At 44.0% G+C, this 72,089-nt stretch overlaps 2 protein-coding genes across 2 annotated transcripts in view; both read left to right on the top strand.

Moving 5' to 3' along the window:
• Positions 1-18,118, top strand: part of LOC137436645 (actinia tenebrosa protease inhibitors) — a 107,735-nt gene extending 89,617 nt beyond the window's left edge. The window contains exons 8-11 of the mRNA XM_078768805.1: positions 11,936-12,004; positions 12,692-12,865; positions 17,658-17,705; positions 17,806-18,118. Coding sequence (XP_078624931.1) covers positions 11,936-12,004; positions 12,692-12,865; positions 17,658-17,705; positions 17,806-17,981 — 467 coding nt within the window. The 3' untranslated portion in view covers positions 17,982-18,118. The remainder of the gene's footprint in view (positions 1-11,935; positions 12,005-12,691; positions 12,866-17,657; positions 17,706-17,805) is intronic.
• Positions 18,119-20,727: 2,609 nt separating this feature from the next.
• Positions 20,728-58,817, top strand: LOC144889001 (carboxypeptidase inhibitor SmCI-like). Its single transcript, XM_078768804.1, has 5 exons — positions 20,728-20,842; positions 54,596-54,664; positions 55,352-55,525; positions 57,839-57,886; positions 57,987-58,817. The coding sequence occupies exons 1-5, from the start codon at positions 20,773-20,775 to the stop codon at positions 58,160-58,162; spliced, it is 537 nt and encodes a 178-aa protein (XP_078624930.1). The 5' UTR covers positions 20,728-20,772; the 3' UTR covers positions 58,163-58,817.
• Positions 58,818-72,089: the final 13,272 nt, after the last annotated feature.

Here is a 72,089-nt window from a genome sequence, read left to right as displayed (position 1 = left end):
TCAGCTCTTTCTCCATGCGCTCCTCACCCCGCTTTACCTCCTCGCGTACCCCCGCGACCTCTTCGCCCACTCCGCGCCTTATATCCTCCCCCATCTCTCCAATCTCTTTGGTAGATGCCGCCCTCATCTGCTCCAAATCATTCCTTTGGGCATCCAATTTACTTTCCAACCCGATTTTCACCTCCTCTATCTGATTCCCCATCTGCTTAATTTCCCAGGCGGATTGCTCCCCTATTTCCCTCAATTTGCCTTCCATCTTGTCTTCTAACCCCGTTAACCCCTTCTTCACCCCTTTTATCCTGTTATCTAACCCCTCAAATTTGGCTTATAGCCCCCCGATTTGATTTCCCATCTCCGTTTTTAATCCACTAATTTGGCTTCCCAATTCATTTCTCATCCTGCCTTCCATTTGCTCAATTTGGCTTCCCAGCCCCCTGTTCTTTTCCATCTCCTCACCCGACTTGACCATGAAGGCCTGCATTTGCAGCATGAGGAGGTCCCAGTTCATCGGCGCCGCGGGCGCGGCTGCATCAGCCACGCGCGAGGCGCCATTTTGTGCGCCTGAAACCTCGTGCGCGAGGCCGCCATCTTGTGCGCCTGCCGCCCCCTCCACCACATCCTCGTTGCTTTCCTCCTCTCTCTCTCCCAATTCCTCCCTGGGGTCCTGGGCTGCCTCTAAACCCTCTTCCTCTACCCCCACCGGCATCCGGTCGCCTTGATCATCCATGGCACGATTTTAATTTGGAATATTATAATAAAATTTCGGCCGCTCCAAATTTTGAGTGCGTTACGCGCACTTCGGGTCAAATCCCACTCCCAGACACCAATTGTTACGGAATCGGGCGACGGCACTCCCCTTAGCAAGGGGGGGTTAACCCCTTGACTTGTTAAGCTGGCCATCTCCGTTCCTGGGGGTATGACATCATGCCCGGTCAGCGCTGAATAGGGTATTAGGCCAATCCTTCCGATGACCTAAGTACCAGCGCTTTCCGGTACGCAAGGAAATACTCCCGCCCGGACCGCAGCGTGATTAATGGATTACGCCGAGCGAAGCGGACTGCGGCGCGGGCCATTAACAATGACTAACCCGATTCATGAGCGTTAGCCAAATCGTGCCACAGGTATTCAATCAGGGAAAAGAAAATGACGATCGGACGAGAATTAAAACCAAAAGAGTAAGGAGGAACAGGTATTTATTACTAATTATTTACACAACCCAAAGAAAGAGAAACGAACGTAATTTACAGAAAAAGACAGTGCAATTCTGAAACAAGCTTACTTATTCCCACAGGACAATACTGTTACGGGACCGCGGCGAGGATGTTGTTTGCCGAGCGGATGGCCGCCGCGCCCGAACAGTTACCCCGACTAACCCGATTCCTGAACGTTGGCCGAATCGCGCCACAGATATTCAATGGGGAAAAGACTAAAGCGAAGGATGTGAAGAAGAAGAACACCAAAGCAAAAAGGTTGGAAATGCTACTAAATTTATTCCTACTATTTACACAATCAAAGAAACCAAGGAGAAGGAAGGATAATAAAATAAAAACAGAAGAAGAAGAAGCGGACACAGTGAACCTTAGCTTATCTATGGCAGTCTTACTTAGAACCCTGGACAGAACAAACGAAAGACGGACTCACACGAATTGGGAATTTGCAGGCAGGAAGGATCGGAAGGAGGAATGGCTTGGCGGGGGAGGAAGGTTCAGCGGGGATCGGTCGGGCCGGAAGCGGATAGCCGCCGTCAATACCCGAGCTGGGATCGCCAAAACAGCCGCGGTTCCAATCTGCACGACGAAGCCCCTCCGGTGCACCGTGCGCTCTTCAAAGCTGCTCCTTAGAACTCTTTTGCACTTGGCACTGCACACTCAGCACTTGCTCTACTTGGCACTTCGCACTTCGCCGCTCTGACTCGCTTGCACTTGATCGTTGCACGTATCTCTGCATGGATCTCTTTGGACGTATATCTTAGGACGTATCTCTCTCAGGACGTTCCTCTCTTGCTTCGCCCTCGTGCGCACTTCTTTCCTCCTCTCTCTTAGTCCAACAACTTCAAGGCTTTCGCGCGCGCTTTTTATAGCGCCTCAGGCGATCAAGCCGCTGGTGTCCAGGACACGCCCATCGGTGAGCTCGCCTCGGCCCTGATTGGTCGGCACGGCCCTCTGGCTCCGCCCTTGATGACGATGGGCGGGCACGTCCAGGATTCGGCAGCTCCTCCCCCTTCTTCTCCGAGCCGACCTCGTGGCGAATGGAGTCGCGGAGGGAACAGTTGGCAATTGTTGGAAGGGGAAGGTGAAGGGAATCTACTCTTCTTTCACTTGGTGCAATGGAGTATTTAAATTAATGGAAGACACAGCCTTACACTAATACACATAATAAGGATATAACTACTGAACAGGGAGATATGGTGTCCTGCGTGTATGCTTTATGGAATTAACTATGGGAACGCCCTTTGACCTTTATACAACAAATGCAGGAAGGAGGGTGACATTTTACAACAATTCATTACACAACAATAAAAAAAACAACATTCTCATATCCACAACAATACAAACAGACTCACACGAATAGGGAATTGTAGGCAGGAACGAATGGCTGGAAGGAGAAGGTTCAGGTGGGACACAGGGCAGGAAGGTCCAGGCAAAAATGCGCAGCAGAGAGGTCCGCTCCAGGTTCACAGTTCGGAAGCGAGCAGCCGGCGGCTCCACGTACTCGGCTTCACACGGCAGGGCTTCCTGCAGCAGCTCGTCTCTCCTTACTCGTCTGCCTCGTACCGACTCTCCCTTCCGTCTGCCTCAAAAGCTGCTTGCCAATCTGTTGCGTGGCGGGACGTATTTCTTCTCTCATCTGCGCGCGCGTCTCTGAAGCTCTCTCCTCTCTCAGGTGGGGGCCTCGCGCCAAGGGTTTTATAACCCCGCACTTGGAACCCTCGCGAACTTGCCAGATCTTTCCTGCCACGCCCTCTCAAGGTATGCCCACCGAGCTCTGGTTGGTTGTAAGGGCTTTGACTCCACCTTTGGTGACGAGGTGAGGCCATGCCTGTGATGTGGTAGCTCCTCCCCCTTCTTCTCCGAGATGACCTCGTGCGCAATGGAATAAGGGGTAAGCAAACAGCCCAATGCAACGGCGGCGAACGCCGCCTTACTGGCACTTTTAGGAGGCCACAGGGATATCGCAAGGGATCCTATCTTATTTGATTTGCTGCAACGGAGAATCAACTGTTGGAAACACAGCCTTACCTGAAACACATACTAATGACATAACTATTGAGAAGAGCCTATGATTCGCTACGTGTTGCGATGTGGACTAACTAAGGTGCAATTATTTCAATTAACAGCCAATTAAGGGGAAATGTACACAGGGGTTATTTATAAGGGAATTTACAACTAAATTTACATGTGAAGGTTCTAAAAACCGCAACAAATATATATATATATATATATATATATATATATATATATATATATATATATATATAGTTGCGGATTTGAGAATCCTGTGGTTTTTTTTTTTGTTGTTGTAAGTGTAATGAATCTTGTTGTAAATATCACCCTCCGTCGTGTAAAGGTCAAAGGTCGTCCTCCTAGTTAATCCATATACATGCATGTAGCAAATCATATATCCTTCTAAATAGTTATTTCCTTATTGTGTGTATTAGTTTAAGGCTGTGTCTTCCATTAATTGACACTGCATTGCACCGAATTCAAATAAGGTAGATTCCCTTTCATTCCCAAAGCCCCCATTCCCAAAGCCTCGATTGCCAACTGCATTCGCCCTCCATTAAACACGCGGTCGGTTCGGAGAAGAAAGGCGTGGCCCCCACCTCATCATGAAGGGTGGAGCCCCGAACAACCAACCAAGGCTCAGGGGTATGGCTTGAGAGGGTGTGGCCTATATAACCCGCGGCGGGACGCCCCCACCTGAGATGAGTCCTTGGAGAGCACGCGACGCACCCCACCTGAGACGAGTGGAGGAAGGAGGTGCTTGAGGGAAAGAGAAGCACGCATGAGCTTTGGAACCATCGCAGCTTTGAGACCACCGCAGCTTTGAGCTTTTGCGAAGCAACGCCGCCGGGCGAACACGATTGAGGAAGGGCGGCGGCTGCTCACTCCCGGCCCGGCCGTCCTCCCGTGTCCAGCTGAACCTTCCTCCCCTTCCAATCATCCGTGCCTGGCCTCATCCATCCATTCGTGTATGTGAGTTTGTTTTGTGTGTCTTGTCCTGGGGTTAAGTAAGACTGCATAGTATAAGCTAGTAATTGCACTGTGTCTTCTGGTCCTTCCATTCTTTCTGTCTTTATTTTCTTATCCTTCCATCTCCTTGGTTCTTTTGATTGTGGAAATAATAGTTAGTAATAAATCAGATTTGTTCTTCCTACCTTGCCTTTCTTTCCTTTACATCCATTTCGTTTTAGTGATTTCCCCATTGGATGCCTGTGGCACGATTTGGCCAACGTTAAGAATCGGGTCAGTCACCTGCTAATGGTTCGTGCCGCGGTTGCTAAACCGCTCGGCAATTAACATCTGTTCACGGTCGCGAACGAGGTTGCGCACCTGCCTCTCCGGAGGGAGCTTGGGCAACTTCAGGACCACGTCGGTCAGTCATAGACGAGGGGATTAATCCCCCCTCGATAAGGGGAAAAAAGGCCGACGGAGAGATCCGTAACAATATATTGCCAACTTGTTCAGCCCGAGAGCAGACCGCAAGATGCTGAAAGAAGTCTCTAAGAACCCCAGAATGACATCACGGGACCTACAGGTAGCTCTTGCCACTGCAGGTATTTTCATAGCGTCATAGCGTTCATAGCGTTCATAGCGTCATAGCGTTCATAGCGTCATCACGTGATCGCTCTGAGCGAATCAGCGCCCACCTGCTCTGGTTCCGTTGATTCCGTGCGCTGAAATGCGCTGAGGTAAATATGAATAAAAAATATGGATTGTCAAATATTTTTAGGTCGGCCATGTTCTTCCCAGGCTCAATGGCCATGTCTATGCCAAATATCAAGCACGTAAGCCTCTCCGTTTAGGAGTCTATCGGTAACATTACACACACACACACAAACTGTGTTTTATATATATAATACTAGCAGAAGTACCCGGTATTGCCGGGCGGGGGAGGGGAGGGGGAGGGGGAAGGGGAAGGGGAGGGGAGGGGAACGGGGGGAGAGCGAGCCCCTTGGTAAAGCGAGCGATTTTTTTTTTCGTAGCGTCAAAGGGTCATAGCGTTCATAGCATCATAGCGTTCATAGCGTCATAGCGATTTTTTTTTTTCATAGCGTCATAGCGTCATAGCGTTCATAGTGTCATAGCGTCATAGCGTTCATAGCATCATAGCGTTCATAGCGTTTCATAGCGTCATAGCGATTTTTTTTTTTCATAGCGTCATAGCGTCATAGCGTTTCATAGCGTCATATCGTTCATAGCGGTTCATAGCGGTTCATAGCGTTTCATAGCGTCAGAGCGATTTTTTTTTTCATAGCGTCATAGCGTCCATAGCGTCATAGCGTTCATAGCGTCATCATGTGATCGCTCCGAGCGAATCAGCACCCACCTGCTCTGATTCCTTTGATTCCGTGCCCTGAAATGCGCTGAGGTAAATATGAATAAAAAATATGGATCGTCAAATATTTTGAGTTCGGCCATGTTCGTCCCAGGCTCAATGGCCATGTCTATGCCAAATATCAAGCACGTAAGCCTCTCCGTTTAGGAGTCTATCGGTAACATTACACACACACACACACACATTTACGGTTCGTAATTCGATTTCTTCCGGAGAATTCTATAATTTCTCGATTTCTTATGCGCATTATTTCTCCCAATTCAGTCAGAGCGAAGGGCGGAAGCGAAGAGCGTTGTTTTTTTTGTTTACGGGCGTACGGGCGGGGTAGAGCGTACGGGTAGCGTTTTTTTTTTTTTTTGGCAAGGAACGGGCACCCACGTACGGGCATGCCCTAGTATATATAATACTAGCAGAAGTACCCGGCATTGCCGGACGGGGGAGGGGAGGGGGAGGGGAAAGGGGAAGGGGAGGGGAGGGGAACAGGGGGAGAGCGAGCCCCTTGGTAAAGCGAGCGATTTTTTTTTTCATAGCGTCATAGCGTGATAGCGTTCATAGCATCATAGCGTTCATAGCGTCATAGCGATTTTTTTTTTCCATAGCGTCATAGCGTTCATAGCGTCATAGCGTTCATAGCGTCATAGCGATTTTTTTTTTCATAGCGTCATATCGTTCATAGCGTCATAGCGTTTCATAGCGTCATATCGTTCATAGCGGTTCATAGCGTTTCATAGCGTCAGAGCGATTTTTTTTTTCATAGCGTCATAGCGTCCATAGCGTCATAGCGTTCATAGCGTCATCACGTGATCGCTCTGAGCGAATCAGCACCCACCTGCTCTGATTCCGAGCGCTGAGGTAAATATGAATAAAAAATATGGATCGTCAAATATTTTGAGTTCGGCCATGTTCGTCCCAGGCTCAATGGCCATGTCTATGCCAAATATCAAGCACGTAAGCCTCTCCGTTTAGGAGTCTATCGGTAACATTACACACACACACACACAAACTGTGTTTTATATATATATATATATATATATATATATATATATATATATATATGTATATATATAATTATATATATATATATAATTATATATATATATATACATATATACAGTCACATGAAAAAGTAAGTACACCCCATGTAAAGTTTTGACTTTTTCAACATATTTCAACATACAGCTATTTGATCTTCATTTCAACAATATTGATAGATAAAGGTGATATAATATACCAAATATCATGAAACATTTACATTTTGTAGTCCATTGTATAATTTAAATAAACATAAATGCAAATTTCGCATGTGGAAAAAGTAAGTACCCTTGGCTCTAATAGGTGGTATTTCCCCCTTTGGCAGAAACAACCTCAAATAGAACTGTCTGCCAGTCTCTGACATCGACTGGGAGAAATTTTTGCCCACTCCTCCATGCATAATTATTTCAGCTGTGCAATGTTTGAGGGATTTCTTGCATGCACAGCTCGTTTCAAATACCCCACAACATCTCGATGGGATTTAGATCCGGGCTTTGACTTGGCCATTCCAGAACCCTCCATTTCTTCATTTTCAGCCATTCCTTGGTGGATTTACTGGTATGTTTAAGGTCATTGTCATGTTGCAAGGTCCACTTTCGGTTGAGCTTCAACTTTCCGACAGATGGCCTCACATTATCCTCAAGCACCCTCTGGTACAATGAAGAATTCATAGTGGATTATATGATGGTGAGTTGCCCAGGCCCTGATGCAGTAAAGCTGCCCCAAACCATAATATTTCCACCACCGTGCTTTACAGTTGGTATCAGGTTCCTGTGGTCAAATGCTGTCTTTGGTTTTCACCAAACATGTCTTCTGGTACTGTGGCCAAATAGCTCTATCTTTGACTCATCTGTCCAGAGCACATTGTTCCAGAAGTGCTGGTCTTTGCCTAAGTGTTCATTGGCCAACTTTAGTCTTGCCCTGATGTTCTTTCTGGACAGCAAAGGTTTCCTCCTGGCACACCTCCCACGTAGATCAAATTTGTGCAGCCTCTTTCTAATGCTAGACTCGTGCACTTTGACATAAACAGTGGCAAGAGCTACCTGTAGGTCCCGTGATGACATTCTGGGGTTCTTAGAGACTTCTTTCAGCATCTTGCGGTCTGCTCTCGAGCTGAACAAGTTGGCAGTTGTTTGGAAGCTTCTCCACTGGTACATGATCTTCCGGACAGTCGAATGATTGATTTCAAATTGTTTGGAGATCTTTTTAAATCCCTTCCCAGACTCGTAGGCATCTATAACCTTCTTTCTGAAGGCCTCAGAGAGCTCTTTTGATCGAGGCATGGTGACGCCACATACTTCAACAACAAGGGGATTTGCTCTTTTTTAAACGACACACACTATTTCAATGAAACTTGACCACAACATTCATCACCTGTGATGCATTAACGTCATAAACATCAACGCACACTCGCACAGTTTTGATTGAACTTCACCACAACCTTCATCACCAGTGATGTACCAATGTTTGTTCAAGGCATTAGAAAAAGAGGTCTGAGGAGGTATTTGGAGGATAATCGGGTTGTCAGTCCATGCAATGGCTGAAGGGATCCAAGTCAATGGTGAAGGTATGTTAAATGAGGAAAATATGAACAGATTACATTTTGGCGTCACCAAGTCAAAGGTCATGTTTGGTGAAAATCCTATTACCACGATAACTTGTGAACCAGTGATAGGATTTTGACCAAAGTTGGTGCAAATATGTATTCTGATAAAGATTAACACCGATTTGATTTTTGGGTCAATAGGTCGAAGTCCATAATAAGATTATAACTTGAAAACGGCTGAAGGGATCCACATCAAACTTGGGACAGGTATGTTTCATGATGTAACGATGAACAGATTAGATTTTGGGCTCAACACGTCAGAGGTAACGTTAAGTAAAAATTGTTACCAGGCCAACTTGTGAAGCAGTGATGGGAATTTGAACAAACTTGGTATAAGTATGTATCAATGTATCATGCAAAGATGAACCGATTGGATTAACCGATTGGTCAAAGGTCATGTCAGGTAAAAATGTGACAACTTTACTTGGTAAATATTTACCTTTACTTGGTAAATCAAACTTGGTAAATGTATCACGATGTAAGCATCAACAGATTTTGGGGTCAGAGGTCATGTTAAGTAAAAAATGACTTAGTTACCACGATAATGGCTGAAGGGATCAAAGTTAAATCAATCTCGTGTACATGCTGGGATTACCTTCTGAACACACTCCAATCTGTCTCTACCTGATCCACATTGAGGAACCTGATGTCATGTGATCTTTCCTTACACAGAGCTGGCTCTATCATCAAGAGAAATGCACAATGAATGGTTCAATGTAACAATTTTATTTCATTATGATGATGCATACCTTTTAATCAAATAATTAGGGATTAATCCAACAAAATTCCATTATTATCAACAAACAATGCACTCCATGGAAAAACAGTTCATCTGTCATCATGTCTTCAGGTCACCAACATAGAGGTGAAATTAGTCTCGAAACATAAATTGAGGTCTTCATCGAAAAAGTTTCAATTATAATCAATCAAATTATTTCATGTCTCAACAGAATGAGCGATCTCTGGAGGACTGGACCCAGTGTGTGCGTTCGTGATGGAACTTGGTGAAGCGATTGAAGTACCAGGAGAGAACAATTTGATAAAACCAGAGTGTCGTTTTCCATACTTCAGAGGATAATCAAAGCTTAGCTCAAACAAATCAAATGTTTAACATCATTGAGGAAGCCACAGATAGTCATACAATTCAAAAATGTATTTTTCAAAATTACTTTCAACAAAATTTAAATTTGGCCGATTACAAACATCACGGCGAATATGAAAGGCCCAAATCACCACTCCTTCACCTGTTTCTCAAAAACAAACTGTCCATGTGGACTGCTTGCACCAGGAGGGATCTGGGCAAGATACAGTGGGGTAACAGCACCTTCTTCAGGTGAGAGTGTAGCTTTAGGACCAGCCATGTCTGTACGCACCCAGCCTGAGGTACCAAAGGGGTCACAGAGATCATTGAAGATCTTTTAGTTCAAATAAGCAATCCGATAGAATTATAAACACAAGTTAATACAGTCGGACCGCCGACATTCGTGGAGGATATGTCCCTGTTAAATGCCGCGAATGACAAATCTGTGAATATGGGGGCATTGTTTCAATGGGGAAAAGAGGGATAGGTTCCTGGCGGTTCCTGATTCATCGCAGAATTTTTTTTTAAGTTTAACATGTTTGACTGCGAAGGCACATTGTTAGTTTCATACAAAATGCTTACAATTTTTTTTTTTAAGAAGCAGGGACACTCCTCGGCTCACCTGATGGAAGCAGGGATTATGATTACAAGTCAAATCACTGGAAGGAGTGGATGACGCACAAAATATGTAACACACCAAACTCATCCACCCAGTTTGGTCATAACCCGTCCACAACTTTGACATCATGATACATATCGTTTTTGGCCCTATCACTCAATGGTAAAGAATCACTTCAATATCTTTAAAATTCTCGTACCCGGATCTTCACCAAAATCAAATCGATTCATCCTCATCACACACCCAACCTGTCCACCAAGTTTTGTCTGAATCTGTCGACAACTTTGAGACATCCTGGATATATCAGTTTAAGCCCGATCACCCAGTGGTGAAGAAGATCATGACATGGGCATTGAGGAAGTTAGGAGTGGAGGAATGGTTGATCAGAGTAGTGGTGGCAATGTACGAGAGAGCGCGCACAGCTGTAAGGACGAAGGACGGGAACAGTGGTGAGTTTGAGGTGAAGGTGGGAGTGCATCAGGGGTCGGTACCAAGTCCACTACTATTTGTAGCTGTGATGGAGGTGATGGCTCGGAACAGAAAGGATGGTTTACCGTGGGAGTTGTTGCATGCAGCTGATCTGGTGTTGATTGGGGAGGGTATGGATGGACTGAAGGAGAAGATGAACAAGTGGAAAGAATGTTTGGAGAGAAAAGGTCTGAAGGTGAATTTCGGAAAAACGAAGGTGATGGCAAGTGGTGAAGCATGTGGTGAGGTGGAAAGAACTGGGAAGTGGCCGTGTGCTGTGTGCAGGAAGGGTGTCGGAGTGAATTCCATTCAATGTACAATGTGCGCTGAGTGGGTTCATAAAAAATGTAGTGGTCTGAGAGGCTCATTAACCAGTGTGGCAGCTACATTCAAATGTAAGATGTGCACAGAGTGAGCTGTTGAGTTGAGTTGGAGGAAAGGTTGAGTTGGATCTTGGAGACGGCGTGAAGCTGGAAGATGTGAAAACATTTTGCGACCGAGGAGACATGCTGAATGGAGAAGGTGGATCAGACTCGGCAACGGTTGCTGGAGTGAGATGTGCATGGAAGAAGTTTCGGGAACTGAGTGGCGTGCTGATGAGGAGGGGAGTGTCGTTGAAGCTGAAGGGAATGGTGTGTGCTGCATGTGTGAGAAGTGTTATGATTTATGGGAGCGAGACATGGGTAATGAACGTAGAGCAGCAACAAAGGCTGGAAAGGGTGGAAATGCGAATGGTTCGGTGGATGTGTGGAGTATCGTTGAGAGAGAGGAAGACAAATGATGAATTGCGAAAGATGATGGGAATAGAGCCTGTGATTGATGCTGTGAAGAGAAACAGGTTGAGATGGTTTTGCCATGTGTTGAGGAAGGATGAAAGTGACAGGTTGAGAAGAGTGATGGAAATGAATGTAGCAGGAAGTAGAGGACGGGGAAGACCGAGAAAGACTTGGCTAAAGATGGTGGAAGAAGAAATGCGGGCGAGGGGGTTAACAAGGAGAGATGCAGAAAATAGGGCAAAATGGAGAAGATTGTCATGGGGACCGCAAGGCTAACCCCCGCTCTAGCAGGGAAAATGGCCTTAAAATGCCTGTTGTTGTGTGTTGTTGTATTTACTTAAATGTGATTCATTCAATGTGGATAAATGAACCTAACTCTCCTTCCCTCTATTTACATTAATTCTTACAAGATAAATAGATTAATTTAACGTCGTTTCACAGAACGTTGTGTTTTCGAGAGACTAAGTGTGTATGGAGCTCCATTGTTGGGTTGACTATTCACCACATACATGAGGTGATTGTGAAGATGTGTGTCGTGAAAGGTATCCCCGAAAGTGAGGAGGGGTTCGTGTGGACGAACTGCAGTTAAGAATGGAAATGACTTTGTGGAATGCAGTTTTCCTGTTTCTTCCTTCCCTTGCTTTTGTCCATATGTGGTCCCATGATCAGTGCGTTGTCTTCTTCCCGATATTGACTCATTATTTTCAAGATTTTAACAATAGTTGCTTGATGTGAGTAAGATTTGATCTTCACACTTTGTCTATGCAGTATCGTTATTTGCATTATCTTTGTAGGTGTTGGTGGAGGTGACAAAGACAATGGTCACAAATTTGAGAAGCAGGTTTCACTTGAAAGCATTCCTGGTAAGCTACTATTGGCAATGTACCATGTGACTGACGAATGGTCTCTTTTGAGTGCCGAGATTCGGGTGATTAAAGGTTCATCGAAGCAAATTTTGCTTCAGTCAGACGTCATAGCAGGTGATGAAAAATGAGATGGGAGAGAAGTTTGAGGGAAGAGGAATAAGATAGAGGTGGAGAAGGATTATTACATTTCTGCAAATTTGTACGTGTAGAAAACTTGTTCCCTCCCCAAACTTCACGACTCTTCCTTCTGGCCTGACTGGTCTCCTTGGAGAATCTGTTTGATTTAAGATTGTGAAAAAGTACAGGTGTATCAAAAGTTCAAGGTTGGAAGTTGGGATTGGCACAATAAACTCCACTCGGTTTGTCCATCGGTGTCCCTCACGCAATTGTTAGTTTTATAACCACCCAAACTGGTTCTTTGTTGCCACGTTCCCTCGAGCCTGCCTGGTCCTCTATTCGTACAAATAGGGATGGAAAACCAATATGGAATATTAAAATACCATGAGTATACTCGGACCATTGTAAAATACTACGAGAAGGCTCTGACATGTCAATGCCGTTCTTTCTGCGTTCCATTTGTAAAATAGATGCCAAGCTCCAAGTTGCAAGCCAGAAGACAAAAGGTTAACTTTTTATTTTATTTAATGATTTGACATTTGCAATGCTTTCGTGCTTGTACTCCAGCTGTATGTGCCCAGCCGGTGGAAGTTGGACCCTGCCGTGCAGCATTGAGACGTTGGTACTTCGATCCAGAGACCGGAAATTGCAGCCTGTTCTTATACGGTGGTTGCCATGGCAACAAGAATAACTTTGGTTCTCATGAGGGTTGTCATACAGTCTGCTCACCTTCTGATCATGGTACGATGGATGAGTAAATGTTTATGATGTAACCATTCCCTCATCGTTTTGACCTCTTACCTTCAGGTACAGGAGGGTATTTGTGACCACACTGCATGCTCAATGGGTCCCTCTAAGACTTCATCTTTAAAGCACATCAATCCAGAGACTGATATTGGATCGTTTTTAATTTTATTTAATGGAAAGGTGGAGGGGGGGGGGCGGGGGGGGTCAGGCATTACAAAAGGGAAAGTTTAATTTTCACTTGGGGAAAATTCCAGGGGCATAGAAAGGTCTCTGTATATGGTACTGCATGTGCCATGTGGTAAAGTATAGAAAAGAAGGGACATTCTTGGGAAAATGCCAGTGGCATAAAAAGGCCACTTTATATGGTATGTGCCATGTGGTAAACTATAGAAAAGGAGGGGCATTCTTGGGAAAATGCCAGTGGCATAGAAAAGGCCACTTTATATGGTATGTGCCATGTGGTAAACTATAGAAAAGAAGGGACATTCTTGGGAAAATGCCAGTGGCATAGAAAAGGCCACTTTATATGGTATGTGCCATGTGGTAAACTATAGAAAAGGAGGGGCATTCTTGGGAAAAGGCCCCTTTATGTGGTATGTGCCATGTGGCAATGTATAGAAAAGGGACATTCAAAAAAAATCTTGTTTGCATGCTGGACTACCCTTGTGTTATGAGGAGGAACCAAGTAATGCTCTAGAAAACTTCATCAAAAGGGATCGATTCGGTCTTGTGACACACGCAACCTGTCCACCAAGTTTTTTTTTTTTTTTTTTTTTGTATACAAGATCGAGGCTCGTGAGAGAGCGAACATTAATCACACAGAAAGACAAACAGACACATAAAACAAATAACATCGGGAGCGGTAGACAAGATGGGGAGAGAGGGGGAAGGACACAAACACAACATTTGAGAGCAGGGACCGAGAGACATGGAGACATCGAGAGATCTGTGGGAGGGAGAGGGCTTTGGGGGGGAGGCATGTGAAGGGGGGGAGGCATGTGAAGGGGGGGAGGCATGTGAAGGGGGGGGGGGTGGGAGAGGTATAAACATATGGACACTGCCAGGAATTCCAGGAAATAAGTTGGAATTTCAAACAAGGTGGATCTGGGGTGAATTAGTGGGGGTAGAAAAGATCAAGGTTATGGATGGGGGAAGATAAGAGATGGTGGTGAACAGCTGTTTTAAAGACCTGGAGGGAGGAGAGGGATTGAAGGGAGTGTGGGAGTTTGTTCCACAGGCGGGAGAAAAGAGGAATGAAAGAGTGAAGGTGAGCAGAGAGCCGAGATTTCGGCAGTTTAACCATCAGAGGGTTGCTGGCAGATCTTGTGCGACCTGTAGGAATATTTGGGGGACAGAGCACAGAGAGAGCTGGGGGAGCAAGGCCGGAGAGGACTCGGTAGAAGACAGAAAGACCACCTACCTGCCTGCGGTGAGTGAGTGAAAGGCCCTCAGAGATAGCTTCATCGCGGGAGATTCCAATGATTTTGAAAGCTTTGGATTCAACAGCGTGAAGCCGAGCCAGGTGTGAGGCAGGAGCACCAGCCCATAGGGGAGAACAGTATTCCATTGAGCTGCGGATGAAAGCCTTGTATGTGGTGAGGAGCTCAGGTGTGCCGAGGAAGGACTTCGCACGACGGAGGATGCCCAGTCGGCGACTGGCTTTGGAGGCCAGCTTGGAAATGTGGTTTTCCCAAGAAAGATCATGGCAGATAGTGAGACCCAAAAGCTTGAGTGACAGAACTTCTTGGAGAGGATTGTTGAGAAAGTAGATGGGAGGGTTGTCCAGTCGATCTTTTCGGAGAGACATAGTAAGAGAGTGAGATTTGGCAGGATTGAAAGACATGTTCCACTTGTTTGACCAGTCTGTGATTTTGTCCAGGTCTTCAGAGAGTGAGGAGGCTGCAGACTGCCGATCTGAGGGAAGAGGAATGGAGCGGCAGAGAGTGGAGTCATCAGCAAAGAGATAGAGAGGATTTTCCAGAGAGTCAGAGAGATCATTGATAAAGACCAGAAAAAGCACAGGGCCCAGCACACTTCCTTGGGGAACTCCAGGCTGAACAGGAAGGGGAGATGAGAGAAATCCATTCAGGGCCACACGTTGACTACGACCAGAGAGGAAGTCCGCAAGCCATGCATGGAGATTTCCATGGATACCATAGGAGGAGAGTTTGGTGAGCAGAGCTGGGTGCCAGACCGTATCAAAGGCCCTTGATATGTCAAGGGAGACAGCTCTGATTTCCTGTTTGGCATTGAGGACCTCCATCCATTGTTGAGACAGCAGAAGCAGCATGTCCAGAGTAGAGTGACCTGGTCTGAAACCAAATTGATGATCAGAGATCAAGCCATTGGAGAAGAGGAAAGATTTCATATCCGAAGCAATGATGGATTCCATGACTTTGCTGATAATTGGGAGCAGGCTGATTGGTCTGTAGTTGCAAGGATCTGTTTTTGCACCTTTTTTGTGTAAAGCGGTAATGTTAGCTGATTTCCAGGATGCTGATTTATACCTCTTTATACCTCTCCCACCCCCCCCCCCCTTCACATGCCTCCCCCCCTTCACATGCCTCCCCCCCTTCACATGCCTCCACCCCAAAGCAGAAGCCTCCCCCCCAAACCAAAGCAAATCGGCTTTGGGGGGGGAGGCATGTGAAGGGGGGGAGGCATGTGAAGGGGGGGAGGCATGTGAAGGGGGGGGGGGGTGGGAGAGGTATAAACAAATGGACACTGCCAGGATTTCCAGGAAATAATGGATCAGAATGGTTTCTCCATCGAGTTCTCTTCTCACTCGAGATAAAAACAAACCCCTCCTTCTTTCCTCTCGTAGTAGTAGTAGTAGTAGTAGTCGTCGTAGTAGTAGTGGAAAAGTTTCATCCAAATCCATCAATAACTTTTTCAGATATCCTGCTGTGTTGGTTTTATCCCTATCACTCAATGGTGAAGAATCACTGAAAATTCCAGTAGCCAGATCAGAATCCGGATCTTCACCAAAATCGAATCATTTCGTCCTCGTCACATACGCTACATCTCTGCCAAATTTCGTCCGAATCCGTCCACAACTTTGAGATATCCTATCTCCCAATGGTGACGAATCACTTAAAATTCTACTACCCGGATGCGGATCTTCACCAAAATCGAATTTTGTTCTTGTCACATACACTACTCACTGTCAACGACTCTCTGTCAATGACATACGACTCTCTGTCTCTGTCAAATTTCGTCTTAATCAGTTCACAACTTTTTGAGATATCTTGTTCACAGACAGGGGTGAAAACATAACCTGCATCCATCCATCTTCGGTGGTGCAGGTAAAAAATGTGTGTGAAAATTTGGCTTGAAATTCATAGTGAATCCCGTTAGTATATGTAGTGCCATTGAGAGCATTCCTGGTAAGCTACCTTTGGCAATGTACCATGTGACCTACAATCCCTCTCCACTCAGGAATCCTAATACAAAGCAAACATAACAGCGAGCAGTATTGAGAAAACTAAACTGATGAAAAGTCCGTTATTTTAAATTTAAAAAAGGCCTCAGACGAGCCTCACGTTAGATATGGAATGTCCGTGAGTGAAAGAAGAACGTTTCTGGCAAGCAAGTTTGGTGAAAAACTTCGGGTCTTAAAAGTAGAATCCATAACTTGGTCGCGTAAGACGTCCTGGTAAAAGCGATACTTTTCTGGATACAACTCCAATTTGGCGAGGAATGAGAATTGAGCTGCCCGCAAGGCTGAGAGTCCTTCCGAGGCCAAAACCAGGCCAAAGAGTGGAAAAAGCACCCAAAAAGAAAAACTATGAATGGTGCGTAAAAACAGTCACATGACTATTGGAATGGTGCAACAGGTGGCAGGAGATACGACACTACAAATAAAACCATCGTGTGTTATAAAAGATCCATGGTTATCATGAAATGGATCAGAATCCCAAAGAGGACATCGGTGAACAATGGACATTGTTATTTACGCAGAGAATAATGGTTTGCGAGGAAGGCTGTTGTGGCGTTAATACTTTGGGAATTCCAATGATTTTATTTTGTTTTTCTCATAATTTGGGTTTGAGCATGAGGCAGTATAGTTTTGAATTGTAAAAATTGGACCACTGCACCTGGAGCTTATCTGGGCCCGAACCCAAATTTGGGAGCACTCTGAGTGGTGCATCTGGAGGAAAAGATTTTTGAAGGAATTTGCTAAGTCCGCCATTTTGACACTTCCGGACAAGTGCCTGAAACGAGCTTTGCAGATGCCCGTTACCAGTCAGGGGCAGAACCTTGTTGTCAAATTTCAGTTGGATCGGCCTTGTGGTTTGGCTGGAAAGGTCGAAATACATGATGGACAGATGGTGCACGATGACGATACCTGATGTGGAATTAAAGATTGTGCCTCAATTGCAGGCCTTATTCTGCTGTTCAGGTTTCTCCATCGAGTTCTCTTCTCACTCGAGATAAAAACAAACCCCTTCTTCTTTCCTCTCGTAGTAGTAGTAGTAGTAGTAGTAGTAGTAGTGGTAGTAGTAGTAGTAGTAGTAGTGGTGGTAGTACTAGTAGTAGTAGTAGTAGTAGTAGTGGTAGTAGTAGTAGTAGTAGTAGTAGTAGTAGTAGTAGTAGTAGTAGTAGTAGTGGTAGTAGTAGTAGTAGTAGTAGTAGTAGTAGTAGTAGTAGTAGTAGTAGTGGTGGTAGTACTAGTAGTAGTAGTAGTAGTAGTAGTAGTAGTAGTAGTAGTGGAAAAACTGTTTATTGTTGAAAGTAAATGGACACTGAATTATCGATGGTTAAATCTTGCTTTCTGAATTTGCAGCATCTTCGACATTGAACAATTCCATGAGCAAATTCCTCATTGTGCACGGTGAGGACAATCTGTAGTTCCAAAATAAACTGAACACCCAATATGCCAATGTCACCACCACCACCCTCCCAACTAACCACGTCTATCTGCTATCCTCTAGCACTGGGAGTCGTCCTCGCTGGCCTCGCAGCGACCGTAGCTGCTTTGCTGCTGTTTATGTGGTTGCGCCGTTTGGACAGCAACCGTGTCCAACGTACCAGCATCTTCACGGTGCGTCCACAGCCCCAACCACGAAGTGACGACACTGCTTCCCTCATCCCAAACATGGTTTTTTGAGCCAACCTGGGCTGCTCGTCTCCAACTAGCAAATAACAACGTGCTTTATGTAGTTGGGGTTCCCACTCCAACCCTACGACTCTTCCCAGGGTTTTTTAAAATGTAATTCTGCATTGTTGACTCTACTTAAATGCACATTCCTATTCCTCTTTAAATGCCAAACAATTTCTGCCCGTCAGCTCCAGATTACCTGCTTATGGCTTCTTCTCATGAAAGGTCCGATACCTCTTTTCCTTTGAGCCTTCTGTGTTTAGCCTCACCATTCCATTCTTTTGTTCTCTCGGCCTTATCACACAATGGTTTGCAGACTAAATATTTCTACAAATGATTACCGGGTAATGGTGCAGCATTGTTATAATTGTTCTTTGATTTATAAGGCAAAGGTGGTCGAGTTGATTTGCCAACGATTGAAATTGCTTTGTGCCACTGGATGTATATCTTTGGAAGAAAATAATAATTTACTATTTTCCTAAATACTGATTTATGTAATGTTTGGGTTTATTTTATTTTTTGGATTTTGCTCTGTCTTGGTGTGTAAATGGTGGTTGTTTGAAGATTTGTAACTGGGTTCTTGGGTAACTTAGAGTTATGAGTTCTTCCTTGATTATTTTTCTTTAATAAAGAATGGACTGTTTCTGCCACCTTGAACATAAATCGTCATGACTTGGTTTTTAGCTTACTAAACCTTTGGTGGCGGAGTTAATCCTGGGGAGCTTATGCGGCAGCGCATCACCACAAATTATATTTTGCAACTTAAGTGTGTTCATGGCATGAAGTAAGAGGGTCTTCCGGTAGGGGCTGAGGGTTGTCAATGTGGGTCCAGGTTTGACCCACACCCCACCCCAACCCAAATATGTATTCACTTTCTTTTCTGAAACTGCACACACGATTTTGATGAAACTTGACCACACCCTTCAGCACCTGTGATGTACCATAGTTTCACGGGATTAATATATATATAAATCGGGCTTGGGAGGGGGTGAGGGATGGGGGTGGTGGTTCTTAGTTCTTATGGTGGTTCGTAAAAAAAAAATAAAAAAAAAATCCTCAGAAACTACGAATACAATTCTGATGAAACGATCACAATCTTAATCACGCTGTTATGCTAAAGTTGGTTCACAGCCTTAAATAAGAACGACACTGTATAGAGCATACCTGCACCTGGTTGGCCTTATCACTCCAATGGTGAAGATTCCCAAAAAAAAAAAAAAAAAAAACATATCCGAATCAATATTTAGATCTTCACCAAAATCTAATTGATTCTTCCTTGTCTCCCACACACAACCTGTCCACCAAGTTTCGTCAAAATCCATAACGTTTTGAGATATCCCACAATGTATAGTTTTTGACCCTTTCTCCCAATAGTGAAGAATCACTTTAAAAATTAAATAATTCCAATATCCGAATCCATATTCAGAGCTTCACCAAAATCGAATGTATTTGTCCTTGGCAGACACCCAACCGGTCCACCAAGTTTCGTCCAAATCCGTCCACAACTTTTTGAGATATCCTGTTTATCGTTTTTGGCCCAATCTCCCAATGGTGAAAAATCACTAAAAATTCTAGTAGCCGAATCCGGATCTTCACCAAAATATAATCATTTCGTCCTTGTCGCACACGCTACATCTCTGCCAAATTTCGTCCGAATACGTCCACAACTTGAGATTTTGTTCACAAAGACAGGGATGAAAACATAACGTCCATCCACCTTTGGTGGCGGAGTTAATGAACCCACGCTCCTCGTACATCGCTATTAACCATCACACGTCGAACACAAAGGAATGTCGGAAATACACGATGCAGTCCATCCCACATTTCAAGGAGGCCGCAAACAATCGTGCATTTCCATTGCTTGCAATGGCCTCCCGAGATTGTCCGTACATGCTCAATCGATCGGCAGGGACGAACCCTTCACATCGACATCCTCAGCAACGAGCGAGGGATCGATGTGGCTCCACGAAGGAGCGAGATCGAGTGAACGGAATCCAAGTAGAGAAAAGACAAATATGGACGCATTCCTGCAACACGGAGCTGGCTTTTTTTTTTACCATAAAACGCACAATCGAAGACCCCAGGAGTCGCTGAAAACCAACAATAAAACAGCGATCAACATGCGGGGCCATGTAATTAACTAAAGAAACCGAGTTGTTAGGGTTAGACTTGCGAGCTTTACACAAGCAACATGTGAGCCAGGAATGCGCCAACGAACAAACCGACGGTTACATTTTATATCAGAACGTTGTTCCGCCCATTTTACCCATAATCCCACGAATTACACGACGAATGAAAGATCTTCACACCGGCGTAATATTTATATAATTGACAAATTAAAATGCTTAATCTGTATTTAATGTATTATAGATATGAGATTAAAAGAGGAAAAACCAGGTTCACTGAGCAGTGGTTTGACCTTTTATACACCGCTCCATAATAGTTTTCTCTGTACATTGGAAAATGCAGCATACATTTCATTACACAAACCAATATAGTTACGGGAAAAAAAAATACATTCTAAATTTATAAAGGTGAACGAAAATAATTTATGTGGACCTTTATAAAATGAAAACTTAGAGCTTTCACGTCATCATTTAAACTCATGGTCGTCAATAAATAATCGATATCGATGCCTCATTTGAAATGTAATTATAATTTCAGATATCATTGATTATTTTAGACAAATTGATTGTACACAAGTAAAATCGCAGTGACTGCAGGTGACTGAAAAAATATTTCGCGCCACAACAAGCAAAAGCTGCTGAGGCCGAAAGTCAAAAGCTGATAGGAAAATTAAATGCAAGAACAAAGAAGGTGTTCATCAATTCCCTCGATTCTCCTCAGTCGAACTCTGGATGAAGTACGAGGTTGTTTTTTTTTCTTCCAATGTCCGATGTTTACCATTGCATTTGTTAATAATCATATTCCTGGTACTAGTGGGGGGGCCAATGTTTTCCCGTTGAATTCAAATGTTAATTTGTGGACACTGGTTGGGTTGTCTTTAGGGATGATAGAAGTTGTAGAAAAAATATGTCTCCATTTTTTTCAAGTTCTTTATAGCGGCCATTTTGGATTATCAAAATGGCGTTTGTTGAAAACCGAAATTGTCATTATCTTGGCTTCTAAATGACCTAGAGTGTTAATTTTGGTGTCCAAATGTACATATTTGCGGATACTTAATCCAATAAACACACATTTATACACCTACATATGATCAAAAGGGTTCTTATGGCAGCCATCTTGGATTTTCACGCACTTATGCCAACACATATATATTTTTTTCCATCATTTTCACTTCTAAATCACATAAAGGCTGGACTTTAGTGTTCAAATGTACACTTATAATGTCTTTGTGCAATATTTTTAGTTGGCAGTGTTCATTGTTACATTGAAGGATCTCCATCCTCCTCATCATCAGTGTTATCGATTCCCATGGGGCGCTCCTGACCCGTGTTACCACACACCTCTTCATCTGCCCCACACATACACATCTCAGAACAGTTGAGATGCTGAGACCTGCATGAGCAGTGAGACATGCATTGGGTCTTCTTGCAGTTACATTTGATTAGATGTGTGATGGCAGCTGGGGCTGGAGGGTCCTTGGTTGTGATGGGCACCAGCTGATCTCCTTCTGCTCTCCATCCATGTTCTGTTGGTTGTGGAAGCTGGGGGTCCGGTACATCAGCCTGATGCCACACCATGGCCTGGAAATGTGCACGAGCAATGGCTTCATGTAAAGCTCCCCGTGTTGGTGGCAGCTTCTGTGCCTCTAGCTGTTTCTTGGTAAACAGTCTCCACCTCAGCTTGCCCACATCCACAACTGTAGTACGAGGCTCATACAGCTGGCATACAAATGCCTCAATGTCACTTTCTGTGTCAGCTCTCAGCTCCTCAGAGGCCCCAAGGTCATGAAACGCAGATACCACCTCAACAGAGCACCTATTGAGGGCTTGCCAACATGTGAGCTTTCCCTTGCCGGCAAACCGACCAGTCTGGTCTGCTCCCGTGAATGCATGGAATCCTGGTAGGGCTGCAGCCTTCCTGACACCAAGTTCATGTACTATTGGTTCCAGTGAGATTTGCCTCTTCTTGTTCCCCACACCCGTGATGAAGTATGTGTCTTTGCATAGTTCATGGTACCGGTGGAGTGCTAGGATGAATACATCAGTATCAGGTGACTGAATGTACAGCTGTGTTGCACCTCTTCGGACGGCATCTAGACTGTGAAGAAAGATCCTCGTATCAGCCTCCTCCTGGGAGCTACGGAGATGCTGTACATCCATGCAGTTGGAGAAGACATCCTGCCTTGAAGTGACGATGAAGACCTTGGTAGTCCCCTCAAAGTGACACAGAGCTTTCTTTGCCAGATAGACAGTTAGCTCATCTTTGGTGTTGGTGTGCGACAGGAACTGTTTTGCTGTCAGTTTCCCAATCGGGGTGCTGTCTTGAACGTGGTAAGCAGTGGGCGGCTTGCCACCTTGGCGCCTCTCCCGTGTGGCCTCTTTCAGTGAATTTGGCAGATCATATCGGTCAAACACGAGGTGGACTTCATCATACCCGTTGGTCTTGCAGTCCAGTGTTGCATTGAAATGGCCAGCCCACTGGGCACATGTTTTGACCCATTGTGGCTTACCCATTGCTTGCACTAATGCCATGCCGTCTATGACAGTCACCTTCTTGGGAGGGGGTGGAGTATGTTCAGGATTGTCGTCGTCTGGCTGCTGACCAGTGCCAGTTGACTTCTTGGGTAGATCTTCTAGGATGCCCATGAGCTTGCTTTTGTCTGTGCATGGTAGTAGTGTCCCAGCCATTGCAAAGAGGGTTCGTGGAAGCGCGGTGAATTCATATTGACCTATGGCATCCTTCAAGTTGATCTCTGGTCGTGAGCGGGCCACGATCAGCATGCGCGCAAACAGTGACCTGTCGTCTTTCAGCTCTACAACCTTGTCTGCCAGTTTGTGCTTCACAGCTTTCCTGGCACTCTTCCACATCTTCAGTTTGACCTTTCCCATTCTGGCCCAAAGGTTGATTTCATTTGTGTTGATGCGCTCTGCAACAAACGTGTTATACGCTTTCTGACCAATCTCATCTTGGTTGCAGACATCCTTCTGTACTTCAGCTGGCATCACCACCTTGGTGATGATAGTCGTCAGGTCTTCACCCTCATGCGTCATGGGATTCATGGACTCTCTGATCACATTCTTCAGTCGACGAATGCTGTCTTCCTGCCGAGCCCAGACTGTGGTTGATAGGTCGTGGTGCTCCTTGCGTGTAGCTGATTGTGAGCCAGCCATCTGACAGGCTTCTTCAGCAAGCCTACTCAGCTCTGGTGCTGTCAGAAAGAACCTTTCGCGGGCACTGGCATTCTGGGTAATGCCCACAATACCCCCTGTCACCTTCATGATCCTGTTGATGTGCTCCAGTGCATCGTCCACACCTACAGCACAGAAGGGGATTTCATTCTTATGGACACTGAAGTTTCCATCCATGAACTCTTGGTAGATCCCTGGATCTGTCATATTCAGGGCCTTCATCTCTGCAAGGTACCGGGGAGTCAGCCTGGCATATTTCTGTTTGTCATGTGCAAAGAAGTATATGCACATCTCATCCAGTGAAGACAGGTGAAGCTCAAATTGTCCATCACGGGTGGCACGGATGAATGTGTATATCAGCATTATCATCCGCATGTAGCATCGCACAAACTTGAACAGTGGACTCTTGGCTTCTTTCCTCTCATCAAACTTTGCCATGGCCTCCAGGACTTCGTTTGACTCGAGGACAGCTAGCATGTTGTTCTGCGCGCTTGTCATCTCCTCTCGGTTGTGTAGATGACAGCTCTGGGCAACCTGTTGTGCTGACTGGGTACATGGGCCCCTCAGATGGGGATGCTCTTGGAAGAATTCGTCCACATAGAGGTCGAAGAGGGCTTGGACAGTGGTGATGTGGGCCTCCAAAGCCCTCTTCATGTGCTTGGCTTCCAGTATTTGTCTGGTCGTTGTTGGGCCATAGATATCAGCCTCAGACCAAGCCTCGTCAAGACCACTGTCCTCTATGGCATTCCCAGCAGCCCTCAGTGCAGCCATCACAGTGTGCATCTCCCCTAGTCGCAGTACCCACTTGCCTTTGCAGTCATCTCTGGTCATCTCCAGCTGTTTGGCTCGCTCATACAGGGCCATGTCTAAGGTGATCACTGTCTTCCTATCGGGACCCATGACCATGCAGTTGATTTGCTGTGTCTGTTTCAAGACTGTTATCAGTGTTTGCCATTCATGGGCTGGTGCTGCTACCAATGGCAGGGCGTTGACCTCTGTCAGAGGCTTCGAAGAGGAGAGCAGTGAGTTGTAGGCTGTCCAAGTTGGGATATCGTGATGCTTGATCCTACTGCCAGGTGGTTGTTTTGGATCGTGGACGAGTGACCCAACAGGGTCAGCATGCTGGGGTTCTGCAGCTTGCAGCTGGTCATCTGGTGGGATGATGTCGTCTTGTACGTCCTCAGCTTCAGCTGTTCGCATGATTGTGCGTGAAAGTAGCCACACTGTGTCCGTCGCAGAGTACGGCTTGGTGACATCTGGGTTTGACCGTGTCTTGAAGCTATACGTGGTACCTGTGGCAGATTGTTTGTTTGGTGCTTGGCAAGGAACAAAGTCTGGAGCAGTCAGAACCTTGAGTGAGCGGTGTCTGGCCTTTCGGTCATGTAGTGTCAGTGTTCTATGTTCATCTGTGGAGGGTGCATGTTCCCGTCGTTGGTAGAGTGCCCAGGCTGTAGCATGGAGTGTCCGCTTCCCATCAGGTGTGTCTTCATTGAAGTCACTGTTGTCCACTGCAAAGAAGACAAACGTCCCTATGCGCATGGTTCTTGGAAAGTATACACCCTGTTCTGTCGTAGACTCTATGACTGAGTTGGCCAGCTGTGTCTCCAACCGCAAGATCCGACTATAATCAACAGACAGACCGAACCCATGCAGGAAATCCAGAAGCTTCTTGTTTCTGGTGGACTGATGGACTACAATGGCAACGGCAAGCTGCTGTGGCCATTCTAAGCGATGGCGGAATGGTGCATCTGGCTCTTTGGGCTTGTACGTGACTTGGCGTTTTGACTTGTAGCCGTACATGATGTTCTGACTGATGGTTATAACATCTCGATGAATAGTGGCTGAGCGCATAGTCTCTGGCTCAATGCTCGTGGCTGGTCCTTCCAGTAGCCAGCGGAGGAAAGCATAGAGTACTTTGGGTACATGCTTTTCAGCATCATCAGTGTTCATTTCTCCTTCAAATTGCCATGGGTGCATACAAATAACAAATAACAATTAAGATAGATGTGCATTAAGTTAGATTTTGGACACTGGTTCGGCTGTGCCATAAAAACCTATTTTTATCCCTTGTAGGTTATTAAAGAAGGTTTCATTCAATTCTCTATCCCCAAAAATGTACAACTGGACACCAGAATCGAAACTCTAGGTCATTTAGAAGCCAAGATAATGGAATTTTACGTTTTCGACATCCGCCATTTTGAAAATCCAAAATGGCCGCCATAAAGAACTTGAAACAATTGGAGACATATTTTTTCTAGAACTTATATCATCCCTAAAGACAGCCCAACCAGTGTCCAAAAATTAACAAGCAATTTCACTGGGCATTTCAATCTGCTACATTGGCCCCCCCACTATACGTAGGGGTGAAATTTACCGTTAATTAGCTTTTGTCGACAACACGTAGATTTATTTAGAGATTAACAATCAGAAGGACTGTGATGAGTTGCTGTTCCAGGAAGATTTTAATTCTGTGGTTGGTTCAGGACATTGTGTAACTCAGCCTCAATCCTTCTTCTTCTTCTGTACTTTTGTTTTTTTCTTCTTCTTCTACGTCCGTTTCTCCCTCTTCTTCTTCTTATGGCTGCCTCTTGATACTGATGCCATAACAATTAAGAATGAACCCACGTCTTGGTTAGAGCTAGAATTTGTAATTTGTTCATGGTGCCGGCGATAGCTCGCCTACTCTTCAGGAAGGACACCGCGGGGTCTTTAACGTCCACCAACTGGCAGGATATCTGTAGGGATACCCAGTGGTCCATCCAAGGGACGCCACAGCACACACTGATGAATCGCCATGCCTGCGAAGCACCAGGATGACATTTTATAGCTGGGTCTGGATTCGAACCCAGGCTTGGTAGCTTAAAGGTGAGTGTGCGTACCTGTATGTCTCGGCCATCTTGCCAGCCTCAGATTCATTGCTGAGAGATGTGCAGTCTTGTCCGTTTGACGTACTCCATGAGTGGAGATGTATCTTTAGGAAGTCAAACAGCAGGACTTGGGAATTCTGAAATTGAACGACTTGACAGCTGGTGCTCATGTGGCAGATATTGTTAAAAGAAACCAAATCAAAATGTAGGAATGATAAAAAGATGCTTTCCCGGCTTTACGAAGAAAAAAAGTTTAACCTTTGTACATATCTCTAGTTCGTCATGGTCCAGCTGTAGAGTATTCTAGTCCCACCTTGAGGCCGTGCTTTTAAAAGCACAAATATTTCATTGAGAAGGTGTCGAAGGGATGTTTGCTCTCGTGTCCAGGGACTATGGTGATGGAATCTGTTGAAGAAAGGAGAGCAAATGCCAATTTCACTGAAACGTACAAATCTCCATGGTTACAAGCGTTGTTCTCCTGACATTTTCTTGAGAGCTCCACTTTGATTGAGAGAGCACTCAATGAAGCTGACTCGGAGCACAGGTACAACCAATGATGAATCACGTCGTGGAACCGTGGAACAGCCGCTCGAATCACGAAATGACTGCACCATCCGTGGGATCCATCAATGAATGGAGAGCCGCCCCGGAGAAGCACAGCTGCGAAACCACCAGGTATAACAAGCAAGATGTCGGGCTGAATTTTTTTTAGAAGGATTACGACCAGAAATATCCATGTATCGTTAAATATGTCGCAAGTCTTCAATTTTTTGACAGCTTTTAGGACATGTCACCAGCTTTATGTGATCCCCCTTTTTGTAATATCATGGATCTACCTTGGATGTTTGATTAATAAAAGTGACGAAGCTGATAAAGATGACAAAGGTAGAGTGATTGCTTGATACAAGGTGAGTAAAAATTTTTTAAAAAAAGTGAAAATAGGGAGAATTCATATGAAATTGTCTCAAATAAGACTTCACAATGGCCCAGCTGTCTAATATTTATTTTTTAAATGACGAGAAGTATAAGCCCTGCTGCTTCTCCGACAACCTCATTTTCCTTTTCTCTCCAAAGTCTCCAAAATTTGGCTATTCCCTCTCTTCCTTCTCTACAACCCCAAAGCACCACCCTCGGCCTGCTTCACCTTTCCTTCTTTACTTGATGACACCGCCTTCTTACCCTATCCTCTATTCCCACCCACACATACCACCACCAACATCCACATTCGACATGTTCTGATGAACTTGAAGGTCAGAAAAGCGACTGGTCCTGATCGTATCAGCCCCGGCTTGCTGCGGGCTTGTGCTGATGAACTGTCGCCCATTTTAACTTTTAGTCGGGTCAATGTAAGGTTTGACCCCAAAAAAATTTATAATAAAGGTTTTTTTGTTTTAGGTGTATCATTAGGTTGTACTAGACCCCTGAAAAAAAGTTTACCAAAATTTGACTCCGGGAAAGTGGTTAATTAGCATATTTTCAAAATGGCACCCCCCCCAAATTTTCAATGTTCAGGAAACTTTTTTATAATTCAAATTAGACCCTATAAATGTATTACAAATAGATAGAAACATGGTTGGTTTACATAATGAACACATCAGAAAACTTCTATGACGTCATTATGACGTCAATGATGACGACAATGAATAATACATGCATTTTTATCAACTTTTTTCAACAAATACACACTTTGTGAAAAAAAAATTTTGAAAATTTGATCTGCCTATACAATACAGTATTTTCTGAAAGGTCTGTGAATAATACATGGTTATTGGTAGTGACGTCATGACACCATGCAACCTAGGAACAAATCCCTGCATCACCGTATGACCATATGAAGGGAAATATCATGTCAGCTGGTTGTCCTTACAGAAATAGGCAATGAAATCAAACTCGTCCATAACACACTGAATGTCAGAAACCACTAAGAGCCTTTAAGTTATGACTGTCACATACCATTAGTCATCATCGTCACTGTCTTCTGTGTCATCTTGATCCATTGGACGAACGTTGTTTGGGTTTTCACAGGATTCAAGTTGGCATTCTCCACAAGCAGAGGTGCAAGGTAAACCGTACCTCCTACATGTACAGCGCTGTGTTGTGCAAGCGGTCGTGCAATTGCAATGCACAATCTTTAACAAATTGTCCGGCGCAGGGTTTTTTGCGGTCATAACTGGTGCGAATTGATTGTCCTCAATTTTCCAACCCCAGTCAGTGGCATCCAAATTGCTCTCAAGTCCTAGCCATGTCATTATTTGATAGTACGCACGCAGGGAATGGAATTTTGTCGCAGATGCAGTTGGTGGGAGTCTAGCAGGCGCAACAAAGGATGATGCTGAAACCACTTTCTTTTTAAACACCGAATGTCGCAAAGAAGCAAGATAATCCGTTTGCTTTCCGGAAAACAGTAAAACCATCGACTGGTTACCATGCTGTTCTATTGTGTCCGCTGTCTGGCCAGGTTTGGTAAAAGCAAGTGCACAGGATTTTAACTGTTCATCCCCTTTGGCAACTTTCTCAAAGAATGTTTTCTTTCCCATCCCGAAAACCCGCGATGTGTGCCAATAGCACCGAGCACGTTCATCAACGTATGGAAACTTCCTAACATCAACGTAATGTTCTTCAGGTGGCTCCACTCTGGTGAATTGTAGATTATTTCCGAGGCCTTAAAGAACAAGGGTTGGTCGAATGTCACAATTGGCGCAATCTTGTGTTTCGCTGCTAGGTCACAAATGAAACTAAGTGTGGAGAGTATGCAAGTTGGCTCACTTGGATACATGTCGATCATTGGTAGGAATGTGACAGATGATTTTCCAGGGTGGTCAGATACGCTATGAACTATGTTCATCATTCCCTGCCAGTTGGGTGTGTCCATGTGGAAACAGAATGAGAGCTCCCATAGAATGTCTACAACTGGGACAGGACAGTGAAGTTGTTTTTCAAACATAATGTTACGACGTGCAAATGTGGAGAAGCGATAATCAATGATATCAACCCGTGACATTTCTTTCACATTCAATTTGGAAACGTTTTTCCTATTGACAACATGGGTTGTCACCTGTCCTGGTGTTGTTGCTGCCACCATTCCCATTCCATGGAAGGTTCCTTTTCCATCCAGAGTTATGATATTGTGGTCAACATTATCAGCAGCGAATAATACTGTACCAGATGATCCTTTCCCAAGTAACTCTGGTGCAACCACATCAGCAGCATTTTGCAAGAATCTCTGCACCTCCCCATAAGAAGAGCTAAACCCCATCACAGACAAGGTGTCAATGAGAAATCGTGACTTATAGACATGGTGTAGCTGAGTAGCAAGTCCTATTTGAAGTGGCACTACAAGTGCCCGCGGGCGAACACCTTGTATTATTGACTGCCCGATAGCAGCAACTTTTTCATCTTTATCTGTCCCCACAAACAGTTTATTCAACATGGTACGCAGTGAAATCGGCAAGTAATCTAATGTAGTGTCTAGTTTGAGGCTCTGCGAAGAAGGATATCGATCAGTGACTGATGGGATTTCAGTCTTGATATCGCACTTCAGGAGCTTGGCAGCTGTAGCAATGATTGCACGTTTCTGACTTTCGGAATCACCATCTTTTGAAGTCTCGAAATAGGTACGAAGTATTTTTGCAGTTTTCCCCCTCATCGTCACTATATCCTGAAGCCCTTCTACTTCCGCTATGCATATAGAATCATTGTAGCGTTCTATCAGTTTTTGCTTCAAATATTGCCTTCCATATGGCACAGAGTCTTCTTCAAGTAAGTATTCACCCATTTTGCTCACAAGTTCAGATATCGTAATTTGTTCTTCATCATTGCTTTCCAAATATTCACAAACTGTCACAAATGCTTGTCGCTGGTCCTCGTTTGTGGGCCGCCCGATGTGTTTTGGTTTTTGCACTGCCTCTGATCGAAACTGGTCTGGCATTTCCTGCCCCAATCGAAAGTAGGTATTGCAGCGTTTATGGTAAACACAGTCAGAAGCTTGCAAATTTGTACCAAGATATTCAATTCGACCCTGAACAATATGCGCCCAATCATCGTGTCTTTCTTTGCAATGTTTAACTATCGTCTGAGGGAAACAGTCAGTGAGAATCTTACCGGCACTTTCATCATGTCCATGAGTACCCTTAGAAATTTCATGGCCACAGAGGAGGCAGTCCTTTTTAGGGTCATATGGCCCTAAGCTAATACGGCGGCTCTTCTTCTTTACAGGTGATGATGATTCAGAAGAACGTTTTAAAGCCTGTTTGATTGCTTTTTCATTTGTCCACGAGGATCGACATTTCTTGTGTACTCGTTGGTTTGGTCTTGCGACAACATCATCACAACCCCTTTCTTGGCTTGATTTGTTGATTTTTTCAACACCCTTCCTTGAAAGTTTGGAAACATCAGTGTCCTTGGCGTCTTCCAAACTCGCTTTGCAAATTGGGCAGACGTCTTCGTCAAGCTCTCCGTTATCCAGTTTCAAATCCTGAAACAAAAAATATTTATTTAAGTCTTGGTAGTAAGGAAAAACAGTAATGATTCATGATATCATATGACGTAATTGAGACAGCAACGTCATTATGACGTCACAATGACGTCATAGAAATTTTCTGATGTGTTCATTAGGTAAAGCAACCATGTTTCTATCTATTTGTAATACATTTATAGGGTCTAAATTGAACAAGAAATTTTTTTTCTGTACATTGAAAATTTTGGGGGTGCCATTTTGAAAATATGCTAATTAACCACTTTCCCGGAGTCAAATTTTGGTAAACTTTTTTTCAGGGGTCTAGTACAACCTAATGATACACCTAAAACAAAAAAACCTTTATTATAATTTTTTTTGGGGTTAGGCCCTTATTTTTCATATATTGACCCGTCTATTTACATTTCAACTGGTCACTTTGTCCCTTGTTTTAAAAAAGTCCAAAACAAGTACAGATGTAACAACAACATATCCTCCAGCTCGCGACTTTGCCGGGGAGACTTTGACGGCCGGCGATGCTGCCGTGCAGCACATCGAGACGGTATTAGGAGGTACAGGTGTGCAATTGTTTTTATGTTTTGCTATGCATTATGTTTTGCACTCTGTCAAAGCGTCTTTGGGCTTCCTGAAAAGCGCTATATAAAATAAATGCATTATTATTATTATTATTACAATAATTGATTAATTGCATAATTAAAATAAATAAATAATAATCGTAAAATAATTAATTTCTTCATCAATTAGCTAATAACATACCTAAACCACCAGGGTTTCATCCGAAGCTGTAACTTTTTGAAAATTAATTAAATAATGAATTAGTTGATTTTTAAAAATAGTTAATTGTTTGATTAATCAATGAATCAATCGATTAATTGATTAATCAATAAATCCAAAATATCCTTTACAGCCAAATCACTTGGTCACTGTCATGTCCAAATATCAGCTTCCCAACTCAAAATATACCTGAGATATTGCACAGATGAGAAAGAAAAGAAATGTCATTAATAATGAAAAAGAAATAAATAGTAATGGTGGAATAATAAAATTATTAATCATTTCGCTAATAGAATACCTAAACACCACCGTTTCATCCGAATCTGTAACTTAAAAAAAATAAATCAAGGAATTAATTGATTAATCAATGAATAAAAAATACCCTTTACAGCCAAATCATTTGGTCATTCTCACGTCCAAATATCAGCTTTCTAATTCAAAAGGTGCCTGAGATATTGCCCAGATGAGAAAGAAAATAAATAAGTACTTAATAAATCGATAATAATTGAGTAATTAATCAATTAATTGATAAAAAAAATATATATATATTGTTGCGGATTTGAGAATCCTGTGTTTTTTTGTGTAAATATCAACCTCTGTAAGTAGTGTAATGATTCCTTGTAAATACCTCCGTAGTGTAAAGGTCAAAGGTCGTCCTCTTAGTTAATCCATCGCAAGCACGTAGGCCACCATATACCCTTCTAAATAGTTATTTCTTTATTCTATGTTAGTATAAGGCTCTATTGTACACCGCTCCTTTCCTATGCCATCTCCAGGCATTGCAAATCGTCATTGCCGGGCACCAAAGGGGGCTCGGCAGTGACGCACGCTGAAAGAGAGTACTCAGTTTTCACTCTGGTTTCTTTCTTGTTTTCTTTCTTGGTTTCTTGCTTTCTTGTTTGTTTGTCCGGACGATATCTCAGCCATCCTTTAAGCTAGGAAGCTGAAATTTCGGCACAATAGTGAGCAAGTCCTTTGTCAAAAACGGTATTTTTTTTTTTGATTAACCAATAAATTGAGGAGTTATTTCATTATTAGCGATTAATTAAGTACTTATTTAATTAATCAAATTTCCTTTCTCTTCTGACCATTAACTCAGGCACCTTTTGAGTTAGGAAGCTGATATTTGGACATGCCAATGACCAGGTGATTGGGCTGCAAAGGATATTTTTGATTTATTAATTAATCAATTAATCGATTAATTATTTAATTATTCGATTAATGACAAAAATGTTTTTTTTTTGAAGTTACAGATTCTGATGAAATAGTGGTAGTTTATGTGTTCTCTGACCAAATTGATTAATAATTTAATTTTTTTATGATTATTATTTATTTATTTTCATTATTAATCATTTATTTATTTTCTTTCTCATTTGGCCAATATCTCAGGCACCTTTTGAGCTGGGAAGCTAATATTTGGACATGAGTGACCAAGTGATGTGGCTATCAAGGATATTTTTGATTTATTGATTAATCATTTCATCTATTAATTATTTATTGATTAATCGATTAATTATTTATTGAGTAATCAATTAATTATTTAATTTTTTATAAATGACTTATTTAATTAAATTTCTAAAAGATACATCTTCGGATGAAGCACTCGTGGTTTAGTTATGCGATTAGCCAATTGATTATGAAAATATTTTGTGATAATCTTTTATTGATTTTAATTATACAATTAATCAATCAATTAGTGTACACCTCTCCCTCCCAATGCAGCCTCAATGAGCTGCACTGCGGTATTGCCGGGCGCCTGCGGCGCCCCGGCAATGCCGCGCTGCAGCATATTTAATTATTTGGCATGGGGCGGTGTACTTTGAATGTATGTGCACTTGTTTTCCATTAGTTGACTCTGCATTGCATCAAATTGAAATAAGATAGATCCCCTTACAATTGCCCCAAAACCTCCATTTCCAACTGCGTCATTGCCATTCGCATTGTCAGCGCCTTTGCCTCCATTACGCACGTGGTCAAGCCTCGGAGAAGAAGGGGGAGGAGCTACATTACAGGCGTGGCCCGCACCTCGTCATCAGGAGGTGGAGCCAGGAAGCCCTTGCGCCAAACCAGGACTCGGTGGGCACGGCTTGGTAAGGTGTGGTCATGGCTTGGTAGGGCGTGGCTATATAACCCGCGGCACGACGCCCCCCACGAGAGACGAGTGAGGAAGGAGATGACCGAGGAAGCCCCCACCAGCGGATGACTGAGGAAGCTCCCATGAACCACTGAGTAAGGAGTCCACCGCAGCGGAATCCACTGCAGCTTTTGACCACGGCAGCTTTGAGCGTTGACGGCAGTTGCGGCCGCGAAGCAACGCCGCCGTGCGGATACGATTGAGGAGGGTCGGCGGCTGCTCACCTCGAGCCGCGCGATCATACCAACCACCCGCATCCTTCCCGCCTTGTGATCCCACCTCCTCGTCCGTCCAGCCATCCACCTCCTGCCATTCATTCCTATCATCATTCCCCGTGTAAGTCTGATTGTCGTCCGTCCTTTATGTTGTCTGGGGTATAAGTTAAGCCTGTTTAGATAAGCTAGTATTGCACTGTGTCTTCTTCTTCTTCTGTAAATTATTTTCGTATTTTTCCTCCTCCTTGGTTTATTTTGACTTGTAAATATTAGTAATAAATTATATTTGTTCTTCCTTACCTTCTGGTTTCCTCACATCCGATCGTCTTTGTGATTTCCCCCTTTGAATACCTGTGGTACGATTTGGCCAACGTTCAGAATCGGGTTAGTTTCTGTTAACGGTTCGAGCCGCGGCTGCTAATCCGCTCGGCAATTAACATCTTGTCTGCGGTGTCAAACGAGGTTACTCACCTGCCTCCCTGGAGGGAGCTGGGCAGCTTCAGGAGCGGAGACGGCCAGTGAAAATAGAAGGGGGACTAACCCCCCCCTAAGGGGAGTGCCGTACTCCGTTTCCGCACCAATTGGTGTCAGGAGTGGGATTCGGACCTGAAGTGCGCTTGGCGCACTCAAAATTACGAGTGGCCCAAAATTCTATTTTATAACATCCAAATTTAAAAATCGTGCCATGGATAATCAAGGCGACCGGAATCCGGTGGGAGAATTAGAGGGTTTAGAGTCGACCCAGGACCCCAGGGAAAGGTATATGGGGGAGAGAGAGGAGAGCAATGAGGATGTGGTTGTAGAGGCTTCAGGCGCACAAAATGGCGACGCCGCGCACGAGGTTGGAGGCGCACAAAATGGCGGCTCACACATGGTTGCGGCAGCCACGCCCGCTGCACCAATGGGGATGGTCCAAATGTATGCCCTCATGGAGCAATTTATGGCACAAATGCAGGCGTCCCTGAACCTGCAGGGGGACAAATCAAGGGCGGAAATCAGAGCAATGAGGGACGAAGCGCGGGGTACCAGTGAGCAATTGGGGGCAATGAGGGACGAAGCGCGGGGTACCAGTGAGCAATTGGGGGCAATGAGGGATGAAGCGCGGGGTACCAGTGAGAAATTGAGAGACCGGTTAAGTGAGATGGGAAATCGAATCGGGAGGCTAGGAAGCAAATTGGAGCGAATCGGCAAAGTTGGGGACAGAATGGGTGACAGCATACAAAAATGTGGGGAGAGCGCACAAAAATGTGGGGAGACCATGGATCGCATGTTGAGCGAGCAGGTCCCAGGGGTGCACGACGAGGTAAAGCAGGTCGAGAAGCGCTGGTTGAGCGAGGCGGAGGAAAGCGCGCGTAAAATGACAGGTGTAGAGATCGCGACCCGGGGTATGGAAAAGCCGGCGACCGCTGAGGTAGAGGGAATTTTAATACAGCCAGCGGTCGTCGAGGTGAATAAAGAAAAAGCAGTAGTGGTGGGTATAGTTGAAATTGAAAAGACGACGGAGGTAGCCCGGGAATTGAAGGGAGAAATGGATTGTGCACAAAGTCTAAGTTCACATCCTGATGCCGTACTTGCTAATCCTTATAAAGATTTGCAGGTGCGCGTGGAGAAGAGGATCCCAAAGGTGAGTCGTGCTGTGTATGGTGCTAAGAGGTTTTTCGGCAGAGTGTTTGGCGCGAAGAGAATTGTCGCGCGCTTGGGATCGCGAAAGCACCCGGGCGTTCGTGGAAGGTCCTTTGTGTGCTGTGTTAAAGCAAATGGCACGCATGTGAGGAAAAAGTGTGCGTCAAAGAGTGAGCGGGTTATAAAGTGTGGGAGTAAAACCGAGTGCGAGCAGGAATGCACGTCGGAGTGCACAGAGTGTACGTGCGAGGGTGAGAGTGACCCGGAGAGTGAGTTGGTGGAGGAGCGGGTGCGAGAATGCACACCTAGAATGGACGGCGAGAGTGTGCGAGAAAGCACACCTGAGTTGGTTGTGGCGCGGGTGTGGGAGAGCCCATTGAAGCGCGTGAGTGGGTGGATGCAAGAGTGCACCCCCATGAGTGGTACGGAGTACGTACCGAGGGAGAGTGCGCAAGACGGTGCGCGAGGTGTGTTAAGGAAGTGTGCGAATGGCGAGTGTGCGCGAGAGATGTGGTGTGTAACAGGGAGTGCGGTGGTGAAATGGACGGAGTGTGTGGAATGTACGGGCGGCATTGGAACGCCGGGTTTGGTGAGCATGAAAAGGGTCGCGTGTGCGTGTGAGCATGCGAGTAAGGCATCGACGTGGACCGGAGCAGCGTTTAGGGCGACGGATAGCCGAGGCAAGCACTCGGGGCGCGGTGCGCTTTGTTGGATGTGAGGCCCGGCGCGGATCGGTGCCGCGTCGCTTCTCTTCGAAACGTCGTTGCCGATTCGGGCCTGGCCCCGCCCCGCACGGTCGAGTCCGGGCCTAGCCGGGCAAGGCGACCGGTCCTGTTCAAGGACAGATAAGAGGGATCGGAACGGCGCCCCCTTGCGGGGACGGGGTTCCGACCGGGCGAGATCGGGCCGGAGGCCGCAAGGATCCGCGCCGAGATGGTGCGTGGAATCTCGGCCCGACCAAACCGCCTCCCCTGAACCGAATGCCGGACGGATTCAACCTGCAGGTGACCAAACCACCCGAATTCATTGCTCAGCTTTGCGAAGCCGAGTTTTAATGATGTCACGACGCACCGAGGCTCAGATATAGCGGACTGTGATGATAATAGTGTTTTGGATTCGAAATTTTTAGAATAGTGAATAGGATTGGCAGAAGTGATTGGCAAAATTTGATGAATGGCAAATTGATGATTGGTAGAATGATTGGCAGTGATTGGCAAATTTTGATTGGTTGGAATTTGATGGGCCAAATTGATAGTGGGAGATGCCCGATGTGGTGGGATGGCAACTCTGCCATCCCTCACAAAGGGGGCACATGAGCAATAGCTATGGGGTTTGGCAGGGAAAACTAGCCCGGGAGGGTTAGGACAATGTATAGGGACTTAGACATGACCATAGGTAACTGTACAGGTAAGTAGCAACATTATACAGGTAGTGGGGACGTAGGTAGATTAGTTTGGATTATAACGACGAGGGAGCGCAGTAGTATAAGGGGCGACTGGGAAGCGCAAGTTTCAGAGGGGAGTAGTTAGATCAGGTGATGCCGTGTGTTTGAGAATCGAAGGTGTATGGAGCAGTGTATGAGTGAGTAATGGTGATTGTGTGTGGTGTTGACCGAATGGTCCTGGAGGAAGGAGGGTGCAGGAAGCACCAGGAGTGATGGCACAGGTGTGCAAATACAGGTGAGCATGGTTGTATGGAATATATGGTCTGGAATATATGGAGTATGGAATGGATGGTATGGAGTGAGTATGGTGGAAACTGTGGAGTGGAGTGGATGGTGCGAAGGTGTGTATGGGGAGGATGGACCCCATCACGAATACCCGGGGAGGGTAGTTTAAGAGTTAGGTAGAGGGAGTAGGTAAATTGTGGTTGGATATTGGCATCTGTGGTGCGTGGTGGAAGAATGGTGTTTGGATGGGTGCATTAGTGTCGTGGAAATGGCTGGGCGTGTGGCCTGTTATTGTGTGTAGTTAAATGGGCACTCCGCCACTGTTAGGATGTCGGCCAGGTGAGGCCGCAGGTGGGCTCTGGGAGCCGTTAGAGTTGTGGATGGGGCCCGAGGATCCGGAGGACGGACCCGGGTAGCCCAGTGCCAGAGGGCACCGAGTGGGGAGAGCGCCAGAGGGCCTTCCCTAGGTAGATAGGTTAGGGTAAGGAGCAGGTAAGCTCGGAGGCAACTGCAGTGGTGGAGGTGTGCAGGTGGGTAGACCTGCTGGGAGAGCCACACGACCCAGTCCTGAAATTGTGCAAAGGCACAGGGAGTTGAATCGGGGGAGTGGTACCCCAAATTGATGAAGCACCACAGTTTGGTCAATGGGAATTTGGTTCTTAAAACCGCATAGAGTGTAAGATGGCCAATGGATTGGCAGGGAAAGACCCCGGGTAGTGTAAAGTGTATTAAAGTCATTTAGAAAGAAGTTAGGATTGAAATCTCCTCGCACCATCTACATCCACTCACCTGAGGTGACGAAACTCCACACCATGCCATGTTATTATTATTTTTTGTGCAAATGTTTGGAATGTGAGACGCATCATGACGTGGGTGTGACATTGTGTTGTTGTTCCATCTCTCCTTCCTTATGAGGATTGATGATGAATTGGTGATGGCAAATTTTTGATTAATGGGATTGTGACGAATTTGGTGTAGGGGAAATATAGGGAGGACGAGACGTAGTGACGGATTTGTAAATGTGTAGGTTTTTGTAAATATGGGTAAGGGCAAGGGTAGAACAGGTGATGGGTGGGGTGACGTACGGTAGGCACGAGCTTTTCTCCGCTCGGTCTCCAGGCACACCTCACCTTGCATTGCCTTTATTGATGTGTACCCTTGCGCCCTTACCCCTCGCTAACCTGCCCTCTCTGTCTTCCTTCCCCAACCCATGGATCGTGCGCTTTGGGCACTGAGGGGAGCGTGCGGGAGTCCGCCATTGTGTGCCCGAACCCCCGCAACCAGCTGCCTGCATCGATGCACCACTTATGGACCACATGTCTGTGGCTGAGCACCACTCATGGACCCCACGGGTTGGGGCATGGCCCCTCTGCTGGAACCGGCCACGATGGCCCAAGATCTTGCTTGCGGACCCGGTGAGGTGGCACCAAGCCCACAGGTGAACCACCCATAGTCGGCCCCTGTGGGCCATAAATAAAAATGGACATGTTTTGTGCTTTATATCCACCAAGTAGGCCGCCAGTAAGAAGAAGAAGAAAGACAACATCAGGAAGAACAATGGCCAGCAGAGGGAGCCAAAGAGAAAGACCACCAGCAGGGGTTTGTTTATTTTTTTTGAACTGTGGTGACTGTGCACTGACTGGTGCGTTTATGGTGCGTTTATGGTGCTGTATGGGGCTTTATGGTGCGTTTATGGTGCTGTATGGGGTTTTATGGTGCTTTATGGTGCTCTTTGTTGGTGCTGGTGCATCGATGCAGCGCAGGCTGTCTTTCCCTCCCCCAAAAGAACAATCACAGGTCCTGGGTTGCGTTTTGTAAATACAATCAGCGTCACTTGTAAATAATGCTCCCCACCACACATGTTTAGTTTGAGAACCATTCCGCAATTCGGTTATCCTGTGGGTGTGAATCTGTTAGGCAGGGTGCAATGCAGCAGAGGGACATACTTATTTGTGTTTTAAAACTGTCACACTCATGGTCAGGTTAATTGTAGAGGGAACTACACCGACGTGCCACACTAAGTTAAAGTTTTATAGGCCCGGGACGTGCCTAGAGGATGAGGGTGCAGTGTTGCGGATTTGAGAATCCTGTGTTTTTTTTGGTGTAAATATCACCCTCTGTAAGTAGTGTAATGATTCCTTGTAAATACCTCCGTAGTGTAAAGGTCAAAGGTCGTCCTCTTATTTAATCCATCGCAAGCACGTAGGCCACCATATACCCTTCTAAATAGTTATTTCTTTATTCTATGTTAGTATAAGGCTCTGTTTCCCATTAGTTGACTCTGCATTGCATCGAATTGAAATAAGATAGATCCCCTTACAATTGCCCCAAAACCTCTTAGTTAATCCATCGCAAGCACGTAGGCCACCATATACCCTTCTAAATAGTTATTTCTTTATTCTATGTTAGTATAAGGCTCTGTTTCCCATTAGTTGACTCTGCATTGCATCGAATTGAAATAAGATAGGTCCCCTTACAATTGCCCCAAAACCTCCATTTCCAACTGCGTCATTGCCATTCGCATTGTCAGCGCCTTTGCCTCCATTACGCACGTGGTCAAGCCTCGGAGAAGAAGGGGGAGGAGCTACAGTACGGGTGTGGCCCGCACCTCGTCATCAGGAGGTGGAGCCAGGAAGCCCTTGCGCCCAACCAGGACTCGGTGGGCACGGCTTGGTAAGGTGTGGTCATGGCTTGGTAGGGCGTGGCTATATAACCCGCGGCGTGACGCCCTCCACGAGAGACGAGTGAGGAAGGAGATGACCGAGGAAGCCCCCACCAGCGGATGACCGAGGAAGCTCCCACGAACCACTGAGTAAGGAGTCCACCGCAGCGGAATCCACCGCAGCTTTTGACCACGGCAGCTTTGAGCATTGACGGCAGTTGCGGCCGCGAAGCAACGCCGCCATGCAGATACGATTGAGGAGGCTCACCTCGAGCCGCGCGATCATACCAACCACCCGCATCCTTCCCGCCTTGTGATCCCACCTCCTCGTCCGTCCAGCCATCCACCTCCTGCCATTCATTCCTATCATCATTCCCCGTGTAAGGCTGATTGTCGTCCGTCCTTTATGTTGTCTGGGGTATAAGTTAAGCCTGTTTAGATGAGCTAGTATTGCACTGTGTCTTCTTCTTCTTCTGTAAATTATTTTCGTATTTTTCCTCCTCCTTGGTTTCTTTTGACTTGTAAATATTAGTAATAAATTATATTTGTTCTTCCTTACCTTCTGGTTTCCTCACATCCGATCGTCTTTGTGATTTCCCCCTTTGAATACCTGTGGCACGATTTGGCCAACGTTCAGAATCGGGTTAGTTTCTGTTAACGGTTAGAGCTGCGGCTGCTAATCCGCTCGGCAATTAACATCTTGTCCGCGGTCTCGAACGAGGTTGCTCACCTGCCTCCCTGGAGGGAGCTGGGCAGCTTCAGGAGCGGAGACGGCCAGTGAAAATAGAAGGGGGACTAACCCCCCGCTAAGGGGAGTGCCGTACTCCGTTTCCGCAACAATATATATATAATATATATATACATAAAACCGTTTTTGCAAAAGCGCGTGCTCATTATTTTGCGCAAATTTCATATTCCTAGCTCAAAGGATAGCTGGGATATTGCCCGGACAAACAAGAAAACAAAGAAAACAAGAAAACAAACAAACAAGAAAAAGAAAATAAAAAACCGGAGTGAAAACTGAGTACTCCCTTTCAGCGCGCGTCATTGCCGGGCCCTCTTCGGTGCCCAGCGATGACGTCATCGATTGTGCCCAGCGATGACGTCATGCAGCGCCTGGAGATACTATAGGAAAGAAGCGGTGCACAATTATCCCTGTGTCAAAGCATTCCACAGTGAGTTGCCGAAATGATTATAGACCAGTTGCGCTCACATCCATCATTATGAAATCTTTTGAACGTCTAGTTTTGCAGAACCTGAAATCTGTTCTTCCTCCTTCACTTAACCCTCATCTGTTTGCCTATCGCTGTAATCATTGTTGTTGGTGCTGTATCACTCACTCTCCATCACATGTTAAACCATCTCGATTCTAGATAAACGTACATCCACCTATGCCAGGTTACTTGTCTTGGATTTCAGTTCTGCGTTCAATACCATTTCACCTCACAAACTTTATTTTAAAGTCGATGCACCTGGTTTTGATTGTTCGATTTGTAACTGGCTTTGGGATTTTCTTATAGACAGACCACAGGTGGTCAAAATTGGTTCCAACATTTCTCAGACAATCACCCTGAACACTGGAGCACCTCAGAGCTGTGGTTTATCCCAGATGTTATATTCATTGTTCACTCATGATTGTGTCGCATCATCTGATAGCTCGCTGGTGCTGAAATTTGCAGATGACACGACCGTTGCTGGCCTGATTCTCAATTGTGACGAAAGTGATCACCGTAATCAAGTCGAAAAACTTGTGGAATGGTGTTCTTCAAACAATCTCGAACTAACCATCGTAAAGACAAAGGAAACAAGAAAAAGAGCAATCAGAGATTGCAAACCCTCGCCAGGATGTATTTTCAGTGGTTTTTAAGGCTTTTGTGTGAAAAAAATATGGCGGCCGAACCACGTGACCGATGATGTCATCTTTTTTTTTCTAAACTAATTTATTCCAAGATTATGCTCAAGAAATGGTGAAATTTGAAGTTTTGTACTTGTCGAATTATGACGTCATAATGGAAGGACCTATGACATTAACATATTTTATTCCCCCATGGAGCCTGGTGTTGGCTTAGCGGTTAGGGTGCTGGCTTGGGATTCCTAGGATCCTGGGTTTGAATCCCGGTCGATCGCTGAATTAACACCAGGGGGGTTGATTCAGCCTGTCATCCTTCTGAGGTCGTGCAAATTGAGTACCAGCTTGCTGGAATGAATATCCCGATGTGTACCCCGGCTTAGAATAGGTGCACCGTATCCCTGCGCATCGTAAGAGTGTGACCAAGGGTTGGCGTCAGGAAGGGCATCTGGCCATAAAAACATTGCCTCAAACAGGGAACCATGATTGTCATGGGGCCCGCAAGGCTAACCCCCGCTCTAGCGGGGAAAATGGCCTTAAAACGATCATTCATTCATTCATTCATTCCCCATGGAGAGTTCTTTACAATGAGCCATGTCTCAATTTTTTTTTTATTCAGCGCTTTCGGAGATATAGAGGTGCAAAGTTTTTCGGTTTTTCCTTGATGGCGGCCGAACCACGTGACCGATGACGTCATATTTTTCTTTTTTTCTCCACCAGTTGATGCCGACATGGCACCCAAGCAATTTCATCTTGATAGGAGGATGAAGTTTTGTACTTGTCGAATTATGACGTCATAATGGAGGCACCTATGACATCATCATTCACATATTTTATTCCCCATGGAGAGTTATTTACAATGAGCCATGTCTCATTTTTTTCTATTCAGCGCTTTCGGAGATAAGGAGGTGCTAAGCTTTTTGGTTTTTCCAAGATGGCGGCCGAACCACTTGACCGAGGACGTCATAATTATATTAAAAAATTCTGCAGGTGGAGTTGCATCTATGGTGAAAATTTCCTGTCAATCGGACCAACGGTTGCAGAGAAAATGATATTTATTCTGTGCGGACAAACAGACAAACAGACAAACAAAATACCCTCTCCTCTGGCGAGGGTAATTATTGTCGACTTTCAGAAAAACAAAAGTCCCATTCAACCCTTGGTTATTCACGATGCTGAAGTTGAGATTGTCACTTCTTTTGATTTTTTCCGGGATACCTATTTCCAATGACCTTAAGTGGGAGATAAACAGCTATCACTGTGTGAAAAGGCTCAGTCACAGTTGTTCTTTCTTATAAGGTTGAAAACTTTTGGTGTGGGTCTTCCTGTGTCGATCAGGATCTATCATGCAGTCACAGAGAGTGTCCTTACACTGTCATCCCGGTGTTTCACACACAGGACAAGGCATCAGTGTGTGTGCCGTCCCTCGGAGGAATGTTAAACTGCCAGCATTTATTGGTGGACGTTAAAGATTCCACTGTGTCCCTCGTGGAGAGCAGGCGAGTCATCACCAGGACTTGAAGGGCACTCAGTAGAGAGCATACCTCCGCCTGGTGAACAGTTTACGTTTTGTATCTCAGAGTAAAGCAGAAAATAACAATACAGAATCACTGTTAATCAAAATCAATCAAAGCAATCACCAAAAGGTACTAGTCTTTCATACACTGATCTGCACCTCATTTTTGGCAATATCATTATCACTCAAAGGTGAAGAATCACTTAACAAATTGTACTTCACCAAAATCGAATCATTTGGGCCTTGTCACATACGCTACCTCTCTGCCAAATTTTGTTTGAATCCATCCACAACTTTGAGACATCTTGTTCAAAACGGACAGACAAACAAACAAACAGAGAAACAGACAGGGGTGAAAACATAACCTCCATCCACCTTTGGTGGCGGAGGTAAAAAAAAAACAAAAAAAACAAGACCGGAAGGCTAACTTTGTAACGCCGTAGCTGGGCTTGTAAAATATAAACCACAAACTCATGTGATGAGCTTTATAAACAGTCGTTAATGCAGTTTATAACATTAAACAGACATTTGGACGAATCCCGACATCCGTGAGGTAAGTTATATTTTGCAGAACTGAGCGAAAATCTACAGTAATCTATATACCCCACAGGGCTGGGTAAAAAACTTGACCCTTCCTGCCGCTACAGTGCCGTTTTTCGTAGCGGCCTTTTGAAACTCACCAATTGAGGTTTTGTTTTGAAAACCACCAATGAAACCCACTTTTCCTGCTGTTTAACATGAAACTGAAAGGGAGGAAGACCAGGGTGTGCTCATTTACCAAGCAGATAGTTAGCGCTTGCCAAGCCAGCCGTTCCTTAAGGGTTTTGAATGGAGTGCTTGCTTGAATGCTTAAACCACTTGGCGATCTCTCCACAAGAAACTTGGTAAATGAACACACACCCAATGTTCGAGACCCAACCATAGATCGACTATAATATATATACCCCAAAGAGGAACGACCCTTCCTGCCACTCCCATAGTGAGCGAGTAAATTAAAATGTCGGTCGGTGAAGTCAGCCATCGTAAAGACATCACTGACGTAATGATAATAATAATAATAATAATAATGCATTTATTTTATATAGCGCTTTTCAGGAAGCCCAAAGATGCTTTGACAGAGTGCAAAACATAATGCATAGCAAAACATAAAAACAATTGCAAAAAAAAGAAGAATCAATAGGGAAATATTCAAAGCACAAAGGAGGGAGAAGGAGAGGAGATAGTCAGGGGTTAAATGCTGTGGGTTAAATGTTGAATGCAGTGTTGAACAGGTGGGTCTTGAGTGATGTTTTGAATGTGGTGAGTGAGGAGGAGTCTCTGATGGTGTGAGGTAGCGAGTTCCAGAGGGTGGGAGCAGCGATGGAGAAGGCCCTGTCCCCCCAGGATCTAAATTTGGTCCGGATGGGGGGGGGGGGGGGGGGGGTCAGGAGGTTGGTACCAGCAGAGCGGAGGTTGCGGGTGGGAGTGTGTCTGGAGAGGAGGTCAGCCAGGTAGGATGGGGCCAGGTTATGGAGGGCTTTGTAGGTCAAGAGGAGGATTTTGTACTGGATTCTCTGGGAGATGGGGAGCCAGTGAAGCTTGTAAAGGACGGGGGTGATGTGGTCACGGGTCCGGGAATGGGTGAGTAGACGGGCAGCGGAGTTCTGAATGTATTGGAGTTTATTGGTGATTGTTGAGGGTGAACCATAAAGGAGGCTATTGCAGTAGTCCAGACGGGAAGTGATGAAGGCGTGGATGAGGGTTTCTGCAGCCATGGAGGAGAGGGATGGACGGAGACGGGCGATGTTTTTCAGGTGAAAGAAGGCTGTCTTTGTGATCTGTTTAGTGTATTTGTCGAAGGAGAGGGTTTGGTCAAAGATGATGCCAAGATTCTGGATGTGAGGGGAGGTGGATACTGGGAAACCGTCGATGTTGAGGGCAAAGTTATGGGTGGACTTGGTGAGCGTTTTTGGGCCAATGATGATTATTTCAGATTTATCACAGTTAGGTTTGAGGAAGTTGATTTGAAGCCAGGATTTTATTTCAGTGATGCAGTTTGTCAGGATAGAGTGGGTGGCGGTGGAGATGGACTTGGTGGAGATGAAAAGCTGGATGTCATCGGCGAAGCAGTGGAATTGGAGACCATGACGGCGGATTAAGTGACCGAGGGGGGACAGGTAAAGGATGAAGAGGAGGGGGCCAAGAACTGAACCTTGGGGGACACCTTGGGGGAGGGGAGCAGTGGGGGATTTGCAGTTATTGATGGAGATGAACTGACGTCTGTCAGAGAGGTATGATTTAATCCAAGAGAGGGCAGTGCCGGTAATGTTAAAGGTGGTTTCAAGTCGGGTGAGGAGGATGGTGTGATCGATGGTGTCAAAGGCGGCGCTGAGGTCGAGGAGGATGAGAATGTTGAGGTTGCCAGCGTCAGAGGAGAGGAGAAGGTCGTTGGTGATTTTGAGTAGAGCAGTTTCAGTACTGTGGTTGGAGCGGAATCCGGATTGGAATGTTTCATACAGGTTATTGGCAGAGAGGTGATGTTTGAGTTGAGTGGCTACAGCGCGTTCCAAAACCTTTGACAGAAATGGTAGGTTGGAGATGGGTCTGAAGTTATTTAGGGTGTCAGGGTTTAGTCCAGGTTTTTTCAGAATGGGGGTAACAGCAGCAATTTTGAGGGATGGTGGGACGATGCCTGTAGACAGGGAGGAGTTTATTGTTGCAATGATAAGTGGAGAGAGAGCAGGAAGGGAGGCCTTGACAAAGCTGGAGGGGATGGGGTCAAGAGTGCAGGTGGCAGTTTTCATTCCGATGAGTTCAGAGAGGTCAGTAGGGGAGACTGGGGAGAATTGAGACAGGGGATGGCAGGATAAGGGGGGGCAGGTGGTTTGAGGGGGAGCGGGTGCAGCGGTGGTCAAGCTGTTGTAGATGTTTTCAATTTTGCGTTGGAAGAATGAAAGGAAGGAGATGCAGTTGTCTATTGTGAATGACTGGGTGGTGGTGTTCAGGGGGCTGAGGAGTTTGTTTATTGTAGAGAAGAGTGCTTTTGGGTTTCCGGAGCCAGAGTGGATAATTTGAGAGTAGTAGGCGGAGCGGGCGCGGGAGAGGGCATCTTTATAGTGTTGTATGTGGTCCTTTTAGGCCTGGGAGTGAACTGTGAGACCTGTTTTATTGCGGAGTCTTTCAAGTTGGTGAGCACGAGTTTTCATCAGGCGGAGTTCAGGGGTAAACCAGGGAGCAGAATGGGTGAAAGAAACTGTTTTGGTTTTTATAGGCGCAAGTTGGTCAAGGCAGGAGGAGAGAGTGTGGTTGTAGTAGTCAGTGAGGTCAGAAGGGGTGTGGAGGTCAACGAAGGGAGAAGTGGACATTTTTTCAGAGAGGGTCGATGAGAATGAGGTAGGTGAAAGAGCGTTTAGCTTACGGAAGTTGATAGTGCGATAATGCCTTGGTGCTGGGGTGGGGATGTTGATGGTCAGAGTGATGGCTAGGTGGTCAGAGAGAGTGAGGTCGGAGCCAGAGAGATGGTGCAAAATTAGTCCAGTAGAGCAGACAAGGTATGATGTCGCATTATGGACGGCCACAAAACTGACGCTACTTTAAGGGTAATATATGGAAGATGATATATTTTAACCTCCAGTTACTTTGCAGTCACTACGATTAGATTTACTATAATATTAACGTTACATTATTATGAAAATGATAATAAAAAACATTGGCTAATTCCTTACTTCCGCATTATTTGTACCGAACACCGCTCATCATTGATTCATGAACCAGACAACGCTTCAATCTAGAAACTTTGCAATAACGACAAAGGAATTGCAGTGTTACGATTATACAGACTTGGCATTTAATATGGAATATTTTTTTTGTGGGGTTGGACTTACTTTTCAAGATGACTTAGAACCAAACGTTCATTGGAATTATGTTGAAATTATTCTAGATTTTGTTAATGTGACCTTTAAAAGAAACAAAAACGACATTTGACATTTCGAAGCAAATAAATTGATCCTTGAAAGTGATATAAACTGATATCGAACTCAATTCACGGACAGTACTGTTAAACTTCTGTACGTTTTCCAGAAGTATCTCTTTATTTTGCACATTAGCCAAAAAAAATTTCAACAAAAACAAAAGCTAAATTATGACTGGGATTACGGACAGTAAAATTACAGTTCAGTACTTCGTGTAACCCCCACGAGCATTCAGGAGAGCACGTACACGTTGAGGCATGCTGTTCACGAGATTTGCCAAAGTTTGGACAGGAATCGCTTGCCTTGCAGTGACAATAGCCTGCTGCAATTCACGCACAGAGGTCGGCTGCTGGTCCAAGTTGTCGATTTGACGCGTTAATTCTGCCCACAATTTCTCTATCGGATTCATATCCGGGGACATGGCAGGCCACTCCATATGCTCTACACCACGGTCAGCAAGAAAGTGTTGGATCATGCGAGCACGATGAGGCCGTGCATTGTCATCTTGGAAGACAAAGTTTCCTTGAAAGGCTGTAAGAGCAAATGGAAGCAATGTTTCTTCCAGAATGACCCTGTACTTGAACTGGTTCAGGTTTCCATTCAGAACAACCAGGTCAGTTTTGCCCCCTGCATGAAAAGCAGCCCAAACAGTCACCCCACCACCTCCAGCTTGGACTCTTGGCACTATACAATCTTCGTTGTGGGCTTCATGCACTTGTCTGCGCACTCGGACGCGGCCATCTTGACGATAGACCAGAAATCTAGACTCGTCACTGAAGGTCACGTGATTCCAGTGTCCTGGCTGCCATTGACGGTGCTCTCTGGCCCACTGCAATCGACGCTGGCTGTGTTGTCTGGTGAGGCATGGATTTCTCAGGGGACGCCTGGCACGATAGCCTGCTTGAACCAGTCGTTGGTTGACTAGCCTTCTGGATACAGGCACATTGGTCAGTTGCTGCCACTCAGCCCTAAGCCGATTAGCTGACTTGGTACGGCCATTGCAGCAGGCGATCATCTCTCCTTGTGGTTCTGCGTGGACGTCCTGGCCTCGGTATTGGAGTAGGGACACCTCTCTGAGCATTTCGTTTCAGGATCTTTGACACCTGACCTTGAGTGATGCCATACTGCCGAGCAATAGCACGCTGTTTCATGCCAGAATTTCGTAAAGCCACCACTCCATGACAAACAGCATTGTCAAGTTGACGGACCATCTCCAGAGGAAGCGGCAATAACTTTTGTAGACGTGCAGCAGTTGTTTTCCACTAATACAGAACGCAACAACCCTTATATACCTGATTGTGAAGCCAATCGTCAAATGTACCTGTCCTTACATTTTGTCACGCCACCTGTGATATAATCCTGTTATTGACTTCTTGCTGCGAAACACAATCAGTGACATGGTTCTTTCAACAAAGACATCACCGAAGGGTAAAAGAAACTCACCAAATTGATATACTGAGTTCAGAAAGTAAACCCAAGTCAAGAAAAAATATATATTCCATATTAAATGCCAAGTCTGTATTTACTATATCATTGGTATTGACGCTATTATTATTATTATTATTATTATTATTATTACAAAAACAACACTACTGTATTAAGAAACCTGGGCTAATTTGACCGAAGCGGCCTGAAGGTGATGATGAAGGCATGAAGCCTAAGGCCTATACGTACTGTCGTTGGAAGATCCATAACATCTATGCTTTTGATAGTTGATGATCATTTTAACAATCGGTTTGTTTGTGTCTCACACTGAATGAAAAACATAAAGGGAGAGCATAGTGATTGTGATATACGACAGGTTCGACGATATGTTCGGCCTAAACGATATTGTAATCAAAATGCCGGAGTGTGGAGGCAGCCCTTGTACGCCGCAATGACATCAGACGAAATCACATCACCCTGTCATGTGACCAGATCCTCAGCTATGATTGGTATACGTTTGAGGGGACATACATACACACATATATATATATATATATTATTTATATATATATATATATATATACACACACACACATATATTTATACATACATACATACATACGGATGGACAAACACTTTTCTGGACTGCTTTGCCATATGGGCTACGCCGTTATTTTAAAAAACAAAAAACAGGGGTTAAAGGGGTGTGGTTTCACCCCCAAAATTAGGTATTTGCTCTCATCACCAAAACCACACACGCACAGTTTTGATTAACCTTGACCACAACCTTCATCACCAGTGATGTACCAATGTTTGTTCAAGGCATTTGAAAAAGAGGTCTGAGGAGGTATTTGGAGGAGGTGGGTGGAAAGGCAGGGGTTGCCCCCCAAAATAGGTATTTTTCTGTTTGAAGTCTAATGATTATGTTCGTATGATTCTACATGTTGCCCTGTCTTCTAGTAACCATTGAAGTTGGTTTAAAAATACCGTGATACTGTTTAAAATACCTTCAGTCAGTGTAGCATGCTGTTTTATTCCACCAGGTGAGTGCCCAGGGGTATTGCCCCTATTTTTTATGCCTCTGGCAATGAAGTCGCCGGAAGCATGATGTTTTCGGGTTGTCAGTCCATGCACCCGTGATAGGTTTTCGTTTCCACAATAACAAGAGAATGGCTGAAGGGATCCAAGTCAATGGTGCAGGTATGTTAAATGAGGAAAATATGAAAAGATGACATTTTGGTGTCACCAAGTCAAAGGTCATGTTCGGTGAAAATCCAATTACGACGATAACTTGTGAACCAGTGATAGGATTTTGACCAAAGTTGGTGCAAATATGTATTCTGATACAAAGATTAACACCGATTTGATTTTTGGGTCAATAGGTCGAAGTCTGTAATAAGATTATAACTTGAAAACGGCTGAAGGGATCCAGGTCAAACTTGGTACAGGTGTGTGTAATGATGTAACGATGAACAGATTAGATTTTGGGCTCAAGAGGTCAGAGGTAACGTCAAGTAAAAATAGTTACCAGGCCAACTTGTGAAGCAATGATGAGAATTTGAACAAACTTGGTGTAAGTATTATCATGCAAAGATGAACCGATTGGATTATGGGCATTGAGAGGTCAATGGTCATGTCAGGTAAAAATGTGACAACTTTAGAACATAAAGGGATTTAAATCAAACTTGGTGAATGTATGACGATGTAAACATCAACAGATTTTGGGGTCAGAGGTCATGTTAAGTAAAAAATGACTTAGTTACCACGATAATGGCTGAAGGGATCAAAGTTAAATCAATCTCGTGTACGTGCTGGACTACCTTCGAACACACTCCAATCTGTCTCTACCTGATCCACATTGAGGAACCTGATGTCATATGATCTTTCCTTACACAGAGCTGGCTCTATCAAGAGAAATGCACAATGAATGGTTCAATGTAGCAATTTTATTTCATTATGATGATGCATACCTTTTAATCAAGTAATTAGGGATTAATCCAACAAAATTCCATTATTATCAACAAACAATGCACTCCATGGAAGAACAGTTCATCTGTCATCATGCCTTCAGGTCACCAACATCGAGTTTAAAATGGGAAAATGTGGGAAGATGTGGGAAGATTATGATTAAAGTGTTTTCAGACCTCGAGTCAAGGTAAGTCAAGCGATTTGGGATGTGAACTATCAGTTAATCATCAAATAATATCACGATCCCTGTACTCCAAGGTTGGAGGTGAAATTAGTCTCGAAACATAAATTAAGGTCTTCAAAGAAAAAGTTTCAATCATCAATCAAATTATTTAATGTCTTCAGAGAATGAGCGATCTCTGCAGGACTGGACCCAGTGTGTGTTTACGTGATGGAACTTGATGAAGCGATTGAAGTACCAGGAGAGAACAATTTGATAAAACCAGAGTATCGTTTTCCATACTTCAGAGGATAATCAAAGCTAAGCTCAAACGAATCAAATGTTTAACATCATCGAGGAAGCCACAGATAGTCATACAATTCAAAAATGTATTTTTCTGCAAAAATTTCAAGCAAGGCTAACCCCTGCTCTTGCGGGGAAAATAGCCTTTATACGATCATTCGATATTCTATTCTTCTGTTTCATGAAAGCCTTCACCTGTTTCTCAAAAACAAACTGTCCATGTGGACTGCTTGCACCAGGAGGGATCTGGGCAAGATACAGTGGGGTAACAGCACCTGCTTCAGGTGAGAGGGTAGCTTTTGGACCAGCCATGTCTGTACGCACCCAGCCTGAGGTACCAAAGGGGTCACAGAGATCATTGAAGACCTTTTAGTTCAAATAAGCAATCCGATAGAATTATAAACACGAGTTAATACAGTCGGACCACCGACATTTGTGGAGGATATGGCCCTGGAAAATGCCGCGAATGACAAATCTGTGAATATGGGGGCATTGTTTCAATGGGGAAAAGAGGGATAGGTTCCTGGCGGTTCCTGATTCATCGCAGAAATTTTTTTTAAGTTTAACATGTTTGACTGCGAAGGCACATTGTTAGTTTCATACAAAATGCTTACAATTTTTTTTTTTAAGAAGCAGGGACACTCCTCGGCTCACCTGATGGAAGCAGTGATTATGATTTCAAGTCAAATCACTGGAAGGAGTGGATGACGCACAAAATATGTTACACACCAAACTCATCCACCCAGTTTGGTCATAACCCGTCCACAACTTTGACATCATGATACATATCGTTTTTGGCCCTATCACTCAATGGTAAAGAATCACTTCAATATCTATCTATAATTCCAGTAATCTCTGTGTGTTTGTTTGTACGTTTGTACGTTTGTACATTTGTACGTTTGTTTGTTTGTCTGTGACCGCTGTTTCTCGACAACCACGGGTCCGATATACTTTAAACTTGCCAGGTATATTGCTGGGGACCCGAGGATGTGCCTTTTCAAGGTTTCATATTAATCGGACAAGTACTTACCGAGCTATGGCGATTTAGCCGTTCGCCGTTCGCTTTGGCGTTGCGAATGGACCAAACCATTGCATGTAAATAGAGGGGGGGGGGGGTTCTGTGGTCGTTGCGAATGGACCAAACCATTCATGTAAATAGAGGGGGGGGGGGGGGGGTTCTGTGGTCGTTACTGCCACGTGGTTTCAAAGTTTTTTTTTGTTGTTGTTGTTTGCACGCATGTTTTTTTGCACCCACGTACGGGCACGCCCTAGGATGTTTACACACACACACCCCTACACAAATTTTTTTTTTTTTTTTTTTTTGGCAAGGAACGGGCACGTCCTAGCTTATATATAGTACGGGCATGCCCTAGTCTATCTATAATTCCAGTAATCTCTGTGTGTTTGTTTGTTTGTCTGTGACCGCTGTTTCTCGACAACCACGGGTCCGATATACTTGAAACTTGCCAGGTATATTGCTGGGGACCCGAGGATGTGCCTTTTCAAGGTTTCATATTAATCGGAGAAGTAGTTACCGAGCTATGGCGATTTATTTACCAAACTCCGCAAGCCGTTCGCTTTGGACCAAACCATTTCATGTAAATAGAGGGGGGGGATTGTCACTGTACTCGCAAGCCGTTCGCTTTGGACCAAACCATTTCATGTAAATAGAGGGGGGGGGATTGTCACCGTACTCGCAAGCCGTTCGCTTTGGACCAAACCATTTCATGTAAATAGAGGGGGGGGATTGCCACCGTACTCGCAAGCCGTTCGCTTTGGCTTTGCGAATGGACCAAACCATTTCATGTAAATAGAGGGGGGGATATAATTTTAGATATATATATAGTACGGGCATGCCCTAGTCTTTAAAATTCTCGTACCCGGATCTTCACCAAAATCAAATCGATTCATCCTCATCACACACCCAACCTGTCCACCAAGTTTTGTCTGAATCTGTCGACAACTTTGAGACATCCTGGATATATCAGTTTAAGCCCGATCACCCAGTAGTGAAGAAGATCATGACATGGGCATTGAGGAAGTTAGGAGTGGAGGAATGGTTGATCAGAGTAGTGGTGGCAATGTACGAGAGAGCGCGCACAGCTGTAAGGACGAAGGACGGGAACAGTGGTGAGTTTGAGGTGAAGGTGGGAGTGCATCAGGGGTCGGTACCAAGTCCACTACTATTTGTAGCTGTGATGGAGGTGATGGCTCGGAACAGAAAGGATGGTTTACCGTGGGAGTTGTTGCATGCAGCTGATCTGGTGTTGATTGGGGAGGGTATGGATGGACTGAAGGAGAAGATGAACAAGTGGAAGGAATGTTTGGAGAGAAAAGGTCTGAAGGTGAATTTCGGAAAAACGAAGGTGATGGCAAGTGGTGAAGCATGTGGTGAGGTGGAAAGAACTGGGAAGTGGGCGTGTGCTGTGTGTAGGAAGGGTGTCGGAGTGAATTCCATTCAATGTACAATGTGCGCTGAGTGGGTTCATAAAAAATGTAGTGGTCTGAGAGGCTCATTAACCAGTGTGGCAGCTACATTCAAATGTAAGATGTGCACAGAGTGAGCTGTTGAGTTGCGTTGGAGGAAAGGTTGAGTTGGATCTTGGAGACGGCGTGAAGCTGGAAGATGTGAAAACATTTTGCGACCGAGGAGACATGCTGAATGGAGAAGGTGGATCAGACTCGGCAACGGTTGCTGGAGTGAGATGTGCATGGAAGAAGTTTCGGGAACTGAGTGGCGTGCTGATGAGGAGGGGAGTGTCGTTGAAGCTGAAGGGAATGGTGTGTGCTGCATGTGTGAGAAGTGTTATGATTTATGGGAGCGAGACATGGGTAATGAACGTAGAGCAGCAACAAAGGCTGGAAAGGGTGGAAATGCGAATGGTTCGGTGCATGTGTGGAGTATCGTTGAGAGAGAGGAAGACAAATGATGAATTGCGAAAGATGATGGGAATAGAGCCTGTGATGGATGCTGTGAAGAGAAACAGGTTGAGATGGTTTTGCCATGTGTTGAGGAAGGATGAAAGTGACTGGTTGAGAAGAGTGATGGAAATGAATGTAGCAGGAAGTAGAGGACGGGGAAGACCGAGAAAGACTTGGCTAAAGATGGTGGAAGAAGAAATGCGGGCGAGGGGGTTAACAAGGAGAGATGCAGAAAATAGGTCAAAATGGAGAAGATTGTCATGGGGACCGCAAGGCTAACCCCCGCTCTAGCAGGGAAAATGGCCTTAAAATGCCTGTTGTTGTGTGTTGTTGTATTTACTTAAATGTGATTCATTCAATGTGGATAAATGAACCTAACCCTCCTTCCCTCTATTTACATTAATTCTTACAAGATAAATAGATTAATTTAACGTCGTTTCACAGAACGTTGTGTTTTCGAGAGACTAAGTGTGTATGTAGCTCCATTGTTGGGTTGACTATTCACCACATACATGAGGTGATTGTGAAGATGTGTGTCGTGAAAGGTATCCCCGAAAGTGAGGAGGGGTTCGTGTGGACGAACTGCAGTTAAGAATGGAAATGACTTTGTGGAATGCAATTTTCCTGTTTCTTCCTTCCCTTGCTTTTGTCCATATGTGGTCCCATGATCAGTGCGTTGTCTTCTTCCCGATATTGACTCATTATTTTCAAGATTTTAACAATTGTTGCTTGATGTGAGTAAGATTTGATCTTCACACTTTGTCTATGCAGTATCGTTATTTGCATTATCTTTGTAGGTGTTGGTGGAGGTGACAAAGACAATGGTCACAAATTTGAGAAGCAGGTTTCACTTGAAAGCATTCCTGGTAAGCTACTATTGGCAATGTACCATGTGACTGACGAATGGTCTCTTTCGAGTGCCGAGATTCGGGTGATTAAAGGTTCATCGAAGCAAATTTTGCTTCAGTCAGACGTCATAGCAGGTGATGAAAAATGAGATGGGAGAGAAGTTTGAGGGAAGAGGAATAAGATAGAGGTGGAGAAGGATTATTACATTTCTGCAAATTTGTACGTGTAGAAAACTTGTTCCCTCCCCAAACTTCACGACTCTTCCTTCTGGCCTGACTGGTCTCCTTGGAGAATCTGTTTGATTTAAGATTGTGAAAAAGTACAGGTGTATCAAAAGTTCAAGGTTGGAAGTTGGGATTGGCACAATAAACTCCACTCGGTTTGTCCATCGGTGTCCCTCACGCAATTGTTAGTTTTATAACCACCCAAACTGGTTCTTTGTTGCCACGTTCCCTCGAGCCTGCCTCGTCCTCTATTCGTACAAATAGGGATGGAAAACCAATATGGAATATTAAAATACCATGAGTATACTCGGACCATTGTAAAATACTACGAGAAGGCTCTGACATGTCAATGCCGTTCTTTCTGCGTTCCATTTGTAAAATAGATGCCAAGCTCCAAGTTGCAAGCCAGAAGACAAAAGGTTAACTTTTTATTTTATTTAATGATTTGACATTTGCAATGCTTTCGTGCTTGTACTCCAGCTGTATGTGCCCAGCCGGTGGAAGTTGGACCCTGCCGTGCAGCATTGAGACGTTGGTACTTCGATCCAGAGACCGGAAATTGCAGCCTGTTCGTATTCGGTGGTTGCCATGGCAACAAGAATAACTTTGGCTCTCATGAGGGTTGTCATACAGTCTGCTCACCTTCTGATCATGGTACGATGGATGAGTAAATGTTTATGATGTAACCATTCCCTCATCGTTTTGACCTCTTACCTTCAGGTACAGGAGGGTATTTGTGACCACACTGCATGCTCAATGGGTCCCTCTAAAACTTCATCTTTAAAGCACATCAATCCAGAGACTGATATTGGATCGTTTTTAATTTTATTTAATAGAAAGGTGGAGGGGTGGGGGGGGGGGGGGGGTCAGGCATTACAAAAGGGAAAGTTTAATTTTCACTTGGGGAAAATTCCAGGGGCATAGAAAGGTCTCTGTATATGGTACTGCATGTGCCATGTGGTAAAGTATAGAAAAGAAGGGACATTCTTGGGGAAAATGCCAGTGGCATAGAAAAGGCCACTTTATATGGTATGTGCCATGTGGTAAACTATAGAAAAGGAGGGGCATTCTTGGGAAAAGGCCCCTTTATGTGGTATGTGCCATGTGGCAATGTATAGAAAAGGGACATTCAAAAAAAATCTTGTTTGCATGCTGGACTACCCTTGTGTTATGAGGAGGAACCAAGTAATGCTCTCGAAAACTTCATCAAAAGGGATCGATTCGGTCTTGTGACACACCCAACCTGTCCACTAAGTTTCATCCAAATCCATCAATAACTTTTTCAGATATCCTGCTGTGTTGGTTTTATCCCTATCACTCAATGGTGAAGAATCACTGAAAATTCCAGTAGCCAGATCAGAATCCGGATCTTCACCAAAATCGAATCATTTCGTCCTCGTCACATACGCTACATCTCTGCCAAATTTCGTCCGAATCCGTCCACAACTTTGAGATATCCTATCTCCCAATGGTGACGAATCACTTAAAATTCTACTACCCGGATGCGGATCTTCACCAAAATTTAATTTTGTTCTTGTCACATACACTACTCACTGTCAACGACTCTCTGTCAATGACATACGACTCTCTGTCTCTGTCAAATTTCGTCTTAATCAGTTCACAACTTTTTGAGATATCTTGTTCACAGACAGGGGTGAAAACATAACCTGCATCCATCCATCTTCGGTGGTGCAGGTAAAAAATGTTTGTGAAAATTTGGCTTGAAATTCATAGTGAATCCCTGTTAGTATATGTAGTGCCATTGAGAGCATTCCTGGTAAGCTACCTTTGGCAATGTACCATGTGACCTACAATCCCTCTCCACTCAGGAATCCTAATACAAAGCAAACATAACAGCGAGCAGTATTGAGAAAACTAAACTGATGAAAAGTCCGTTATTTTAAATTTAAAAAAGGCCTCAGACGAGCCTCACGTTAGATATGGAATGTCCGTGAGTGAAAGAAGAACGTTTCTGGCAAGCAAGTTTGGTGAAAAACTTCGGGTCTTAAAAGTAGAATCCATAACTTGGTCGCGTAAGACGTCCTGGTAAAAGCGATACTTTTCTGGATACAACTCCAATTTGGTGAGGAATGAGAATTGAGCGGCCCGCAAGGCTGAGAGTCCTTCCGAGGCCAAAACCAGGCCAAAGAGTGGAAAAAGCACCCAAAAAGAAAAACTATGAATGGTGCGTAAAAACAGTCACATGACTATTGGAATGGTGCAACAGGTGGCAGGAGATACGACACTACAAATAAAACCATCGTGTGTTATAAAAGATCCATGGTTATCATGAAATGGATCAGAATCCCAAAGAGGACATCGGTGAACAATGGACATTGTTATTTACGCAGAGAATAATGGTTTGCGAGGAAGGCTGTTGTGGCGTTAATACTTTGGGAATTCCAATGATTTTATTTTGTTTTTCTCATAATTTGGGTTTGAGCATGAGGCAGTATAGTTTTGAATTGTAAAAATTGGACCACTGCACCTGGAGCTTATCTGGGCCCGAACCCAAATTTGGGAGCACTCTGAGTGGTGCATCTGGAGGAAAAGATTTTTGAAGGAATTTGCTAAGTCCGCCATTTTGACACTTCCGGACAAGTGCCTGAAACGAGCTTTGCAGATGCCCGTTACCAGTCAGGGGCAGAACCTTGTTGTCAAATTTCAGTTGGATCGGCCTTGTGGTTTGGCTGGAAAAGTCGAAATACATGATGGACAGATGGTGCACGATGACGATACCTGATGTGGAATTAAAGATTGTGCCTCAATTGCAGGCCTTATTCTGCTGTTCAGGTTTCTCCATCGAGTTCTCTTCTCACTCGAGATAAAAACAAACCCCTTCTTCTTTCCTCTCGTAGTAGTAGTAGTAGTAGTAGTCGTCGTAGTAGTAGTGGAAAAACTGTTTATTGTTGAAAGTAAATGGACACTGAATTATCGATGGTTAAATCTTGCTTTCTGAATTTGCAGCATCTTCGACATTGAACAATTCCATGAGCAAATTCCTCATTGTGCACGGTGAGGACAATCTGTAGTTCCAAAATAAACTGAACACCCAATATGCCAATGTCACCACCACCACCCTCCCAACTAACCACCTCTATCTGCTATCCTCTAGCACTGGGAGTCGTCCTCGCTGGCCTCGCAGCGACCGTAGCTGCTTTGCTGCTGTTTATGTGGTTGCGCCGTTTGGACAGCAACCGTGTCCAACGTACCAGCATCTTCACGGTGCGTCCACAGCCCCAACCACGAAGTGACGACACTGCTTCCCTCATCCCAAACATGGTTTTTTGAGCCAACCTGGGCTGCTCGTCTCCAACTAGCAAATAACAACGTGCTTTATGTAGTTGGGGTTCCCACTCCAACCCTACGACTCTTCCCAGGGTTTTTTAAAAATGTAATTCTGCATTGTTGACTCTACTTAAATGCACATTCCTATTCCTCTTTAAATGCCAAACAATTTCTGCCCGTCAGCTCCAGATTACCTGCTTATGGCTTCTTCTCATGAAAGGTCCGATACCTCTTTTCCTTTGAGCCTTCTGTGTTTAGCCTCACCATTCCATTCTTTTGTTCTCTCGGCCTTATCACACAATGGTTTGCAGACTAAATATTTCTACAAATGATTACCGGGTAATGGTGCAGCATTGTTATAATTGTTCTTTGATTTATAAGGCAAAGGTGGTCGAGTTGATTTGCCAACGATTGAAATTGCTTTGTGCCACTGGATGTATATCTTTGGAAGAAAATAATAATTTACTATTTTCCTAAATACTGATTTATGTAATGTTTGGGTTTATTTTATTTTTTGGATTTTGCTCTGTCTTGGTGTGTAAATGGTGGTTGTTTGATGATTTGTAACTGGGTTCTTGGGTAACTTAGAGTTATGAGTTCTTCCTTGATTATTTTTCTTTAATAAAGAATAGACTGTTTCTGCCACCTTGAACATAAATCGTCATGACTTGGTTTTTAGCTTACTAAACCTTTGGTGGCGGAGTTAATCCTGGGGAGCTTATGCGGCAGCGCATCATTACAAATTATATTTTGCAACTTAAGTGTGTTCATGGCATGAAGTAAGAGGGTCTTCCGGTAGGGGCTGAGGGTTGTCAATGTGGGTCCAGGTTTGACCCACACCCCACCCCAACCCAAATATGTATTCACTTTCTTTTCTGAAACTGCACACACGATTTTGATGAAACTTGACCACACCCTTCAGCACCTGTGATGTACCATAGTTTCACGGGATTAATATATATATAAATCGGGCTTGGGAGGGGGTGGGGGATGGGGGTGGTGGTTCTTAGTTCTTATGGTGGTTCGTAAAAAAAAAAAAAAAAAAATTTCCTCAGAAACTACGAATACAATTCTGATGAAACGATCACAATCTTAATCACGCTGTTATGCTAAAGTTGGTTCACAGCCTTAAATAAGAACGACACTGTATAGAGCATACCTGCACCTGGTTGGCCTTATCACTCCAATGGTGAAGATTCACTAAAAAAAAAAAAAAAAAAAAATTCATATCCGAATCAATATTTAGATCTTCACCAAAATCTAATTGATTCTTCCTTGTCTCCCACACACAACCTGTCCACCAAGTTTCGTCAAAATCCATAACGTTTGAGATATCCCACAATGTATAGTTTTTGTAAAGCACTTTAAATTTGTGAAGAATCACTTTAAAAATTAAATAATTCCAATATCCGAATCCATATTCAGATCTTCACCAAAATCGAATGTATTTGTCCTTGGCAGACACCCAACCGGTCCACCAAGTTTCGTCCAAATCCGTCCACAACTTTTTGAGATATCCTGTTTATCGTTTTTGGCCCAATCTCCCAATGGTGAAAAATCACTAAAAATTCTCGTAGCCGAATCCGGATCTTCACCAAAATATAATCATTTCGTCCTTGTCGCACACGCTACATCTCTGCCAAATTTCGTCCGAATACGTCCACAACCTGAGATTTTGTTCACAAAGACAGGGATGAAAACATAACGTCCATCCACCTTTGGTGGCGGAGTTAATGAACCCACGCTCCTCGTACATCGCTATTAACCATCACACGTCGAACACAAAGGAATGTCGGAAATACACGATGCAGTCCATCCCACATTTCAAGGAGGCCGCAAACAATCGTGCATTTCCATTGCTTGCAATGGCCTCCCGAGATTGTCCGTACATGCTCAATCGATCGGCAGGGACGAACCCTTCACATCGACATCCTCAGCAACGAGCGAGGGATCGATGTGGCCCCACGAAGGAGCGAGATCGAGTGAACGGAATCCAAGTAGAGAAAAGACAAATATGGACGCATTCCTGCAACACGGAGCTGGCTTTTTTTTTTACCATAAAACGCACAATCGAAGACCCCAGGAGTCGCTGAAAACCAACAATAAAACAGCGATCAACATGCGGGGCCATGTAATTAACTAAAGAAACCGAGTTGTTAGGGTTAGACTTGCGAGCTTTACACAAGCAACATGTGAGCCAGGAATGCGCCAACGAACAAACCGACGGTTACATTTTATATCAGAATGTTGTTCCGCCCATTTTACCCATAATCCCACGAATTACACGACGAATGAAAGATCTTCACACCGGCGTAATATTTATATAATTGACAAATTAAAATGCTTAATCTGTATTTAATGTATTATCGATATGAGATTAAAAGAGGAAAAACCAGGTTCACTGAGCAGTGGTTTGACCTTTTATACACCGCTCCATAATAGTTTTCTCTGTACATTGGAAAATGCAGCGTACATTTCATTACACAAACCAATATAGTTACGGGAAAAAAAAATACATTCTAAATTTATGAAGGTGAACGAAAATAATTTATGTGGACCTTTATAAAATGAAAACTTAGAGCTTTCACGTCATCATTTAAACTCATGGTCGTCAATAAATAATCGATATCGATGCCTCATTTGAAATGTAATTATAATTTCAGATATCATTGATTATTTTAGACAAATTGATTGTACACAAGTAAAATCGCAGTGACTGCAGGTGACTGAAAAAATATTTCGCGCCACAACAAGCAAAAGCTGCTGAGGCCGAAAGACGAAAGTCCAAAAGCTGATAGGAAAATTAAATGCAAGAACAAAGAAGGTGTTCATCAATTCCCGCGATTCTCCTCAGTCGAACTCTGGATGAAGTACGAGGTTGTTTTTTTTTCTTCCAATGTCCGATGTTTATCATTGCATTTGTTAATCTATCTATAATTCCAGTAATCTCTGTCTGTCTGTCTGTACGTTTGTTTGTTTGTCTGTGACCGCTGTTTCTCGACAACTACCGGTCCGATATACTTGAAACTTGCCAGGTATATTGCTGGGGACCCGAGGATGTGCCTTTTCAAGGTTTCATATTAATCGGACAATTACTTACTGAGCTATGTACAAAAAACGATTCAACCAATCAGAGAGCAGCGAACGATCGCGTGTGCCGAACGTGGAGGACACACTCTGCCTCGGATGGCACATTTGAGAGCGTATTCATTTATTTCACGTTTGCAAACTATGTTGGCGTTAAACTATGTTTTAATAAAGTTTTAAAACTAATAAAAACGAATTTGCGATTCATTCGCTTTCCTGCGCGTTTGTGCACGCGATGGCGATTGCTTTACCAAACTCCGGAAGCCGTTCGCTTTGGACCAAACCATTGCATGTAAATAGAGGGGGGGGTTCTGTGGTCGTTGCGAATGGACCAAACCATTCATGTAAATAGAGGGGGGGGGATTGTCACTGTACTCGCAAGCCGTTCGCCGTTCGCTTTGGCGTTGCGAATGAACCAAACCATTTCATGTAAATAGAGGGGGGGGATATAATTTTAGATAGATATATAGTACGGGCATATATATAGTACGGGCATGCCCTAGTAATCATAATTCCTGGTACGTAGGGGTGAAATTTACCGTTAATTAGCTTTTGTCGACAACACGTAGATTTATTTAGAGATTAACAATCAGAAGGACTGTGATGAGTTACTGTTCCAGGAAGATTTTAATTCTGTGGTTGGTTCAGGACATTGTGTAACTCAGCCTCAATCCTTCTTCTTCTTCTGTACTTTTGTTTTTTTCTTCTTCTTCTACGTCCGTTGCTCCCTCTTCTTATTCTTATTGCTGCCTCTTGATACTGATGCCATAACAATTAAGAATGAACCCACGTCTTGGTTAGAGCTAGAATTTGTAATTTGTTCATGGTGCCGGCGATAGCTCGCCTACTCTTCAGGAAGGACACCGCGGGGTCTTTAACGTCCACCAACTGGCAGGATATCTGTAGGGATACCCAGTGGTCCATCCAAGGGACGCCACAGCACACACTGATGAATCGCCATGCCTGCGAAGCACCAGGATGACATTTTATAGCTGGGTCTGGATTCGAACCCAGGCTTGGTAGCTTGAAGGTGAGTGTGCGTCCCTGTATGTCTCGGCCATCTTGCCAGCCTCAGATTCATTGCTGAGAGATGTGTAGTCTTGTCCGTTTCACGTACTCCATGAGTGGAGATGTATCTTTGGAAAGTCAAACAGCAGCACTTGGGAATTCTGAAATTGAACGACTTGACAGCTGGTGCTCATGTGGCAGATATTGTTAAAATAAACCAAATCAAAATGTAGGAATGATAAAAAGATGCTTTCCCGGCTTTACGAAGAAAAAAAGTTTAACCTTTGTACATATCTCTAGTTCGTCATGGTCCAGCTGTAGAGTATTCTAGTCCCACCTTGAGGCCGTGCTTTTAAAAGCACAAATATTTCATTGAGAAGGTGTCGAAGGGATGTTTGCTCTCGTGTCCAGGGACTATGGTGATGGAATCTGTTGAAGAAAGGAGAGCAAATGCCAATTTCACTGAAACGTACAAATCTCCATGGTTACAAGCGTTGTTCTCCTGACATTTTCTTGAGAGCTCCACTTTGATTGAGAGAGCACTCAATGAAGCTGACTCGGAGCACAGGTACAACCAATGATGAATCACGTGGTGGAACCGTGGAACAGCCGCTCGAATCACGAAATGACTGCACCATCCGTGGGATCCATCAATGAATGGAGAGCCGCCCCGTAGAAGCACAGCTGCTAAACCACCAGGTATAACAAGCAAGATCTCGGGCTGAATTATTTTTTAGAAGGATTACGACCAGAAATATCCATGTATCGTTAAATATGTCGCAAGTCTTCAATTTTTTGACAGCTTTTAGGACATGTCACCAGCTTTATGTGATCCCCCTTTTTGTAATATCATGGATCTACCTTGGATGTTTGATTAATAAAAGTGATGAAGCTGATCAAGATGACAAAGGTAGAGTGATTGCTTGATACAAGGTGAGTAAAAATTTAAAAAAATGGAAAATAGGGAGAATTCATATGAAATTGTCTCAAATAAGACTTCACAATGGCCCAGCTGTCTGATATTTATTTTTTAAATGACGAGAAGTATAAGCCCTGCTGCTTCTCCGACAACCTCATTTTCCTTTTCTCTCCAAAGTCTCCAAAATTTGGCTATTCCCTCTCTTCCTTCTCTACAACCCCAAAGCACCACCCTCGGCCTGCTTCACCTTTCCTTCTTTACTTGATGACACCGCCTTCTTACCCTATCCTCTATTCCCACCCACACATACCACCACCAACATCCACATTCGACATGTTCTGATGAACTTGAAGGTCAGAAAAGCGACTGGTCCTGATCGTATCAGCCCCGGCTTGCTGCGGGCTTGTGCTGATGAACTGTCCCCTATTTTAACTTTACATTTCAACTGGTCACTTTGTCCCATGTTTAAAAAAAGTCCAAAACAAGTACAGATATAACAATAACATATCCTCCAGCTCGCGACTTTGCCGGGGAGACTTTGACGGCCGGGCGAAGCTGCCGTGCAGCACATAGAGACGGTATTAGGAGGTACAGGTGTACAATAATTGATTAATTGCATAATTAAAATAAATAAATAATAATCGTAAAATAATTAATTTCTTCATCAATTAGCTAATAACATACCGAAACCACCAGGGTTTCATCCGAAAGTGGTAACTTTTTGAAAATTAATTAAATAATGAATTAGTTGATTTTTAAAAATAGTTAATTGTTTGATTAATCAATGAATCAATCGATTAATTGATTAATCAATAAATCCAAAATATCCTTTACAGCCAAATCACTTGGTCACTGTCATGTCCAAATATCAGCTTCCCAACTCAAAATATACCTGAGATATTGCACAGATGAGAAAGAAAAGAAATGTCATTAATAATGAAAAAGAAATAAATAGTAATGGTGGAATAATAAAATTATTAATCATTTCGCTAATAGAATACCTAAACACCACCGTTTCCTCCGAATCTGTAACTTTAAAAAAATAAATCAAGGAATTAATTGATTAATCAATGAATAAAAAATACCCTTTACAGCCAAATCATTTGGTCATTCTCACGTCCAAATATCAGCTTTCTAATTCAAAAGGTGCCTGAGATATTGCCCAGATGAGAAAGAAAATAAATAAGTACTTAATAAATCGATAATAATTGAGTAATTAATCAATTAATTGATAAAAAATATATATATATATTGTTGCGGATTTGAGAATCCTGTGTTTTTTTGTGTAAATATCAACCTCTGTAAGTAGTGTAATGATTCCTTGTAAATACCTCCGTAGTGTAAAGGTCAAAGGTCGTCCTCTTAGTTAATCCATCGCAAGCACGTAGGCCACCATATACCCTTCTAAATAGTTATTTCTTTATTCTATGTTAGTATAAGGCTCTATTGTACACCGCTCCTTTCCTATGCCATCTCCAGGCATTGCAAATCGTCATTGCCGGGCACCAAAGGGGGCTCGGCAGTGACGCACGCTGAAAGAGAGTACTCAGTTTTCACTCTGGTTTCTTTCTTGTTGTACACCGCTCCTTTCCTATGCCATCTCCAGGCATTGCAAATCGTCATTGCCGGGCACCAAAGGGGGCTCGGCAGTGACGCACGCTGAAAGAGAGTACTCAGTTTTCACTCTGGTTGTTTGTTGTACACCGCTCCTTTCCTATGCCATCTCCAGGCATTGCAAATCGTCATTGCCGGGCACCAAAGGGGGCTCGGCAGTGACGCACGCTGAAAGAGAGTACTCAGTTTTCACTCTGGTTTCTTGTTTGTTGTACACCGCTCCTTTCCTATGCCATCTCCAGGCATTGCAAATCGTCATTGCCGGGCACCAAAGGGGGCTCGGCAGTGACGCACGCTGAAAGAGAGTACTCAGTTTTCACTCTGGTTTCTTGTTTTCTTTCTTGGTTGTCCGGACGATATCTCAGCCATCCTTTGAGCTAGGAAGCTGAAATTTCGGCACAGTAGTGAGCAAGTCCTTTGTCAAATACGGTATTTTTTGTTTTTTGAATAATCAATTAATTGAGGAGTTATTTAATTATTAGCGTTTAATTAAGTACTTATTTAATTAATTAAATTTCATTTATCTTCTGACCATTATTAACTCAGGCACCTTTTGAGTTAGGAAGCTGATATTTGGACATGCCAATGACCAGGTGATTTGGCTGCAAAGGATATTTTTGATTTATTAATTAATCAATTAATCGATTAATTATTTAATTATTCGATTAATGACAAAAAAAAATTTTTTTTTTAAGTTACAGATTCTGATGAAATAGTGGTAGTTTATGTGTTCTCTGACCAAATTGATTAATAATTTAATTTTTTTATGATTATTATTTATTTATTTTCATTATTAATCATTTATTTATTTTCTTTCTCATTTGGCCAATATCTCAGGCACCTTTTGAGCTGGGAAGCTAATATTTGGACATGAGTGACCAAGTGATGTGGCTATCAAGGATATTTTTGATTTATTGATTAATCATTTCATCTATTAAGTATTTATTGATTAATCGATTAATTATTTATTGAGTAATCAATTAATTATTTAATTTTTTATAAATGACTTATTTAATTAAATTTCTAAAAGATACATCTTCGGATGAAGCACTACTGGTTTAGTTATGCGATTAGCCAATTGATTATGAAAATATTTTGTGATAATCTTTTATTGATTTTAATTATACAATTAATCAATCAATTAGTGTACACCTCTCCCTCCCAATGCAGCCTCAATGAGCTGCACTGCGGTATTGCCGGGCGCCGGAGGCGCCCCGGCAATGCCGCGCTGCAGCATATTTAATTATTTGGCATGGGGCGGTGTACTTTGAATGTATGTGTACTTGTTTTCTTGTTTGTTTGTTTTCTTTCTTGGTTGTCCGGACGATATCTCAGCCATCCTTTGAGCTAGGAAGCTGAAATTTCGGCACAGTAGTGAGCAAGTCCTTTGTCAAATACGGTATTTTTTGTTTTTTGAATAATCAATTAATTGAGGAGTTATTTAATTATTAGCGTTTAATTAAGTACTTATTTAATTAATTAAATTTCATTTATCTTCTGACCATTATTAACTCAGGCACCTTTTGAGTTAGGAAGCTGATATTTGGACATGCCAATGACCAGGTGATTTGGCTGCAAAGGATATTTTTGATTTATTAATTAATCAATTAATCGATTAATTATTTAATTATTCGATTAATGACAAAAAAAAATTTTTTTTTTAAGTTACAGATTCTGATGAAATAGTGGTAGTTTATGTGTTCTCTGACCAAATTGATTAATAATTTAATTTTTTTATGATTATTATTTATTTATTTTCATTATTAATCATTTATTTATTTTCTTTCTCATTTGGCCAATATCTCAGGCACCTTTTGAGCTGGGAAGCTAATATTTGGACATGAGTGACCAAGTGATGTGGCTATCAAGGATATTTTTGATTTATTGATTAATCATTTCATCTATTAAGTATTTATTGATTAATCGATTAATTATTTATTGAGTAATCAATTAATTATTTAATTTTTTATAAATGACTTATTTAATTAAATTTCTAAAAGATACATCTTCGGATGAAGCACTACTGGTTTAGTTATGCGATTAGCCAATTGATTATGAAAATATTTTGTGATAATCTTTTATTGATTTTAATTATACAATTAATCAATCAATTAGTGTACACCTCTCCCTCCCAATGCAGCCTCAATGAGCTGCACTGCGGTATTGCCGGGCGCCCTAGGCGCCCCGGCAATGCCGCGCTGCAGCATATTTAATTATTTGGCATGGGGCGGTGTACTTTGAATGTATGTGTACTTGTTTTCTTGTTTGTTTGTTTTCTTTCTTGGTTGTCCGGACGATATCTCAGCCATCCTTTGAGCTAGGAAGCTGAAATTTCGGCACAGTAGTGAGCAAGTCCTTTGTCAAATACGGTATTTTTTGTTTTTTGAATAATCAATTAATTGAGGAGTTATTTAATTATTAGCGTTTAATTAAGTACTTATTTAATTAATTAAATTTCATTTATCTTCTGACCATTATTAACTCAGGCACCTTTTGAGTTAGGAAGCTGATATTTGGACATGCCAATGACCAGGTGATTTGGCTGCAAAGGATATTTTTGATTTATTAATTAATCAATTAATCGATTAATTATTTAATTATTCGATTAATGACAAAAAAAATTTTTTTTTTTAAGTTACAGATTCTGATGAAATAGTGGTAGTTTATGTGTTCTCTGACCAAATTGATTAATAATTTAATTTTTTTATGATTATTATTTATTTATTTTCATTATTAATCATTTATTTATTTTCTTTCTCATTTGGCCAATATCTCAGGCACCTTTTGAGCTGGGAAGCTAATATTTGGACATGAGTGACCAAGTGATGTGGCTATCAAGGATATTTTTGATTTATTGATTAATCATTTCATCTATTAAGTATTTATTGATTAATCGATTAATTATTTATTGAGTAATCAATTAATTATTTAATTTTTTATAAATGACTTATTTAATTAAATTTCTAAAAGATACATCTTCGGATGAAGCACTACTGGTTTAGTTATGCGATTAGCCAATTGATTATGAAAATATTTTGTGATAATCTTTTATTGATTTTAATTATACAATTAATCAATCAATTAGTGTACACCTCTCCCTCCCAATGCAGCCTCAATGAGCTGCACTGCGGTATTGCCGGGCGCCGGAGGCGCCCCGGCAATGCCGCGCTGCAGCATATTTAATTATTTGGCATGGGGCGGTGTACTTTGAATGTATGTGTACTTGTTTTCTTTCTTGTTTTCTTGCTTTCTTGTTTGTTTGTCCAGACGATATCTCAGCCATCCTTTAAGCTAGGAAGCTGAAATTTCGGCACAATAGTGAGCAAGTCCTTTGTCAAAAACGGTATTTTTTTTTTTTGATTAACCAATAAATTGAGGAGTTATTTCATTATTAGCGATTAATTAAGTACTTATTTAATTAATCAAATTTCCTTTCTCTTCTGACCATTAACTCAGGCACCTTTTGAGTTAGGAAGCTGATATTTGGACATGCCAATGACCAGGTGATTGGGCTGCAAAGGATATTTTTGATTTATTAATTAATCAATTAATCGATTAATTATTTAATTATTCGATTAATGACAAAAAATTTTTTTTTTTAAAGTTACAGCTTCTGATGAAATAGTGGTAGTTTATGTGTTCTCTGACCAAATTGATTAATAATTTAATTTTTTTATGATTATTATTTATTTATTTTCATTATTAATCATTTATTTATTTTCTTTCTCATTTGGCCAATATCTCAGGCACCTTTTGAGCTGGGAAGCTAATATTTGGACATGAGTGACCAAGTGATGTGGCTATCAAGGATATTTTTGATTTATTGATTAATCATTTCATCTATTAATTATTTATTGATTAATCGATTAATTATTTATTGAGTAATCAATTAATTATTTAATTTTTTATAAATGACTTATTTAATTAAATTTCTAAAAGATACATCTTCGGATGAAGCACTCGTGGTTTAGTTATGCGATTAGCCAATTGATTATGAAAATATTTTGTGATAATCTTTTATTGATTTTAATTATACAATTAATCAATCAATTAGTGTACACCTCTCCCTCCCAATGCAGCCTCAATGAGCTGTACTGCGGTATTGCCGGGCGCCAGAGGCGCCCCGGCAATGCCGCGCTGCAGCATATTTAATTATTTGGCATGGGGCGGTGTACTTTGAATGTATGTGTACTTGTTTTCCATTAGTTGACTCTGCATTGCATCAAATTGAAATAAGATAGATCCCCTTACAATTGCCCCAAAACCTCCATTTCCAACTGCGTCATTGCCATTCGCATTGTCAGCGCCTTTGCCTCCATTACGCACGTGGTCAAGCCTCGGAGAAGAAGGGGGAGGAGCTACATTACGGGCGTGGCCCGCACCTCGTCATCAGGAGGTGGAGCCAGGAAGCCCTTGCGCCAAACCAGGACTCGGTGGGCACGGCTTGGTAAGGTGTGGTCATGGCTTGGTAGGGCGTGGCTATATAACCCGCGGCACGACGCCCCCCACGAGAGACGAGTGAGGAAGGAGATGACCGAGGAAGCCCCCACCAGGGGATGACCGAGGAAGCTCCCATGAACCACTGAGTAAGGAGTCCACCGCAGCGGAATCCACTGCAGCTTTTGACCACGGCAGCTTTGAGCGTTGACGGCAGTTGCGGCCGCGAAGCAACGCCGCCGTGTGGATACGATTGAGGAGGGTCGGCGGCTGCTCACCTCGAGCCGCGCGATCATACCAACCACCCGCATCCTTCCCGCCTTGTGATCCCACCTCCTCGTCCGTCCAGCCATCCACCTCCTGCCATTCATTCCTATCATCATTCCCCATGTAAGTCTGATTGTCGTCCGTCCTTTATGTTGTCTGGGGTATAAGTTAAGCCTGTTTAGATAAGCTAGTATTGCACTGTGTCTTCTTCTTCTTCTGTAAATTATTTTCGTATTTTTCCTCCTCCTTGGTTTATTTTGACTTGTAAATATTAGTAATAAATTATATTTGTTCTTCCTTACCTTCTGGTTTCCTCACATCCGATCGTCTTTGTGATTTCCCCCTTTGAATACCTGTGGTACGATTTGGCCAACGTTCAGAATCGGGTTAGTTTCTGTTAACGGTTCGAGCCGCGGCTGCTAATCCGCTCGGCAATTAACATCTTGTCCGCGGTGTCAAACGAGGTTACTCACCTGCCTCCCTGGAGGGAGCTGGGCGGCTTCAGGAGCGGAGACGGCCAGTGCAAATAGAAGGGGGACTAACCCCCCCCCTAAGGGGAGTGCCGTACTCCGTTTCCGCACCAATTGGTGTCAGGAGTGGGATTCGGACCTGAAGTGCGCTTAGCGCACTCAAAATTACGAGTGGCCCAAAATTCTATTTTATAACATCCAAATTTAAAAATCTTGCCATGGATAATCAAGGCGACCGGGATCCGGTGGGAGAATTAGAGGGTTTAGAGTCGACCCAGGACCCCAGGGAAAGGTATATGGGGGAGAGAGAGGAGAGCAATGAGGATGTGGTTGTAGAGGCTTCAGGCGCACAAAATGGCGACGCCGTGCACGAGGTTGGAGGCGCACAAAATGGCGGCTCACACATGGTTGCGGCAGCCACGCCCGCTGCACCAATGGGGATGGTCCAAATGCAGGCCCTCATGGAGCAATTTATGGCACAAATGCAGGCGTCCCTGAACCTGCAGGGGGACAAATCAAGGGCGGAAATCAGAGCAATGAGGGACGAAGCGCGGGGTACCAGTGAGCAATTGGGGGCAATGAGGGACGAAGCGCGGGGTACCAGTGAGCAATTGAGAGACCGATTAAGTGAGATGGGAAATCGAATCGGGAGGCTAGGAAGCAAATTGGAGCGAATCGGCAAAGTTGGGGACAGAATGGGTGACAGCATACAAAAATGTGGGGAGAGCGCACAAAAATGTGGGGAGACCATGGATCGCATGTTGAGCGAGCAGGTCCCAGGGGTGCACGACGAGGTAAAGCAGGTCGAGAAGCGCTGGTTGAGCGAGGCGGAGGAAAGCGCGGGTAAAATGACGGGTGTAGAGATCGCGACCCGGGGTATGGAAAAGCCGGCGACCGCTGAGGTAGAGGGAATTTTAATACAGCCAGCGGTCGTCGAGGTGAATAAAGAAAAAGCAGTAGTGGTGGGTATAGTTGAAATTGAAAAGACGACGGAGGTAGCCCGGGAATTGAAGGGAGAAATGGATTGTGCACAAAGTCTAAGTTCACATCCTGATGCCGTACTTGCTAATCCTTATAAAGATTTGCAGGTGCGCGTGGAGAAGAGGATCCCAAAGGTGAGTCGTGCTGTGTATGGTGCTAAGAGGTTTTTCGGCAGAGTGTTTGGCGCGAAGAGAATTGTCGCGCGCTTGGGATCGCGAAAGCACCCGGGCGTTCGTGGAAGGTCCTTTGTGTGCTGTGTTAAAGCGAATGGCACGCATGTGAGGAAAAAGTGTGCGTCAAAGAGTGAGCGGGTTATAAAGTGTGGGAGTAAAACCGAGTGCGAGCAGGAATGCACGTCGGAGTGCACGGAGTGTACGTGCGAGGGTGAGAGTGACCCGGAGAGTGAGTTGGTGGAGGAGCGGGTGCGAGAATGCACACCTGGAATGGACGGCGAGAGTGTGCGAGAAAGCACACCTGAGTTGGTTGTGGCGCGGGTGTGGGAGAGCCCATTGAAGCGCGTGAGTGGGTGGATGCAAGAGTGCACCCCCATGAGTGGTACGGAGTACGTACCGAGGGAGAGTGCGCAAGACGGTGCGCGAGGTGTGTTAAGGAAGTGTGCGAACGGCGAGTGTGCGCGAGAGATGTGGTGTGTAACAGGGAGTGCGGTGGTGAAATGGACGGAGTGTGTGGAATGTACAGGTGGCATTGGAACGCCGGGTTTGGTGAGCATGAAAAGGGTCGCGTGTGCGTGTGAGCATGCGAGTAAGGCATCGACGTGGACCGGAGCAGCGTTTAGGGCGACGGATAGCCGAGGCGAGCACTCGGGGCGCGGTGCGCTTTGTTGGATGTGAGGCCCGGCGCGGATCGGTGCCGCGTCGCTTCTCTTCGAAACGTCGTTGCCGATTCGGGCCTGGCCCCGCCCCGCACGGTCGAGTCCGGGCCTAGCCGGGCAAGGCGACCGGTCCTGTTCAAGGACAGATAAGAGGGATCGGAACGGCGCCCCCTTGCGAGGACGGGGTTCCGACCGGGCGAGATCGGGCCGGAGGCCGCAAGGATCCGCGCCGAGATGGTGCGTGGAATCTCGGCCCGACCGAACCGCCTCCCCTGAACCGAATGCCGGACGGATTCAACCTGCAGGTGACCAAAC

The sequence above is a fragment of the Myxine glutinosa genome, unplaced genomic scaffold, assembly GCF_964187855.1.
Source record: "Myxine glutinosa unplaced genomic scaffold, kmMyxGlut1.1 SCAFFOLD_521, whole genome shotgun sequence".
In the NCBI taxonomy this organism is placed as follows: domain Eukaryota; kingdom Metazoa; phylum Chordata; class Myxini; order Myxiniformes; family Myxinidae; genus Myxine; species Myxine glutinosa.
The sequence above is the reverse complement of the archived record's forward strand: the minus strand, read 5'-3'. Positions and strand labels throughout refer to the sequence as shown.

What these genes read in the sequence shown, in the direction of transcription:
- LOC144889001 (XM_078768804.1), top strand. Translation starts at nt 20,773, where the DNA reads ATGCAAGAACAAAGAAGGTGTTCATCAATTCCCTCGATTCTCCTCAGT. An exon ending in TTCACTTGAAAGCATTCCTG is followed by an intron (nt 54,665 to 55,351) that starts GTAAGCTACTAT and finishes CTTGTACTCCAG; the next exon opens with CTGTATGTGCCCAGCCGGTG. An exon ending in CAAATTCCTCATTGTGCACG is followed by an intron (nt 57,887 to 57,986) that starts GTGAGGACAATC and finishes GCTATCCTCTAG; the next exon opens with CACTGGGAGTCGTCCTCGCT.